Here is a 72,089-nt window from a genome sequence, read left to right on the forward strand (position 1 = left end):
ATCAAGTTTCGCTTTTGCTGAGTCCACTCTCTGGACAAACCAGGTTACTGGCTCTGGCATTGGTGTGGATGAGCGAGAGTCCCCGTGCATGAAATGCCACACGGTTAACGCTGTGAGCCACTGAGCTGGACAAAAGCTGACCTCCCCTTGAGTCTCAGCCCTCCCTTACGCCTCGCTTGCCATTCTGCCTTTCTCAAATAGCCTCTTGAGAGCCTCCTTCATGTCCTTGTTCCTCAAGGTATGGATAAGGGGGTTGAGAGTGGGGGTCACCACAGTGCAGAAAAGAGTCAGGAACTTCCCTCCTTTTAGGAAAAGACAGCTCCAGGGCTGGACGTAGACAGCAGTGCAACTGCAGCAGAAGAGGAAGACGACGGCCATGTGGGAGGAGCAGGTGCAGAAAGCCTTGCTCCTCCCCTTGTGGACTGGATGGCCGGCACTGCCTGGGCCACTGGTCCCATCACGAAGAAGGAGCTGATCGCCGAGATCTGGAACTTGTTGACGCGAGTGTCCCTGCAGACTAGCGGGTCAGTGCAGGGACCTCACAGACAAAGCCGTCCACCAGGTGGTGAGGGCAGAAGGGGAGCTTCATGGTGGTGGGCGACTGCACCAAGCTGCTGAGAATCCCGCTTCCCAGACCAGGAACCAGCTTGTGACACGGTTGTGGGTACATGGTGACTGTGTAGTGTAGGGGGTCAGTACACTGCCACGTAGCGGTCAAAGGCCATGACCAGCAGCAGCACACGCTCGGCAGCCCCCAGCGCCAGGGAGCTGTAGAGCTGGACCGCACATCCCAGGTAGCTGATGGCCTGGCCTGGGCCCCACAGGTTGACCAGCATCTGGGGGATGCAGCTGGTGGTGAAGCAGAGGTCCAGGATGGACAGGTGGGTGAGGAAAAAGTACATGGGTGTGTGGAGGTGGGAGTCCATGTGGGACAGGAGTATGACGGTGGTGTTGCCCACTATGGTGATCCTGTAAAAACTGGCCACAGCCACAAAGAGGGTCATTTCCAGCCTGGGGTTATCCGAGAAGCACAAAAGGATGAAGCCATCTGGGGTGGTGTCATTGGTAAGTCCACACAGCACCTGCCTGGAGCTAGAAGTGCCAACACGTCAATTAGAATACCACCTGGAGGAGGCAGAGGAGAGGGATTTTTGATTTTAGAAAATTACCTATCCTATACTAATATTTTCTCTAAACTTTTACTGACCTTTCTTTCATCTCAGTTCCTTTTTGGACATTTTCATCTGTTCATTTCTTCAGACTTCTTTGATTCTAGCAAACTCCTAGAAGGCAAGAATGTGGTAGGTGAATGTTCAAAACTAACCATTGCCACCATGAACAACTATACACCAACAAAGTGGATGATCTAGAAGAAATGGAAACATTCTTAGGAATGTTCAAACTACCAAGACTGAATCAGGAAGAAATAGAAAATCCAAATAGACCAATTACTAGTAAGGAGATTGAATCAGTAATCAAATACCTCCTAAAGAAGAAAAGCTCAGGGCCAGATGGCTTCACTGGTGAATTCTACCAGATACTTAAAGAAGTAATAATGCCAAACCTTCTCAAACTCTTCCAAAAATTGGAGAGAAGGGAACACTCATTTTACAAGGCCAGTATTACCCTGATGCCAAACCAGAGAGGATACCACAAGAAAAGAAAGCTACAGGCTAATATCCTTGATAAGTATAGATGTAAAAATTCTCAATAAAATGCTAGCAAAATGAATTCAGCAGCACATTAAAAGGATCATTCACCATGATCAAGTGGGATATATCCCTGCGATGCAAGGATGTTTCAAAATACACAAAGAAATCTGTATAATATACCACATTAATAAAATGAAAGGGAAAAAATCATGTGATCATCTCAATCGATACAGAAACAGCATTCAACAAAATTCAAATCTGCTCATGATAAAAACTCTTAACAAATTAGGTTTAAAAAGAGCCTATCTCAACATAATACAGGCCATATACGACAAACCCACAGCTAACATCATACTCAATGGTGAAGGGTTGAGAACTTTTCCTCTAAGATCAGAAACAAGACAAGGTGCCCACTCTCACCACTCCTATTCAGCATAGTGCTGGAAGTCCTAGCCAGAGCAATCAGGCAGGAAAAAGAAATAAATGTCATCAGAATTGGAAAGGAAGAAGTAAAATTGTCTCTATTTGCAGATGACAGGACTTTATATATAGAAAATCCTAAAGACTCCATCAAAAACCTGTTGGATCTAATAAACAATTCAGTAAAGTAGCAAGATACAAAATCAACATACAAAAATCAGTAGGGTTTCTATACACTACCAACTTATTACCCAAAAAAGAAATAAAGAAATTGATCCCATTTACAAGAACATCAAAAACAGTAAAATACTTAGGGAAAAACTTAACCAAGGAGGGGAAAGATCTCTACTCTGAAAACCACAAGACACTGATGAAAGAAATTGAAGTAGACACAAATAAACGGAGAGGTAGCCCATGTTCATGAATTGGAAGAATTGATATGTTAAAATGTCAATACTACCAAAAGCCTTCTATAGATTCAATGCAATTCCTGTTAAGAATCCAATGGCATTTTTGTGTGTGTGTGACGAAGATCGTCCCTGAGCTAACATCTGCCAATCCTCCTCTTTTTCCTGAGGAAGGCTGGCCGTGGGCTAACATCCATGCCCATCTTCCTCCACTTTATATGGGACGCCACCACAGCATGGCTTGCCAAGCAGTGCGTCGGTGTGCGCCCAGGATCCGAACTGGTGAACCTGGGGCCTCCGCAGCGGAGCTCGCGCACTTAACTGCTTGCGCCACCAGGCCGGCCCCTCCAATGGCATTTTTTACAGAAGTAGAAAAAACACTCCTAAAATTTATATGGAACAGCAAAAGACCCTGAATAGTCAAAGAAATCCTAAGAAGAACAAAGCAGAGGCATCATGCTTCCTGATTTCAAGCTGTGTTATATAGTAATCAAAACAGTATGGTACTGGCATAAAAACAGACACATAGACTAATGGAACAGAATTGAGAGCCCAGAAATAAACCCAAGCATATACAGTCAACCAACTATTTGACAAGAGAGCCAAGAATACTCAATGGAGAAAAGATAGTCTTTTCAATAAATGGTGCTGGGAAAATTGGATATTCACATGTAAAAGAATGAAACTAGACCCCCATCTTACACCACTCAAAAATTAACTCAAAATGGATTACAGGTTTAAATGTAAGACCTGAAACCATAACACTCCTAGAAGAAAACAGAAGAAAAGCTCCTTGACATGGGTCTTGGTAATGATTTTTTGGATATGACACCTACAGCACAAGAAACAGAATAAAAAATAGAACAAGTGGGACTACATCAAACTAAGAAGCTTCTTCACAGCAAAAGAAACTATAAAAAAGTGAAAAGACAATCTACAGAATGGGAGAAAATATTTGCAAACCATGTATCTGATAAAGGGTTAATATCCAAAATATATAACGAACTCATACAACTCAAGAGCAAAAAAACAAACAACCCAATTAAAAAATGAGCAAAGAACCTGAAAAGACATTTTTCCAAAGAAGATATTCAAATGGCCAACAGGTATATGAAAATGTGCCTAACATCACTAATTATTAGAGAAATGCAAATCAAAACCACAACGAGATATCACTTCACATGACTATTATCAAAAAGACAAGTGATAACAAGTGGTGGGGAGGATGTGGAGAAAAGGGAACTCTCATACACTGTTGGCAGGAACGTAAACTGGTGCAGCCACTTTGGAAAACAGTATGGAGGTTCCTCAAAAAATTGAAAATAGAAATACCTCATGATCCAGCAATTCCACTTCTGTGAATAAGTCCAAAGAAAACAAAAACAATAACTCAAAAACATATCCGCATGTCCATGTTCATTGCAGCATATTCACAATAGCCACGACATGGAAAAACATGTGTCTATTGATAGATGAATGGATAAAGAAGATGTGGTATACATACAGTGGAATACTACTCAGCCATAAAAAATAAAGAAATTCTGCCATTTACAACATGGATGGACCTTGAGGACATTATGCTAAGTGAAATAAGTCAGACAGAGAAAGAGAAACACTACATGATCTCACTTATATGTGGAATGTAAAAAACAAAACAAAACAAAACACAAACTCCTAGAAAAAGAGATCAGATCTGTGGTGACCAGAGGCCGATAGTGGGGGAGGGGGAATTGGAGGGAGGTGGTCAAAGGTACCAACTTGGAGTTATCACATAATAAGTCCTGGGATGTGACGTACAGCATGGTGACTGCAGCTAACACTGCTCTACAACGTATAGGAAGGTTGTTAAGAGTAAATCCTAAGAGTTCTCATCACAAGGAGAAAATATTTTTCTCTTTTTTTTTGCTTTTTCTTTTTATCGTCTCTATATGAGATGATGGATGTAATCATTTCACAATATATGCCAGTCAAACCATTATGCTGTGCACCTTAAACCTACGCAGTGACGTAGGTCAATCGTATCTCAAAGAATTGAAAAACACTAACCCTTGGCACCCATTCAGCAGCAGAATTGCTTGATCCTTCTACTCTTTTCTTTTGAATCGAGGCTACCCTTTGCTTCTGCGTTATTGACTTTAGGTTAAAATTTGTTTCTAGCTGAAACCTCCCCCAAACAAGCCCACTTCTGTACTCCTCCTGAGGCATGTCAGCCTCTCTCCTCATGAGCAGAATTTGACCTCTACGTTGTGCCGCTGACTGATGTTCCATCAAGCAGCGACTTTGTGAATCGATGACGTCCTTTGCGACAGCTGTGCACTCTGAGCCCTCCTATATGATGCTCTGACAGACGCCGGCATCAAGCAGCCACTTAGCTGCTCTCCTCCCACATCTGGAAGAGCCCTGGCCAGGTGATCTTCCCCTGGGACATTTTAATTTACAACATAGGCTTGTTCCATTTTGCCCTCAGGTCCACGGAGGTGGCTGTGGTTTTCCTACTAAGACACGTCTGTGCGTCTCAAAACTTCTCATGCGATTGCACGTCAAAACTGCCCCGGGATGTTTCACACTGCCCGACAGCCCTGCTACCTTTGGCACCTCCTGTGGTGTCCTGTGACCCTGTGTGGGAACGTCTGCAGGAGTGAGGCCTTATTACCGCTGCTAATTTGTTCTTACTGATGGTCCTGTTTGTGGGAGCTGGGTTAGAAAGAGGCTAAGGGCACCCTACTCCATTCATTGCCATTCCTCTGTAGAAGCTGGGTTTCCTCTGTAACGAGCGCTGGGTTGTCCAACGGACTGGGCTCTGGACCTAAACTCTGCCCATACCCTGAGGGCTGTCTTGTGGTTCCTCAGGGAGTTGGTCCCTGCATTTGCCTTTCCTCCTCATCTTTCTACTTGTCCAGTCCTGATGGTTCGTGGAAAACCCCAGCAGAACCTAAACTACAGGAAGGTGTGGTTACAGGTAGTGGAGAAGAATAGAGGATCCGGTGTCTGCTTGGTCAGGCCAGACACGCCTAAGAAAGAGCAGACTAACAAAAGGTGCTCGCTGAGGGCAGGGCAACGTGTCACCTACAGGACCAAGAAGTGTTTCCGTGTTGGATATTTTGGGCCTTGTGATGTGGACCATGGCATAAGAGAGAAAATGAAACCGAGAACATCCTCCTCCGGGCTCCCTGCTAAACATGCAAGAATCCATGCCCCCGGGCTTTCCTGTCTGTTGCTGGCAAGACTCCTGCTCTCTTCCTCCTGTTACTCACGCACTCGCACTAAAGGTCCAGCTTTCCTCGTGCTGGGCTGCTGCAGCAAGCCCCCTCTTCACACCTCTCCCCCCGGAAACATCTCTTCTATCACCCCCTCCTGGCTTCCTTCATCGTCTCTCTTCCCATGGTGGAAACTTAAACCAATTAGTTGAACCGTAATAACTAGATTCTGCCTAATCTCTGTTTACTCCCAGGCTTCCGCCGCCTCTCACGGCCTCGCCCTCCCTGACGCCATTCCAATCACGTCCACCTGCAAATGCTCCTGCCTTCCCTCCAACACCCTCCAGCCACTCTGACCACCAGTCACCCCGGTGTCTGCGCCTCTGAGAAATAAGTTATTTCTACATCAGCTACTTGGAATTCAGGAAAATATCTCAGCTGCTACCTAGTGATTTAGTATATTTACATTTCTCTCTCCCCTCTACAACTAAATACTTGGATTGCCAGCAATTTTCAGTTTGTATCTCTCACATACACCTGCTACAGTTCTTTGTTATTAATATTCAATAACATCTCATCACACATGACACAGATGCTGCTGAAAGCTGGCGTGAGCTGGAGCGGAGGCTGTAGAGGCAGACGGGCAGTAGCAGACCTGGGAAGTGGCAGAGCTGGGCTGACTTTGTCGCTTTTCTGGCCCTCAGCTGCCCGCCCTAGCACTTTGAAGCCCTCCTTCTGTCCATGAACATCCTCCATGAACTCTCCTCTGGCTCTTCTTGGATTTGAGAAGATCTGCGTCCTGGACCACATGTTCTGCATGACCAGGAGAGGTGATCCTTTGGGGAGAATTGTCAGAACACTGCTGTGCAAAAACATCAACCCATCTCAAAACCCATTCTTTTGAGTGGCACTGGGCTCATTCTTGGCGAATTCACATCTATCTCTACCATTTATTTTGAAAGATAACTTAACGTAAAATGAATATAAAGCTTTAACGCGGGAATTGTAATGCTGCAGTAGCACAGATAAACCGTCTCTATTACGATGAACTTCTGGTCCTGAGACTGCTAATTAGTGATATAAATGTCGAAAATGATTACAGAAAATGTTGGTTTGTAGAGATTTTCTTCCCCTTCACTCTCCAAAGCCAGGCAAAGTGTGTAAATCAGCGAATTTTCAAACAAAAAGCATCATTCTCACCGGCTTCCCTTCGGCTCACCAGTCAGATCCAGGTACCCCATCCTTTGGGAAGAGAGACCCTGCTTCTATCCTGTGACTAACTGCCCTGCCGTCAAGTGTCCTGGCATAACTCTTTTTTTTTTCAGATGAAGTTATTTCTTCTTCTTTTTTTCCCCCATCTTTATTGAGATATAACTGATGTATAACTGATGTATAACATTGTGTCAGTTTAAGGTGTACAATGTGTTGATTTGATACATTTATAGATTGCAAAATGATTACCACCCAACATTTGCTAACACTTCCATCACGTCACATAGTTACCATTGCTTTTTTTGTGGTGAGAACTCTCTTAGCAACTTTCAAGTATAAAATACAGTACTGTGAATTATAGTCACGTGCTGTCCATTAGATCCCCATGTCTTACTCATCTTCTAATAAGTTTGTACCTCTGACGAACATCCCCCCGATTTACCATCCACCAGCCCCTGGCAACCACCACTCTACTCTGCTACTACGAGTTAGGCTTTTCTAGATTCCACGCGTAAGTGATATCATACAGTATTTGTCTTTGTCCTTCTTACTTGTTTAGCACAATGCCCTCGAGGAACATCCATGTTGTTGCAAATGGCAGGATTCCCTTCTTTCTCATGGCTCAATAATATTCCATCAACTTTGAGCTTTACTTCCTCAAACTGCATAAAACACTTCTGGTTATTTTTTTGACCAGCATGGTTCTGCCCGTGTTGTCCTCCATGCCTGGGCTCTGTTCACCTCTCTCTCAACTACCAAGTCCTAGCTGCTCCTGCAGGCACTGCTGAGGCTCCGTCTTTCTTCTCAGATGCATTTTATAGTATTCTAGCCCAGGTTTGGTCACAGCCTGACTGCGGGGACAAACGACTTACCTCCAGGACACCATGGTTGTTGGAGAGGCACTGGGATTAGATATCTGCTTTTATTAGCATCCTAGGGCACAGAATTGGGGAGAGACGACAGCAACTAGTGCCCTGGAAATTTCCTGCCTATTCCAGGAAGACTCAGCTCACCGAGACTGAGGAGGCCACTGGGACCCCTCCTCGGGTGAAAATTAGCCTTGAGTCTGAATGTCTCCTGTGGTGAGTTCTCCTTCTCCTCGGGACCTAACCATGCCTGCTCTGAGCTGTTAGACATGTCCACCATAAGGAATTCCCTCTCATCTTTCTGAGCTGCTTAAATTAGGCTTTTCTGTTCGTAAACCTGCTAATTAAGTGGAAGGCTCAATAGATCCTACTGGTCTTTGGCGCCTTCTCCTCAGCCTGGCTCCCACTCTCGGGCTTTCCCCTGGGCAGGTGCTGGGATTCAGAACGTAGTGTCTTCTTGTGAACAAAAGGCAAAGATACTCAGAAAAGACTTTGGGATTTAGGGGAAAGGACTTCTTATATTTTATTTATTCTAAATTTTATGTGTGCTTATAGAAGAAAATCTTTGTATACTGAATTGTGTGCATAGGAGAGTCAAACTTTCTCATTTGGACTGCATTCTGTGTCCCTGCAGTGGCCACTGTCTTGGTTCTGTATGTGTGTACATAAGGACACTCGCAAAATCAGCTGTGTATATATTTTTCTAAAGGTGGAGAGAAGATGGTAGGCTGGGAATTGTCAAGAGGGCAGATCTGTCCTTAGGTTTTCTCTTCTTCTACTTACTGGAGCAAAGACAAAAAAAATACAAAAAACAAAAACCACAATAGCTAGAGGGGCAACACTGTGTTTTTAAAAACATAACAGTATTTCCTAAGTTTCTTCTCAGGTCAGCTACCAATCGGCTGCAGAAGCTTGAGAAAACACCTTGCGTTTCAGACACTCGGTTCCCTCCTCCTCAATGCTCTGGCCTCGGGCTGGAGGAAACCTGCACCTGCCAATGCCATCCTAGTGGTCAAGTAGGTTACTGACAACCACGACACTAGTAACAATGATGCTTAGTGTCTGAGATGAGACACGTCTGGAGAGCCAATGCAGGTTTGGTACCGTTTGTGTAACTAGGGTTTCTGCCTCTACATGAGGACTCAGAAGTCACCAGCATGGTTATGTAAAAATAGGTAGATCTGGGGTGCTAGGAAAAACTCCTCGCACATACAAAATTGTCAAGGCACCGAGAAAAACACTGGCCGTAGGAGAGGGGCGTAGGGAGTAGAGAGGGACACTGGTGAGGAGGCTTCACCTGGTCCAGCACGGAGACCAATATCCCGAGCACACAACTCAGATGACTGGACTGTGCCTCTTCCTCCCAGGTTAAAGTCGTCTGACCGGGAGACTGTGTTAGGAGGCCTGAGAAGAGAAGGTAGGAAGGAAGAAAACCACTGCCTTGAAGGCGGTGGGGAGGGTGGGGTTCCATGACTACACACGAGGACCTCTGACACGAGGGGGAGGGCGTACTACACACAGGGGCCCCTGACACTCGGGGGAGGGCGTGACTACACACGAGGGCCCCTGACACGCGGAGGAGGACGTGACTACACACGAGGGCTCCTGACACGCTGAGGGGGAGGGCGTGACTACACACGAGGGCCCCTGACACGTGGGGGAGGGCGTGACTACACATGAGGGCTCCTGACACTCAAGGGAGAGCTTGACTACACACGAGGGCTCCTGACACAGGGGGGAGGGCGTGACTACATATATATATATATGACATTTTCTTTATCCATTTATCCATCAATGGACCCTTAGCTTGTTTTCATATCTTGGCTATTGTGAATAATGCTGCAGTGGACATGGGAGTGCAGATACCTTTTCAAGTTACTGCTTTCATGTTTTTTGGATATATTGCCAGAAGTAGAATTGCTGGGTCAAATGCTAGTCCTAGTTTTAATTTTCTGACTAAACTCCGTACTGTTTTCCATAGTGGCTCGGCCATTTACATTCCCACCAACAGTGCACAAGGATTCTCTTCTCTCCACATTCTTGCCAACACTTGTTATTTCTTGTCTTTTTGATAATAGCCGTTCTAACAAGTGTGAGGTGATAACTCACTGTGGTTTTGATTTGTGTTTCCCTGATGGTTAGTGATGTTGAACATCTTTTCATGTACCTGTTGGCTGTCTGTATCGTCTTTGGAGAAATGTCTATTCAGATCCTTGGTTCATTTTTCAATTGGGTATTTTGGTTTTTTTGCTCTTGAGTTGTATGAGTTTCTTATATATTTTGGATATTAACCCCTGATCAGATACATGGTTTGCAAATATTTTCTCCCATTCAGTGGTTGCCTTTTCACTTTGTTGATGGTTTCCTTTGCTGCAGAAGCGTTTTAGTTTGAAATAGTCCCACGTGTTGGTTTTGCTTTTGTTTCTTGTGCTTTAGGTGTCATATCAAACTGTACATTTCAGATGAATAAATTGTATGGCATAAACATTATATCTCAACAAAAGTGTTGGCTTTAAGCATAAAAAATGTATTTCAGAGGATTATCTCACTACATATCTTTTCCTCAAGATTTAGTTCTTGGTATTTTCTCTTCCCTATAGATGATTTTTTCTCTTAGATTTTTATCCTTTTTTTTCATGGACATGATGTGGTAAGCTATCAACTGTGATGTTTTTCCAAAAGTAGGGAGACTGCTTCAAGCGACTGCCCTTCCCTGACTTGGTGGGCAATGACATTCATGGGTGAGATGGAGCCACTGGGTGTGGAAGAAGACGACACTGAAGTACATTCGTGGAGATTCAGGCAATGATCTCAGATGCATTAGCAAGGACGTGACTTGGATTCCTCCTTGGACTTGCCCTGATGCACAGCCTTGAGAGACTAGGGTGCCCACTCTCCGCCAGCCTTGGTCCTGCTCTTCCCCACGCAGGTCCTGTGCTTTTCATCCTCTGCATCGTCCTCGCTCTTCTACTTTCTGGGGGTGCATTTCTTCTTTGTCCATTGCGATTCTTTCTCTGTCCTTCCCTTGGCCTGGTCTACTGGCCTTCATCTTCCAGGGACCCCTGGGGGGCCCTGAGCAAGTCCCTTCCTCTGCAGAGCCTCAGGGGCCACACAGCGGCTTTCCGTGTTCAGAGCCCCATGCTCACCCTCAGCTGCGTCTGCTGCCCTGGCATCGACCCAAGAGGCAACGTTTTAAACAAGAACTTTAAGTGATTCTGAGGGAGGGAGACAGCTGGACGCTGTGAGGAACCTGGCTCAGAGGGAGCAGTGGGGACATCCCCAGTGAGTCCCCTCTTTGCTGTGTCATCTTGACTAATGCAGCCTCTCTAAATCACACACTCTCATCCATGTAAAATGGAGACTCAAAAAAACATATTCTGTAGTAATTTTTTAAATGAAGTTTGTAGAGCTCCAGCCCTGAGCAGAGGTATAGAAGGTGCTCACTAACTACCAGCTTCCTTCCTCTCTTCAGTTTCTCTGGGCTTCGTGTCCACTTTCTTTTCCTCTTGTGTTTGAAACTACAGGGAAGTACTGTGTTAAGTACTGTACAGGAGTCACCTCACTCAGAGTTAACCTGCGAGGGGCTGTCATTACCAGCAGGTATCACAAATGAGACAGCGGTGAACTGAGGCACAATCAGCGACGTGGCTTCGATCCCGTGGCTATAGCGCGGCCAGCCTGATTCTGACGTCACTCACTCCTGTGACCGGAATCCATATGTGCGGGCTCTGCTCTAGATGCGGCAGGGGACACGACAGAAGAAATCTCTGCCACCACAGAGTGCACATTCTATGGGGAAGAAAAACACCTAAGAAAATTGAGAGGAAAACAGTACTGTGTGTTCAAAAGTGATAAGGAGTTTGGTGGGAAAAAATGGTAGCTTCATTGAGGTATGATTGAAAAATAAGCATTGTGACTATTTAAAGTGCAGAACTTGACTTTTTTTTATTGATGTTTTAATAGTTTATAACATTGTGAAATTTTTGGTTGTACATTTTTGTTTGTCCATCACCATATATGTCTCCCTTTACTCCCTTCACCACTCCCTACCCACATTGCCCCTGGCAAAACCACAATACAGTTTTCTCTGTCCATGTGTTGGTTTATATTCCACATATGAGTGAGATCATACAGTGTTTGTCTTTCTCTTTCTGGCTTATTTCACTTAACATAATACCCTCCAGGTGCATCCATGTTGTTGCAAATGGAATGATTTTGTCTTTTTTTACGGCTGAGTAGTATTCCATTGTATATATATATATCACATCTTCTTGATCCAGTCATCAATTGAGGGGCACTTGGGTTGCTTCCACTTCTTGGCTATAGTAAGTAATGCTGCAATGAACATAGGGGTGCATATGCCTCTTTAGATTGTTGATTTCAGGTTCGTTGGATGGATTACCAGTAGTGGGATAGCTGGATCATAGGGCATCTCTATTTTTAATTCTTTGAGGAATCTCCATATCGTTTTCCATAGAGGCTGCACCAGTTTGCATTCCCACCAGCTGTGTATGAGGGTTCCTGTTTCTCCACATCCTCTCCAACATTTGTTGTTTTTTGTCTTGGTGATTATAGCCATTCTAACGGGCATGAGGTGATACCTTAGTGTTGTTTTGATTTGCATTTCCCTGATGATTAGTGATGTTGAACACCTTTTCACGTGTCTATTGGCCATCTGTATATCTTCCTTGGAGAAGTGTCTGTTCATTTCCTCTGCCCATTTTTTGACCAGGTTGTGTGGTTTTTGGTGTTCACTTGTGTGAGTTCTTTATATATTATGGAGGTTAACCACTTGTCAGATATATGTGTTGCAAATATTTTCTCCCAGCTGGTGAGTTGTCTGTTCATCTTGATTCTGGTTTCGTTTGTCTTGTAGAAGCTCTTTAATCTGATAAAGTCCCACTTGTCTATTTTTTCTTCAGTTTCCCTAGTCTGGGTAGCCATGTCATTCAAAAAGTTTCCTTTATGACCAGTTGACATTTTGATATACGTATACGTTGTGAAATGATTCAGGTAGAAGCACTTTTAAAGGAAAAAACAAGTGAGGAAGACTTTCCTTAGGAGAAGTTACAACTGCTATGAAGCCGCAGCTATTAAAACCTGGTGAGCACAAGGCACAAACTTCCAGTTGTAAGATAAATAAGTCCTGGGATGTGGTGGACAGCATGGTGACTGTAGTTAATACTGTGCTGTATATTTGAAAGTTGCTAAGAGAGTAGATCTTAAAAGTTCTCATCACAAGGAAAAAAATTGTGACTATATGAGGGGATGCATATTAACTAATCTTATTGTGGTAGTCATTTTGCAATATATACACACATCAAATCATTATGTTGTACACCCTAAACTTATACAATGTCATGTGGCAATTATATCTCAATAAAGCTGGAAAAAATCTTGGTGGATATTGGTGCAAAGATAGACAAATAGTCCAGAAAATGACCCAGTTGCCCAGACTATTGGAAGTAGAATCGTCATTAACAACAGGAAGAGCAGGTGGAGGTGGGAGAGACTAGAGGTGTGGACAGAGTCAGATCTGTCCCACTAGCCCTGTTCCCACAGTTACACGTGGACATGGGGTGGTTTGATCCCAGAGTGATGCTGGGCACCCCACATCCAGGGCCTGCACCCAGAGCCATCCCCCGGCCATGCCTGGCCTGGGTATCCTTCCTTTGCTGCAGCAGATGTTGGCTTCCTGGCGTCTGCACCCCAGTAGTGGTGGCGGCAGCCTGCTCCATCTCCCTTCCTCTTAAAGCTCTTATTTAAAACGCTGCTTCTTGGCTCAATGCCAGAGGATGGCCACATGGCCTTTTTAAATAAATCTGGCTCCTACTCCCCCTCACATGGGCCACTCTAAGTCCCTGTCATCTCACAGAAAGTTTTTGCACTTTAGGTGTATAATAAATGGCCACTATCATGTCTGTGATTGATTTTCCTGGCAAGTGAAGAAAATCTCTAAGTGTCAGGAAGAGTGTAAAGTGTCAGGGAGAGAGTGTTTGTACCACTCTCTTGTTGTTTTTTTAAAGAAATGCTGCTTTCTTATTCTCTACGTTAAAATTCATAATCTAGAGAAAGGAGAGGGTGGTGTCTCCCAGGTACGGGTGGTGGAGAACCTGGGGGGATTCCAGGAAGGTGGCGGCCCCAGGGTGTATTCTCCAAACCTCCCCTCCCAAACCCCATTCACTTTCCTAATTGCAGCAAGAGGGTGGCCACGAAGGGGAAGCAGCCTGAGCCCCAGGGAACATTGGAGACCTCAGGTCTGCCAGGGCCTCTGGAGAAGGCGTGGATCACACATTTCTTTCCTCTCTGTGACTAGTGGGAGCTGAGAGATCAGGATGGAAGAAACCAAGGCCCTGAGTCTTCCGGACTCTCAGAGGACTGCGGACCAAACAGCTGTAGACTGCCTAAAAGGGTGCTCCCGTCCATAAGGGATTTATTGCTGGAGAGCTTGGAGCTCCTGGGATTTACTCCATGCCCTGCAGCTCAGGGCTTAACCTTTTGCTCAGCAGGGACACGGTGACACGGATACAGTGACGTGACGTTCCCTGGAGCCTCATGGCCTGCAGGTCCTAAGATGGGTGGTAGGCTCCCTCTCCCAACGTCCTGCCTCCTGTGCAGCCTGGTTTCAGCAGCAACTGCTGGAGGTACAGCCATCGGTCCACAGGGCTGCTCCTCACTTCCCCTATGGTCGGATTTGTGCCCCTCGTGCCCCCTGGTTCTCTTTATTTCAAGATCTTGTGTGGGTAAGATGCTTCTGGAGTCCGTGTCTGTGATATAATAAACAAATGTATTTGGCCTTTGCCCCTAGTGCCTGGCACAGAGCTTCAAAAGCCCTTGAGATTTCCTGAGTGATGGTACTGTCTTTTGTTATTTATTGGTAGAAAGCCCCTTTCAACGACACCTGGGTTTATTTCAACGTAACTCCTGGTGGGTCCTTGGACGGTTTCAGGTGAGGGCCTGGCCACACCAGAAAGACCAAGCACGTGATTAGAGGGTTAGAACTTTCGGCTCCATTGCTTCTATCTCTGGAGGAGAGAGGGGCTACAGGCTGAGCCAATTGCGTGGTCGATGATTCAATCAATCATGCCTATGTAATGAAACCTCCATCAAATCCCTGGACACCGGGCTTGGCGGAGCTTCCTATGTGCTGGGAAGGTGACATACCCTGACTCCATGGGGACAGGGCACGGAAGCTCTGCATCATCCCCAAAGCAGACCTTGTCCTGTGCATCTCTCCCTTTTGGCTGTCCTTTATAATAAAATAGCAATCGTGAGCCTGCCCTGATGGCCTAGCGGTTCAAGTTTCATGCACTCCACTTTGGCGGCCATCGTTCGGTTCCCAGACTCGGAACCACACCACTCATCTGTCAGTAGCTATGCTGTGGTGGCAGCTCACATAGAAGACCCAGAAGGATTTACAACCAGAATATACAACTATGTACTGGGGCTTTGTGGAGGAAAGGAAAAAAAAAGAGAGGAAGACTGGCAACAGATGTTAGCTCAGGGCAAATCTTTCCCAGCAAAAAAATAAAAAAACGACAAAAGGCAATTGTTAAGTATAGAGCACTTTCAATGAGTTATATGAGTCCATCTAGTGAATCTATTGAAACTGAAAGGTGGGCTGTAGGAACCCCCAAGTTTACAGCCAGATCAGGCTGGAGGGGGTGGCCCCTGAGACTTGCAGCTGGTGTCTGAAGTGGGGCAGTCTTGTGGGACCAAGCCCCTCAAACCTGTGATATCTGTGCTAACTCAAGAGTCAGAGTCACAATTGGATGGACTTGGTGAACACCTGGTGGGGGTTGGAGAACCGTCAGAAAGACTTCTTTAATTTTCCTTTTGTCCTAATTATCATACATTTGTTGTTGTTATTATATTTATTTTCTCTGCTAGGTTATGTTAATATTCGGCATATGCATGGCAGAGGGATAAAAATGAATAAATTAAATATAAATAAACAGAGAACATGAAAAAACAAAATGCAGATCACAAGTCCTGGCGTCACAGCTCCATCTGTTAAAAGAGGAAGGAGGCAGCAAGTGCAGACATTAATGCTGGTCTCAGTCCCTCAGTCCACAAGGACCTTGGCCAAGTTATTGCAACCTCTTTGATAGTCAGATTCTCCTATGACCATTGTGGATCATAGAAGTGATTGCATCGGGGGTCATCTGAGGTTTCAATAAGATGGTGTATGTAAATACACCTCGTCTAGTACCTGCATCTGCAGAATGTTCTGCAAACATTAGCTACGACAGTGATCTTGCACTGGTTGTTTAAAGTTTTATTGTCCTTAACTCTGATTGTGTTGATATCATATGTTTTCAGCTAGAATGTATTCTTTCTTTAGATAAGAGATTATGCTATTCTGTTATGTATCCATGGAATCTAATATAGAGTCCAGCACATCATGGTAAATATCCTGTACTAGTTCCCAGTCAATGGTGGGGAAACTTTCTATGGAAGAAAACTTGCATCATCGAAGGTCGTGGGAAGAAGAAAGTGATTCACTTCATTTCTGGAATTTTTTTGAAAGTCACTTAAAATTTATGGAGATTTAAGTATATGGAGAAGAACATAAATTTGTTATAAGTGATATAAAATTATATTTCTGTTTCACATTATGTATACTTAGCAGTAATGGGAAAGGAAGAGAGAGATTGGAAAGAGAAAAATGGAAGGAAAATAAAAGAAAAAATTGGAAGATGAGAAGGGGAAAGAATCAGGACATTAGAAATAAATAATTTGACAAATATTTATTGAACATCAATTCTGCTTAAACAATTCCTAAAAACATATGGCCTCTTAGAATTAAAGACTCTAGAGAGGGGTGGGATTTTAGAGACTGTGGCCACACAGGAGGTGAGATGTTTTGGACAGGGGATTTGGGGGCTCTCAAAGCTCTCAAAAAACTCACACTGTTTGGTTGTTGACCCGTTAACACACAATACACTCTCCCAGTGTCCTGTAACCAATGAGATTGCCCTGTCTCAGAGCTTCATCTCCTGCACAGCCTCCAGATCTGTGTCATGAGTCTTCTCAGAGCTCCCTTCACATCCTTATTCCTCAGGGTGTAGATGAAGGGATTGAGGGTGGGGGTGATTATGGAATAGAAGAGGGAGATAAACTTGCCCTGCTCTTGAGAGTAGCTGGAAAGGGGCTGCAGGTACATGTAGATGGCAGGAAGGTAGAAGAGGGACACCACCACCAGGTGGGAGGAACAGGTCCCAAAGGCTTTGTGCCGTCCCTTGGAGGACTGGATCTTGAGCACTGCATGGGCAATGAAGCCGTAGGAGAGAAGGATGAGAGCTAGGGGGACCAGCACAAAGAAGGCCACCAGCACGGCCAGCGTGGCGTCATTCACGGCTGTGTCAGCACATGACAGCTTGATCACGGCTGGCACCTCACAGAAGAAGTTGTTTAGCACCTGCCGCCCGCAGAAAGGCAACCGCACTGTCAGGACCACCTGAACCAAGGAGTTGCAGAAGCCGCTGAGCCAGGCCACCGCCACGAGCTGCTGGCAGAGGGGACGGTGCATGATGACCACATACCGGAGGGGCTCACAGATGGCCATGTAGCGGTCCAGGGCCATGGCGGCCAAGACGATGCACTCAGTGCATCCCAACCAGTGGAAAATCGCGTACTGCACTGTGCAGCCGCTGTAGCTGATGGTCTTCCTGGAGCTGCCTGTGTTGACCAGCATCTGAGGGACCGTGGTGGTGGTGTAGCAGAGGTCCAGGAAGGAGAGGTGGCTGACGAAGATGTACATGGGGCCGTGGAGCTGGGGATCCAGCCAGGACACTAGGATGATGGCGATGTTCCCTAACATGGCCAGAACATAGGACACCAGGAAGACCACAAAGAGAGGGAGTTCCAGCCATGGCCTGTCAGAAACTCCTAGAAGGATGAAGTCCTCAGGGGGATCCCCCAAGAAGCTCTGGTTGTCACTTCTCATGCCGAGGCATTTTCTGGCGCCTGTGATGAATCAAGAAACTCAGAGTGAACAAAACCTGAGAAGAGGCATTAATTGTCTTCCTCATGCCTGTGTCCGTGCTTCTATGCAGGTTCCATCCTCTCTTACCTCTGCGGAGATGTCGAGATGCAGAGTCAGAACCAGGAGGCAAAACAGCTGCATAAGTGTCTTGCTCTCCCTCCTACTCTGTGACCTTGACTATGCTGTTTAATCTTTCTGAACTTCAATGTCTGCGTCTGTAACAGATGGGGAGAAAATACTTGCCTCAACTGCATGCCGTGTGAATAACAATTTTCTTCCAATCTGGTCAGAGTCTGCGTAGCTCCCATCACCGTTAGCAAGTTTGACTTCTCTCTACTAGCTCCTTGACAGGGGATTGGCCACTTTCTCAGGTTTTCTTGTTTTCCCTTTTGGAGGTGGCCGTAGGCAGGAGGTGAAAGGTGGCACAGAGCAGGCGTGAGGGCTTTGTAAGCAGCTGGGGGATTCATTGATATGAACACACTCTGCTCCCCTCTTGAGGCTTACATCTGCTCTATTCCCATGAAGAGGTGCTCCCTGGCTCTCTGCACCATGCTGCTCTCCCCCCATGACTGCTCACACACAGGCAGCGCTGTCACTCACTTTGGCAGTAAAAAAATAAAAACCACAATCCAAGATCCCGAATCCCTGGAGTGAAGGAGCTGAGTCACTTCAGCTGCTGACCTGGTCATGGCACCTAAGGAGACCCCAGAGTGTAGGATTTGAGCATAGGGAGAAAGATCTGGGTCCATGTAGGAGACAGCCCCTGGAGTTGTCTACTGAAGATCAGATCGCCTCTAGAGCTACCATTTAGTGGGCAATTTGAATTCCCTGTACAACTTCTGTGCCAAGCAGCTGTTTCCTGGTGGAGTTGGAAAATACAGCCGATCCTATTTCTGGACTCCGTTGCTGTTAGAAACCAACTAATTGCCATCTGCTGATTCCTGGGGTCTCTCCACTGAGCTCCATCAGCCTCCAACCTCCTACACTCTCCCCAGGATGTGCACCCTCAAATTTGTGACGGGGATGATATAGTCCATGATAGGACTAGAAAGAAACTAAATCCTGGGTGCAGGTAATTTATGAAGGGTTCATTTTTAGTTCCTTATTTGGTGCTTTACACATAGATGTAAATTCATGGAGATCTATTCAGCTTAGATGCTGCAATCAACAAGCCCCCAACCCCCACCCCATACCCCCAGTCCTACATTCTAGAGAACTCTAGTATTATTTGAAAACAACCCAGGGGCCGGCCCCATGGCTTAGCAGTTAAGTGCGTGCGCTCTGCTACTGGTGGCCCGGGTTCGGATCCCAGGTGCGCACCGTCGCACTGCTTCTCCAGCCATGCTGAGGTGGTGCCCCACATACAGCAACTAGAAGGTTGTGCAACTATGACATACAACTATCTACTGGGGCTTTGGGGGAACAAAAGGAGGAGGATTGGCAATAGATGTTAGCTCAGAGCCGGTCTTCCTCGGCAAAAAGAGGAGGATTAGCATGGATGTTAGCTCAGGGCTGATCTTCCTCACACACACACACACACACACAAATAAATAAATAAATAAAATTAAAAAAACAGAAAACAACCCAAACTCTGGGGCGTAAATGAATAAATAAGTGCAAATTACCTTTCTTCCTGCTGTTTTAAAACTACGTGCTATCCATTATGAAGTTCCCAATATTCTGTGGAACACCCAATTATTGTACTTCTTCCCACTATTCTAACAAAAATACTTCCAGGATAAATCTTACAGAACCTGATTATTTTATCTCTAACGGAGCTCAGGACCCGGGTTTCGGTGCAGTGAGCTGGGCAGGGCAAAGTCAGGCTAGCCCCCTTCTGAGACGAAAAGTAATCACGCCACTTCCCTGTCTTCGATTTCTGATTCCAAGGTTTCTTCTCAGAGTCTAAACTGGACGAGAACAGGAGAAGTTGCAGGGATGGTGAGGAAAGATGTAAAAGGATGGAGGAACCAAGGGCAACAGAGGGCAGACACAGGCCACACTTCACAGTAAACGCCAAGTGTCAGGCAATCATCAGAGCGGGTGCCGTACTGACAGCTTCGCAGGATTATCTTAGTGCTTCAAGGACTCAGAAGGTGGGTGTTTTACTCCCATTTTATGGCGGAGCAGAGCGGCTTGGGGAGGATAACTGGTCTCCCTCAGGTATTGACAGCAGCAAGTGGTAAAGACAAGACTGAAAGCTAGGATCTTGCTCTGAACCGTCATTCTCTCCAGCACTTTGCGTTTAAAAGGCCATTGGTGACCTGGAAGCAGCAATAGCGTTAGTGCAAATGACCAGGACCAGAAGAGAGGGCCAGAAACAGGAGGGCAATGTCCCGGGGGGAAGGGGCAGGGGCCTGAGGAGGGGGCTCGAGATGCTCGTTATGATTCCCATTCAGCGTACAGGGCATGCATGGCACACACCTGCTGCGAACCTGGACACTGTCCTGGCCCAACCTTGTAGCTCTGCCTCCGACCCTTGGAGTCCAGCCCTTTCCACAGGAGCTCTGCTTCACACCCGGCCTCTGCACTCCCCGGGCCCCCTTCCACCCTCCTGCTACCCAAACAGAGGTGCTGCCAAGGTGCTGCCTTGTTTCCCGGGGTGAACATGGTAATTTCCACATCTGCCACAATGACCCGTAAGCACAATCCTCCCACGACTGTGTCTCCAGGTGTCGATTCTTCACTGACGTCCAATCTTCTTCTTGGCGCTGTTAACTGAAGCATCCCAAATTTAACCGGTCAGCCACCCCCCCAACCTCAGCCCAATGCCTTCCTTCTGATGTTTGGCTGCCTCTGCATCGGTTGCTCTGACTCAAAGTTTTCAGTTATTTTTAACAATATTCTAGTCCTCATACACCATAGTTTACCAGTGACCTTGTCCTACTGGTTCCACCAGCACAGTGTTGTGGGCATGAGCTGTCTGTGCCCTCGCCCCTGTTGTCCTGGGCTCGAACAAGCATCTGGACCCCTCATAGAGCCACTAACCATCTTCCTGTGGGCAATTCTGTCCCTATCCAGCCATCACTCACATTCACAATGGGGTCATCTTTCTAAGACTCAGGTCTTCAGAGCAAAGATATCTTTAAGTCTTCCAATTACCTAGAAAATAAGAACCCCTCTCCTTAAACAGTTACGAGGCAGGAGTAGGGATTGTATTCTTCTCACCCTGGGTCCCCTGCAGTTTTTTCTGACCACTGTCACATCCCTCTCTCTTAGCAGCTGCCAAGGGGTATTTTAATGACAACACTTAGCCCATGCCTACTGGCAGGCTAGGTTGTGAGCACATGGATACACCCTGAGATATAAGCATCCCCTGTATGATACACAACCCTTACGATGTACGTATATGCACCTGTATATCCATATCTGTATCTAGGTCTATATCTAATGTTGTCATAATGCCTAGCACTGGCTGCTGAAACCCCTCTCGGAGGTTGATAGAACACGTTATCTACTCCAACAAACAAGAGAGAAAACCAAGTTCACGGCAATATGTGGAATTCCCAGAAACACGTTCATGAGATGGGCAGACAGGGACTCGGCCATGGCATGTTGTTGCCTATCAGCCTAAAGGATCTCTTTCTTCCACCTAAAGCTCCCATCGCTCGGACAACCAGGGGAAGGCCCTGTAACCTGCCAAGGCCACAGCTAGGATGAGATGCAGGAGATGGAGACTTGGGGGCAGGGCTTAAGGATGACAACATTTTCCTTCACTGACGTTAACAGGTGTTCTCTCGTCACAAAAAGAGGAAAGTGTTTTCTCATCATTTGTTTGTATTTCCAGCTTGCTCTGATGACACCTTTATTCCTGGATGGGAGTTCTGAGTCGAGCAGGACCGGAGAGTGAGGAAGAGTCTCACGGTACCGTCCCCGCTCTGCCCCTGTCGGCTTCGCTCTGGAGCACTCCTCCGCCAGCCCCCCACCCCAGGCTCGCTGCCCCGGGCCAGGCCCTGGCCCATCGCGCGTCCTCCTGCCAGCGGTGCTGCTCCCTTCATGTCGCCCCTGTGATTTCACTGGAGGTCGGCTTCTTCGTAAACCGTCCTCACGGATTCCTCGCTGCGCTCCCTCCCCGAGGCCCCACGTACGAAGGGGCTTGAGGATCATTGATAGCCATCTCCCCACAAGGGGCTGGAGGTGTAATTCTTCAAGACACTTTAATTTTAGAGATTAAAAATGCATTTCCTGACTAACAGTGAGAGGAGAGCGGAGGTAAGGCAGCCTCGAGGAGCACCCATCGCTCTCGGTCTGCGTACCAGGCGCCGTCTACGAGCCAGCTCCCGTCCCACATCAGTAACTCGGGGAAACGGAGAAGTTCCTAAGGTCAAGGGTGTCTCCCCGTCTGTCGGAGGACGTGCGATGTGACTCTATGGGGTGAGCTGCTGAAGCCCAGAGCTGGTTCACGGGAGGAAGCTACCTCCTCACAGGCCCCCGACGTTGTAACCATGACCCAGGACACACTGCCTCCAGGGTTCCCACAGTCCCCTTTACGTGCACGGCTCTGTCAAACACCCTGTACAGCTGAAAAGTGCTTAAGATCTTGCCTCATGGAAAACGTAATAATGTGCTTTATCGTTAGCTAATAATTTCTGATCTGTTAATTTTCACTCTTCATAGAGGTGGTAATTTCCTTAAAAACAAGCATCTATCTTACACATCGTGTCATTCTTGTCAGCACTCGTGTCAGCACTTAGCATGAGCAATGCAATTGTTCATGAAATGATTGCTGATTTTGTTAACAAATCTGAAGGTCTGTTCCTCCAATAACTCCGTATTCTGTACGGCGCGTAGAGTCCTGAGCCCGGTCGGTTATTCTTTCTAGTGGTGGTGGGCGGGGAGGAGGAGAGGAGAAAGAGCTGGAACACAGCAGTGTTGGGTCCCTGGACCACAAGGAGGGAGGGTCCTAGCCCCTGTGAGCAGATGCCTGGGGCTGAGACAGGACAGACGTCCCCCCCCCCCCCACATGCCTGCCCCACCCGCACTCGACTGCCTCTTTGTTCTCTGTTTCAATTTGCTGTAAAACTCAGCTCAAAGCTTGCTTTCCCTGGGGACTGGTACTATTTGACCTTACTCACTCTATTCCTCCGTTTCCATGGCCCTACTGGGCTTAATATTGTTTTCAGGACTCTGACTGAGCATTTTCAAAAACACTGAGAAACAGCAGGGTCCTCACCCACTCGGCAGCATCCACTCTGCTGATGAGTCTTGGGCAGCTGGTCTACCCAGGGCAGGGGCAGCCCGTTCTGTTCCTGCTGTCTTTTCTAGCTTGAAGTGCACAGTTTTACACAAAGCTGCTCCATGTACGACCACTGTTCACTGACGCCCCGTCCTCCACCCCATGTCCCCCTGGTCTCAGCATAGATCAGTGCTCACGCTGCTGCAGCCTGACCAACCTCTACTGCACCATGCAGACCGCAGCTTGCCTAGAGTTGGGGACTAACCACGCACCTCCATGGCTCCTGGCTTCTACAGAGGGCTTGGGCAGGGAGTGGAGGCATTGCCAGTTGGGGAGGGACAACTACGGGTGGAGTCATTGGAAATGCTCTTTGTATTCCAGGAGGACACAACCTGTTTGCTCTGACGAGGCTGCTGGGACCTAGCCCTTACCTGAGGCTCGCCCTCTGAGCAGGTGCAGAGAGATTACTCTCAGTCTAGGAGAGTCTGCCTTCCAGACAACACGCTCGCTAGGGAGACTCACGACTCTCTGGATTTTCCCGGGTGCCGGGCGAGCTCTGCGGACCTGCTCCAGCCTGGGTTCCTGGGGAACCTGCAGAGAGGTGGTACAGTGGAGCGAGCTTACAGGCTTGTGCGGGGGAGGATACTTCTGAGGATCACTGTCTTAGGCGACAAGCCATCCCCGTGTCTGTTCCCTGCTCCTTTCACAACGATCCCTGAGACTAAACTCGATCTCATTCTCTCCATTCACTTCTGTGAGGGCTCTGCTGCTTCTCCCCAGACATTGAGAATAAAACCTGCTCTCCCCTGGCTGGGAAGTTATCCCTGATGTTTTGTTTAATTAGTGTCTGGGGTGTTAGCCGGTAATTGGTGTGGTGTGTGCACTTGAGTACTGGCAATTAATGGTAAATCCTAGAAGACCAGAAGGCCAGAGGACATGGACCAACACAGTAAGGAGGACTCTGTATTTTTAACTCTTTAGGGCAGGTGGGGGTTGCTGTAAAGTCAGGGTGGAAGAATAATTTGTATGGCACTCAGTTCAGCTAGAGGGTGGGCTCTGAACTGGCTTCAGCTCCAACCTCAGCTGCTCACTGTCTGTGTGTCTTTGAGCAGGTTACCCGACCTCTCTGTGCCTCACTCGTGTGAGCAGAAAAGCACAGGGAGCGCTAGTCTTGCACTTCACAGTCTGGTACAAGTGCAAAGCGAGTTGGTTTTTGTAAAGCCCTCAGAACAGTGACTGGCACAGAGTAATGACTTTGGATTTTTTTCTGACACGTGGTCTCAGCTGCCTGTTGTGTTTGTCACGTGGAAGGGCAGGACACAGCTGGCGTGAAGTGGTGAAGTTTTGATGCACGAGCTGTAATTCACGTGGATAAAAGCTACACTAGAAACCACCGTGAAGTGATGACTTAGGACAGTTATTTTGTCTCTCCGGGTTTCTACTCCATCATCTGTGGCCTCTTGTTCTAGACGCCTGAGTGAACATGAGGGGAGATCATGGCAGTGGTTTTATCTTCATGTTCTAGGTTTTAGGAAGCATTTTGTCCAAAGTTAGAGTCAGAAGAGGGGGCCCACCCACAGGGAAACGGGGAGGTTGTGCGTGAGCGATGGGGAGGGAAAGTCCCTGATCCTAAGCACTGCTCTGCTGTGCTCTCTCCCAAACGTGGGATGTGGGATGAATTACAAACTGTCCTGACTGCCAGCTGGGATGATTTCCAGAGATATAGAGTCTTAAGTACCTGTGAAGTTGGAAAAAAGTGATGGGATTGACAGTTTCATGCTGAGAAAATGCTGGTGTAACGTAGATGGAAACTCTCATGGCTGAGGCTGACACAGGGTCCCTTTGACCTTGTGCTAATCATCACCTTCCTCATTCCTTCAGGCATCTGTTCTGCCACTCTTATTGTCAGCAGTCTTTGGTCCTCCAGACAGCAAGGTGCCCTGTGAAGGAGCTGTATTTTCTAGTTTCGCTGACAGATAAGGGAAGATAATGAGATGAATGAGATGCTAGGAAAGCTTGTAGAAATATTTCTGAATTCTCCTTTCTCCATTTTCGTATGTGCAATGTAGACTTGATGGCTGGAGCCCTAGCAGCCATATTTGACCTTGAAGCAACACTAAGATGAAAGTTGCACACTAGGAATGGTGGAGCATTCAGAGGAGCCAGGGTGCCTGAAGATCACGGAGGTGCTGTGAGCTGTTGACCTACAGGTTCTTTGACAAGAGAGTGATAACCTTCCATCTTGTTACAGCACTGATTTAGGTTTTATGTTTTAGGAAGATGAACCTAATCCTGATATTTTCTGAAATTTCTTTCTCAACATTATCATATTATGAGCTGTAATAAAGCTGTTGCTATTAGTAATCCCAGTGTCTGGGAGAATGTGACCCAAAGCCGTCTGTGTTGATGTAGACATCACAGATTAATACTTGAACTAACAGTGGACAAATGAATACATTTAATGATCAAATAAATGATAATGAATACTTAATGTGGCTGTAGTCAGTGGAGAAGAGAGAAGTCTTGTTCTGCTTGAATGAACGGAGGGTACTCTCATGGAGGCAGAGGGCATGATATGGATTGCCTGTATTTCTGGAATTTCATGATGTTTCAGCTGTGGGTAATATTAGAGTAAAGGAGAGAAAGATTTAGGCTGATAACCACAGGAAACATCTCTAGATCAATGTTTATTTAACATGAGACCAGTAGATGGTGGTCGTGAAAAATGGACTCTTGTAGTCAAATGAACTGAGTTCAAACCCCGACACCTACATACTGACCGTTGGAACTTGAGTGGGTTATGTCAGTTTTCTGAGGCTCAGTCTCCTGACCTGTAAAACAGAAATAATACTATCTGACCACTGAGAAACAGTGACACGCAAATGTCTTAGTCTATTTCCTGGTACAAAATTGAATAAGCAGCGTCTACACTTCCCTTCCTTCCTGCTTCTTTCCTTCCATCAACTCATTCAAGGAAATTTTTTGGGGTGAGGGAAGTGTTCTGTGACTTGACTAGAATAGTAGTTGCACAACTGCCTACGTTTATGGGAACATCAAACTGAGTATTAAAATGGGAGAGTTTTGTTATATGTGAATTATACCTCAATAAAGCTGTAAAAATTTATTTGGGTCTGTATGGAGCTACCAGAGTGGTGTAGGAAAACAGACATTGACTAGAATAGTAGTTGCACAACTGCCTACGTTTATGGGAACATCAAACTGAGTATTAAAATGGGAGAGTTTTGTTGTATGTGAATTATACCTCAATAAAGCTGTAAAAATTTATTTGGGTCTGTATGGAGCTACCAGAGTGGTGTAGGAAAACAGACATTAAGCAAATCACTGCATGACTATAGAAATACAACTGTGAGAAGGGTTAGCAAGGAAAGAAAGGAAAGAACATCAAGGGAATGCTTCAAAAATGACCTAACCCCGACTGGGAGAGTGGTGGGTAGAGAACAACTCCTTCTGGATGTGATGTTCAACCTGATCATCTTATCCTCATCAAGTTTAATGCCTTCTGGGATGTCCATTGGCAAACATTAATTGAGATGATATATAGTCACACTTCTGAGCTACGTCTGTCTTAAACCCCTAAAGATGTTAGCTTGGACCCATCTTCAGCAGGACATGCCACCTGTGTGATGCAGTAATGGAGTTTTGTGGCCTTTCAGTACCCTCAACCTGCCCTATTAAATGGCAATGTCCATGGTGTCCATGTCATGATTCAGTGATTGATATAATGAGACTTTAACTAGATTTATGGGCAAGATCTTTGTTCAGGAATAAATGGAAGATGATTAGACCATAATTCAGTACCATTTATAATTTGATCTTTTTGGCATCTATTCTAATCAATTAAAATGAAAAATAACCAAGGTTTCCCTTTCAGATCACCAAATTTGATCTGTGTCTCAATAAACACCACATAAGTAATGAAGTCATCAGATATTGTACATAGGTTAGTCATCAGTTTCAGGCTACTTCATGCCAGTCATTCGGGCACGAGTCAGTGGCTATGCTTTCATTTCTGCCAGGTATCGTAAACATAAAAAAAAGTGGTTGCTATTAATGAGAGAAAAATGAAGGAATGCTTCAGAGGGAAAAATGTTCCAAAAATTAAATTTGACTTATAAGTCTTGTGTTTTCAGATTAACCAAACAGGAAAAATCAAATGGACAAAAATAAAGGCATATAATGTAAGATTTGGGAATGAAGAAATATAAATTTAAAAAAAATTAAAGACAAAATTTTTAAAAAAGAAAGAAAACAGAATAGAAAGACTGAAAAAAAGGAACTAGAATGATTAGCTAGCACCCTTTATGAAAGACATAGTGTGACAGATAACTTACTACGACAGATTTTAATTTGTGTTTGTGAAACATTACACTTTTAAAAGCATTTTCAGGTCATTTGAGGGCGTGACCTTGAATTAAAACTCTTTATGTTTGCTGAGGGCTTGTAACTACCAGAGGTTTTTCCTGAATAATTAATCTATCATTGCTTCCAGATCGTCGCTGTAACTATTCAATAAATCTACCAGAATCCAGCTGACAGGCTGTGTGGAGACAGTCAAACGCTCTATTGGCGTCCAGGAGGAGAACAGTACCGTGAGGACCATCTCACCAGCTGTAGGATGCACCAACCCTGGACCACACCACCTGTCACCTTTCCTGATTAGAATCAGATTAAACAGGGCATTCAATTAAAATAAAAAATTATCGTCTAGATAGGTGAGAAGGACTTTAAATAAGAAACCTTATTTTTATGATGTATTTCTGGAATTTCTGTTCTGGAACATCTTTCAAGGGATGTGAGAGGCAAGGAAGCAATGAGAGGTGCTGTCCTGGGGCTGAACACGGAGCAGGGAGAGCTTTGAGCAAATCAAGGGCTCCCCAGGTTTCCAGACTCATCTTCCTCCCACCCTGCACAGCCTCTGTCTCTCCAGAGTGTTCTGTCCTCCACGGCCCTGACAGCCTGCGTGTGCTGGTGTGTTCTTCAATACAGTTCTCCAGGCTCACAGAAATCTGCACACGTGCATATGTAACATACATACTCAGCTATGCTGTAAATTAACGTTATAGGATATAAACATAAATTATATACATTATGTATATACAAATGTTTACCTTTCCTCTATTTCTCATCTCTTTGAATACCTATTTCAGAATTAGGATCCAGACTTGAGAAGGGTGTCACAGGGATGCATATTTAATACACGTATCTAATCAAAAAGAAATCAAGCAGAATTTTCAAATGAAAAGTCAGTTATAGAATTACATAGATTATATAATCACATGTTACATATCAAGGGCAGTAGTCACTGTGGGTGCACATTGTTGGTTTCACAAAGGAGCTACGGCTTGTGCAGACAGAACTAGACGAGGGTGAACCTAGTGATGGGTAAGTTTAGGCATTATTATTAATTCTCTGCCAATTAAAAATGACTTACAAATGCTCTTTTTTTGAGAAAGAGATCATTTTCACTGAGTGCTAGGATTTATGAAGAAATGACATAAATCATATGTTATAATTATATGTTATGTTAATTACATACCATACTAATATTATATACATATTTTTTAGTCAGTTTATTAACACAACAGGCACTGTTAGATAGTTTCTGTGCACTTTGCTTTATTCCTGAGCTCATGGAAATTCCTTCCCGTGGGCAGGTCAAGATCTCACTCATTTCTTCTTTTTCCCGTCTTTATTGAGATATAGTCGACGTGTAACACTGTGTGGGTTTAAGACGTACACTGCACTGACGTGATACACACTGTGAAACGATCACCACAACAGGGTCAGTTACACCTCCCACAGTTTCCACGTCTCACTCAGCCCTCACAGTGCAGGGCTCCGCTTGTCCCCCCAGCAGGAAGGTCCTGGTAAATTTCCACCACGTGGCCTGACCCCCGTGAAGGGAGCCAGAGAGCCTTCCTGGTGTTACCTGTGGGTGTGCTGGGGAGTCTAGGCTCCTGCTTAGCCCGCGGGTTCAGTTCTGCGTCTGTCTCTTGGGGCCTCCTCTGTGTTGCAGCCTCTGTAGCTTCACATTCCTCCTTGCTCTGCTCTGGGGAATATTTCAGGTATTCAGGGCACAGCACCAGGAAGATTTGCTCACTGAAGACCATTTATCTTCCAGATAACGTTGTGTTCACGATTTCCAGGATCAGGAACCACACAGCCTCTGTCCTGTCTCCTCCTTCTTTCTGAAGTTAACTAATTTCTGAAATTCCCAAAGGCTGCATGAGAGGTATGGCAGAGAAACCGAAAGGCCATGTCAGAGAGATATCGTGGGAGGCACGCTTCAGCTTTCCCATTTTTTTCTGGAATGCATCTGTCTGAGAGCCAGAAGCTGACAGCCAGCTCCCTTTTCACCATCCACCGTCTTCCACTTCATCACAGAACAGGTGTGCCTTGCTCCAGCCTGAACACTACTGAAAAGCATTGCTCTACAGTGCAAACAAAGGGATAATTAAAACAAAGTGTCATCTAAGGCAGGGAGTCCTGAGAGCTTGGGTAGGAAACTGGGCCTGATTTCCTGCAGGTGACAAGCGAGCCAGGGCCCTGTGCCTTCGCCCTCTCATCCAACCCTGCCTATCAGTCTCCATAGGATTACTTGCCTCTATTTCTCACCTCTCTGTCAACATCTGTTTCAGGATTAGAGTCCAGACTTGACAAAGATATTACAGGGATGCATTTTTTAACACACTTACTTAACAAAAAAGAAATAAGGCAGAGTTTTCAGAGGAAAAGGAAATCTAATTAGCCTGGTTGGTTTGAAAATAAGGTCTGGATTAGCTGATGGAGTTAGATGGGAGAAGTTTTTAAAAAATTGAACAAACTAAACCTACAAATCCAAAGTTTGATAAACATATATTTAAGGCAAATACATGGTAAATAATGTACCATAACATACTCCTTTGCAATTGCCTAAACTGATGACAAATTTGACTGAAGAAACTTAAAAATGTGCAGGCAAGCATCCACTTTTCCAAATTCTTTTAGGGGATTTTGGACAAAGTGTTTGAAGATCACTGTCCCGTAGTACCTGCCTCTCATCTACTCCCAGACAAACATGATTTGGGGAAGAAAATCGCTGGGTTTTGGTTCTTGGTGTGGCTTCTGTGCTGGGGCTATCACTTAGCCTACAAAGAAAAGCTGAGTCTGCATTTACCTATTACGTTGGTAAAAGGAAACGCCTTCCACCACCTGGCCCCAGTGTTCGTAGAGTCTGATTTCCTCCCATTGTCCCCAACATACCTGACACTCTCATGGACTAAAGTTCTCGTGATTCTTGGGACAAGCCAGTTTTTTCCTTTTCCTTTCAATTCTATGTTCTTTTAGTTGCTCTTTGCTTTCCTGGAACTTCCTCTCACCTCCTTCCTCATCCCCCAAAATGCCACTGCATCATGTGAGGCTCCGCTCAGTGTCATCCTTTCACACCAGCTGTAAGAGTCTGAGTCTGTAGGCAGGAGACTCTGCATTCGAGCCTCATTTTGCCCACTTTGTCCTGGGCACCATTATGATACCGAGCAATGGGCTTGCTCTGCTCGCCGGGATCTGAGCCCATTAATCACAATGAGTTAGGGATCGAGAAAGGAAGTTTTAATTACATTAGATTAGCTGGCAAATCAGAAAATGGGTGACTAGTGTCTCAAAAAAACTCATCTTCAAAAATTACAGAATCTTGAGGCAGTTGTACAGGGAAGATGGGCAGTGAAGAGGTGGTCCAGGGATGCTGGTCTCCAGGCGTGATGGGCTCCAGGCATCACCTTGTTCCATTCTTCTGTCAGCTGTGATGGATACCTTGTAAGCGTGTTTCCTGCCTGTGGTCAGCCTGTTCCTAGAGAGAAACTCATGGAACAAAATTTTAATTTATCAAGCTACAGGGGAGTACATATGCAAGTGGAGGCCGTAAATCAGGAGAGCATGGGAATTATTTTAGAGCACGTGCAGAGCAGCAAGTAATCACACAGAGGAGGGGCTGGGGACATTTAGTGTAACAAGATGGCCTCACTTATGTTCACTTACAATTAGACTTTAGGGTCTTGGAGAAGCTGAGCTCTCTGAAGCTGAGCCACCCTTTCTTGGGAAGGATACCTGTCTTCACTCCCACCCGTTTTGTTGGAGACCCCATATGTCTTTTGTGCCTAATTGATTTAGGGGCCATAATGTCTAAAATGTGAAATTCTAGAGTAATTCCTTCAGTTGCTCTTTGTTAAACCTTTGCCTCTGTGCATAGCTTTTCAAGACTGCAGGGTGAGATCCATGTGATAGAAATGATCAGAATTAACTCATGTTAATGTTGTGGGATTGCTGTGGAAATTGATTTGACTAGTACTATTTTGGGGGTTATCTAGGGACTAAGAGTGTGTGGAGCAAGGCAATAATTTTCCAGGGGGCAGGCATTTCTGTAAAGATTTGACACACCCAAATAAGCTAATTTATTTTAAATACATAAGCATATTAACATATCAAAATGTAGGTCATAGCAGACCACCTTAGTACCTGTTAGTCATCGAGATGCTGAGTGATCTGTCACACAGACACACCTGTCCTCTCGTTTGCTTCTCATGGCCTCCCAGTGTCTTGATGAGCTGCTCAGGTCCCGATGGTTTATCGTAGGTCATCATATGTTCCCTCTTGAGACTTCCTTTTATCCCCATGGGAGCAGCACACCCATCTGCTCTGATGTTGGCCTTCTCCTACAGGAAGGAAGCCCTTTCAAATGCCCCTTGCATCTCAGAATATACCTGGCTTCATGTTCCCACCATGAGGGAGAGAGGCATCTGCAGTCCATGCATAGGGGATGTCAGTCTGCTCCGGCTATCATAACAAATCCCACAGACTGGGTGGCTTGGACGACATTTATTTCTGGTGGTTCTGGAGGCTGGGAAGTCCTAGATCAAGGTGCTGGCCAGTTCAGTTTCTGGTGATGGCCACTTCTGGGTTACCGATGGCTGCCTTCTCACCATGACAGAGAGAGATCATCCCTCTTGTGTTTCTTCTTATCAGGGCACTAATCCCATCATGACGGCTCTACCCTCATGACCTACTCACCTCACAAAGGCCCACCTCCAATACCATCACCTTGAGGGTTAGAGTTTCCACATACGAATTTTGGGAGGACACAAACATTTGGTCCATAGCAGAGAGATATGGTGGGTCCCCTGAAGACTTTGCAGATAAAGTGAAGACGAGTGCATCCTCTGAGAATCATTCTAGAGAAGTCACTCAACAGCTGGGATGAGTCATGAGCAGATGCAATCTACTCTAGCTACAATTTATATTGTATATTTACATTTCTGACATCAAGACCAAACAAAGGGCCTTACGGAAATCTTCGTACCTAGACTGTAAACAAGGAAAGCTAAAAATGAATCACGGGCTTTTTATAGCAGAATAGCAGCCAGAGGAAAGCATCTAAAGTCAAATGGCAAAACCTCACTGTCCGGAGAGGAGGGCTCCCTGAACTCTCATCACACGAGGGCCATACTCTCACGGTGGAGATGGATGCCTGTGGATGAATAAAGCTCTGACAGGTGGAGACAAGTCCAGGCACTGCTGGCTTTGGCTTTTGATTCCCTGTGGACCAAGGACATTTGACATTCCGAGGAGACATTGCTAGGGCAGAGAATGCATTGGTGTGTGGAAGTGATGATTGTACTCCAGTCTTCTATTACCTTACCCAATCACCTCTTTCCTATATAAGCTAGTTTCTTGCAGGTTTTTGAAAAGCATTGCACAGACCCTAAGTATATGAGTTTCTGGTTTATGCTCAAGATATAAGCACATTTCTAGTAATCTTCTGCCACTGTCTGAGCCGCCAGCTGGCTTTACTCTTTGATATCTCCCCTTGTAAATCCGTGCTCACTTGTTCCAAAAACCCTGTCTCAGAAACAAACCTCTATTCTTGTCAGGGATTCCTCTAGAGCACCCTCTGAAAAACTACTCAGTTTCCCACGAAAGGTCCTAGGATCCCTTAGTGCTTAACATTCATGCTTTCCTCCTTTCTTGGAAAATCAAGTTATAGTTAGTAAACTATGACAACTAGGTGATTTACAGCAAGATTTTTCTGCACCCTTTCCCTTCAGAAAGGTAAATTTCAAAAGTTACCAAAAATGGTACACATCATGTTTTCAGAATTTCTAGAAAAAGGAAGCGTGCCTGCTTGCTCTCTGAAGTTACAAAGAAACGAATCTGCCCAACGAACCTGATTCAGAGGAGCTACTGGAGCAGTGATTGGATACCATCCTGGGCTGTCTCCTCTGCCCTAGGGAAGGTTAGGGAGGGTGCAGGGGTTCAAAACCATCACCACGTTGAAGGAGATGCCTCATTATGAGCAATGCACTTTTCTCCATCTCCAAAATGTTGGGCCAAGGAGTCACTTTCTGCTCAGATACATGGAAAAAGGAAGGCACCTCAGAAAGGAGAAGGTTGAATCTAGTTTAGGTAATATTTACTTTCAAATACTATCATGGGAAGAGCATAAAGTTGCAGTGTAAAACTGTTTGCTTCAAATCTCTTAGTGAACCAAAATCTCCACCTCTTTCTTTGTTAGAACAGATGAAAGGTAGGCCCCACCCAACAAAGGGAGTCAGGTGTCTCCAACAAAGGGACATATATGCTTCTTGATCCCCAGCACATGAGAATCACCTGTACCTAGTTAACCCCACTTCAAACCTCTATCAGTCAGTGCTCTATGTTAGATATGTCTTAGGCATTTAGAGCCTAATATTTATTAATCAGGATACAGGAAGAGGGCTGTCTACAGTATTTAAAAGCATAAAGTGAAATAGAGAAATTAGACAAATGTAGGTGATGGCTCATACACATGTAAGAAATATAAAGTTATATGGAATCAAATCTGTCATTAATTAATTGAGAGAAGTGAGGGAAATTTTTTATGTAGAGATTGAAATTATTATCTTGAATGAATGATTAAAGATGGATGGTGAGGGCATTGATGAAGTAAGAATATGATCAATTATAGGGTGACAAGGTGTATGAGAAAGGAGAGAGATCTGAGACACTCAGAGACTGGAGAGGTTTAAATGGTTTGGATAGGAGGTATGATGAATCCAATGAAGTCTTATTTAAAAATCTTGTTGGAGTCTGTACAAAAATTATTCAGCAAATCTTCTGAGAGGCGATCTGGTACAGGGGAGCTGTTCTAGGGAGGCATTTGAAAAGTTGGTACTATTTACTCTCTTACAGTTGGTAGACTCATTCTTTCCACTGAGAACAAGACATTTGGGAAGGGTCAGGATGCAGCAGGATGGCTCTATTTGAGATTTCAGAACTTTGCACTTTCTAGCTGGGAGAGTTTCTCTAGGCATCGGGGTGGCTGATGTTGAGAGATGGGAACTGTTCTGTGGACGCTTGCTTGCAAACACAGACCTGCCCGTGTTCACCGAGTCATGCATGTGGTTGCTCCAGGAGACAGACAGAGACTGTCTGGCCTTTTATGACTTCTATCCTCTTAGGACTCTCCTCGCCTCGGGGCTGTAGGATCCTCTCCATGCTCTCTGCTCATCCTTGTTTCTCAGGTGCAGAGGGGTGGCTTGAGCAGTGAGGTGATGATAACACAGCCGAGCGCTGCCTCAGCTCTCAACTGAGCCTCCGTATCCCCATCCCTGGATGGAGGATCATCGCACTGAATTTACTCACTATTGGCTCATAATGAATTGATGCTAAATAAATGGTAAACGTATGTAGCAAATGTAGAGAATACTGAGGCACAGGGAGATTATGAAACCTGCAGGGGGTCAGAGCTATTATGTGAGAAAGCCAGAGTCCACACCCAGGGCCCGGATGCCTGACCCTTTCACTCCAATGCCTCAGAATAAAACGCAAATCTGAGATGATGCAAAGCTGGCAGAAGCACCCAATCTCCGTTACCCCAAGAGGCAGGAAGCTGATTCTGAATCAAAAAGGTAACACTTACATAGGATTTTGCTGAAAAATTCAACTTCACCATTATAGGGTAGGGGAAACTTGGTTGGGAAATTGCACATGTGAAAAATTCTGGAGGTCATCTTCCATCACATACCTAAAATAAAGAGAACAATGGAGAAATTACCAGAAAACCTAATGAACTGGCTTCACTAATGGAAATACAGTCCAGATCATGACTATCTACCGGCACCATGCAGTCTGTGCTCCCAAACCATGGTTGGTTTCTTTGTTTAGGCAACATTTTAAAATTGAGTCATTGATACACTAGAGTATTTGGGAGGGGGTTGAGTTGGATCTGTCTCTTTGAAGGATTTCCTGTTGTCAGCACAGATACTGTTACATAGAATATCATTCCTTAAATGGGTTCTCATTTGAAAGAGAGCAAAATATACACTGAGTTTTTTTAGTAAGAAGACTATATCAACTATGGGAAAGTTATAATGGGGTCAATTTTGGATAAATGAAAGAAACTTTTAAAAAGAATTTTCTCTGTGTAACAACACTATTGGAAGTAATTTGGTTGGAGTCATCAATTTCTGGGAATGCCACAAAAAGAGTTCTTCATGAAATTCAAGAATGAGTTAAATGACCCACCGGATGCCCTTGTTCCCATAATGTGAGACTTGTTGTCTGTCACTGAGATCATCCTGTTTCTAGAAGCACCCAACCCAATCCATCCTTCATGCTACCCTACACGAGGAGTATTCCTTGAGTCATATTCAGCAATTGCAGTACTCATTTCTTCTCTCCATTGCTTAAACCCTTAGGGACACTCCGAAGACCAGCGTGTGGCGTCCGGCCCGGCCCGGGTCTGACCTCTACGTCATCTCACGCTTCCTCTCTCACCAACCTCACACTCTTCACCAGGCCTGAACAGCACGCGCTCCAGCCTATGTTCCCTCGCACACGCTGGCTTCTCTCTCTTCCTCCCACGTTACCTTGCTGGAGTTCTGTTTCTCCCAGGAGACCTGGACCAAGCATCATTTCCTCGGTGAAACTTCCGGTGATCTCCCTTCTTGGTGTCCATGTTCTTCTTCCTATTCTTCTGCCGTCGCAGCCACTCGTGGCTTCTCCTCCTGCCTTGTGAACATTTTAGGAGCTCCATCCATGTTTAAGTTCTGCTGTCTCCCCAGCACTTCGCCTAGTTTGGGCCTGAAGGAGCTATTTAATAAACGCATGAAGGAATAGCTAGATTCTGAGGTTACTCAGAGTAGAATATCTCATTTGCTTCCAAAACGTCAATCTAATTCCATCTTCAACTGTTGCTCCTCGTAAATGCTCATGTTAGGCTGATCTTGTTTACTTCTTTAAAACTCACTTACAGTCGTTGCTACCTGGATTCTCTTGCAAATGATGTATCTTTCACCTGTCATAGTAACGTTTTTCTATTTCTTCCCCCAAATTCTACTCAACATTCTTGACTTGGTTCAAATTTTTTGTTTTCTTAAGCCATTTGTCTCTACCATCATGTAAGATATGAGGTGGCAGAAATTTTACATGATCTTAATGTTTTTGTATCACACCTAGGTCAATGCTTGCTGCCTATTAGAGGTTCAGCAGGCACTTGATGATCATTTTTCTTTGTCTTTCCTCTTGGGGTCTTTTGGCCATTGTCTTTTGCTTTCCCACTCCTAGAAATATACACTTTTGTTTTAGACCTAATCTGTTTCTGGGCCTGAAAATCACTGTGCTGATGGTGAGAAGGGGTCACAATTAGGTCTGAGAGGTCGATCTCCTGAATGCTTTTTTTTGAGGTCCTTCGTCTTACTTCCCATTCCTTAGACTCGCCCACCCTCACTGGGTAATGGAGAGAACCTCCTCTACGATCCTCTCTGGAATTTGCTAGAAGAGAAATGGGTGCTGACACGTGCTCAAATCTAACCTGGCCTCCCCCCCCCACTGTACCTTGAGGTTGAAGAGGAAGAGGTGTGGAGGGACAAGGAGTGACACCTGGAATGTTGAGACCTGGGTAGAAAAGAGGAGGATTCTCTTCAGGTCTAGGATTCAACGGAGAGAGGGGCAGGACCAGCTGGAATTCAGCCCCGAGAAAGAGAACTTGTTGAGACTGGAGGGGCCTCCTGTGACTTATTCTCTTGGCTCCTCTGAGACCTGAGCTACCTCATGTAGATAATTAGTTCAGGGGCTAAGTTTATAGAAAGGAACATTCTAGAGGGATTTCTACTCCTTCTAATTTATTGTCTTTATAATGATCTTTGCCCCGGGGAATATGCCTGAGTGAACAGAGGGAAAGACCTTGAAAAAGTAAAATTGTCCCAGAACAGAATTAAAATAGAGTCTCTGGCCACATTAGGTTGTTTTCATGGGCTCCCTATCAAAGAATGTGCAGAAGGACAGACTGATGTCCATCATAGGGCAGTTTCTTGTTAAAAAATTGTGTGGTTAGTTATAGTCATGTGTTGCTTAATAATGCGGATACATTCTGAGAAATGCGTTGTTAGGTGATTTCGTCATTGTGCGGCCATCACAGAGTACACTTACACAAACTTAGATGATATAGCCTGCTACATGCCTAGGCTGTACGGCACTAATCTTAAGGGACCACCATGGTATGCACAGTCTGTCACTGACCAAAACGTCATCATGTGGCACACGACTGTAAATGTGAAGCAATATGTATTAAAGATAAACTCATTGCTTCAGTAGAAAGTTGAGCAGATTTTTAGATGAATAGATTTATATTTTCTGGCCTTGGGGGAACTTTATGGCATCTTTATGAAACATTGTATTTCACAACACTGTTTTTCTTATGTTCTTTTTCCATAGTATAAAACCATTATTTCATTCCATTCTTCCATGTTGCCATCATCGTCACCCCTCAGAGAAGTTCAGAGAAGAAACAACTGACTGGCTTTGCTTTTGGATGCCTTACTGATTGGAAAGACTTTTCCATGCTCTGGGGGGATGGTGATGAGCTGATCTGAGCCCAGCTTGGAGAAAGAATCGTCACTAATTTTTTTTTTTGAATTTTTTTTATTGATGCCATAATAATTTATAACATTCTGAAATTTCAGTTGTACGTTATTGTCAGTCACCACATAAATGCGCCCCTTCACTCCTTGTGCACACCCCCCAACTCCCTTCCTCCTGGTACCCAAACTGTTCTCTCTGTCTGTGTGTCAGTTTATGTTCCACATATGAGTGAAATCATGCGGTGTCTGTCTTTCTCTGTCTGGCTTATTTCGCTTAACGTGATACCCTCCAGGTCCGTCCATGTTGTTGCAAATGGGACAATTTTGTCTTTTTTTATGGCTGAGTAGTATTCCACTGTATATATATGCCACGTCATCCTTATCCAATCATCTGTCAATGGACACTTGGGTTGCTTCCGCTTCTTGGCTATAGTGAAGAATGATGCAATGAACATAGGGGTGCATAAGGCTCTTTGGATTGTTGATTTCAACTTCTTTGGATAAATACCTAGTAGTGGATAGCTGGATCATAAGGTAATTCTATTTTTAATTTGTTGAGGAATCTCCGTACTGTTTTCCATAGAGGTCCCACCAGTTTGCATTCCCACCAGTGGTGAATGAGGGTTCCCTTTTCTCTACATCTTCTCCAACATTTGTTATTTTTTGTCTTGGTGATTATAGCCATTCTCACAGGTGTAAGGTGATGTCTTAGTGTAGTTTTTATTTGCATTTCCCAGATGATTAGTGATGGTGAACATCTTTTCATATGCCTATTGGCCATCTGTATGTCTTCCTTGGAAAAATGTCTGTTCATATCCTCTGCCCATTTTTTGATTGGGTTATTTGTTTTTTTGTTGTCCAGTTGTGTGAGTTCTTTATATATTATGGAGATTAACGTCTTGTTGGATATATGACTTGCAAAGATTCTCCCAGCTGGTGGGTTGTCTTTTCATTTTGATCCTGGTTTCCTTTGCCTTGCAGAAGCTCTTTAGTCTGATGAAATCCCACTTGTTTATTTTTTCTTTTGTTTCCCTTGTCCTAGTAGACATGGAATTCGAAAATATCCCTCTAAGACTGATGTCAAATAGTGTACTGCCTATATTTTCTTCTAGGAGTTTTATGGTTTCAGATCTTAGCTTCAAGTCTTTGATACATTTTGAGTTAATTTTTGTGTATGGTGAAAGAAGATGATCTACTTTCATTCTTTTGCATGTGGCTGTCCAGTTTTCCCAGCATCATTTATTGAAGAGACTTTCCTTTCTCCACTGTATGTCCTTAGCTCCTTTGTCAAAGATTAGCTGTGCATAGATGTGTGGTTTTATTTCTGGGCTTTCAATTCTGTTCCATTGATCTGTGTGTCTGTTTTTGTACGAGTACCATGCTGTTTTGATTACTATCGCTTTATGTTTTGAAGTCAGGGATTGTGATGCCTCCAGCCTTGTTCTTTTTTCTCAGGGTTGCTTTAGCTATTCGGGGTCTTTTGTCACCCCTTATGACTTTGAGGATTCTTTGTTCTACTTCCGTGAAGAATGTCATTGGGATTCTGATTGGGATTGCATTGAATCTGTAGATTGCTTTAGGTAGTATGGACATGTTAACTACGTTTATTCTTCCAATTCATGTGAGTGGGATATCTTTCCATTTCTTTATGTCATCACCAATTTCTTTCAATAATGTCTTATAGTTTTCATTGTATAGGTCTTTCACCTCCTTGGTTAAATTTATTCCTAGATATTTTATTCTTTTTGTTGTGACTGTAAATGGGATTGTCTTCTTGAGTTCTCTTTCTGTTAGTTCGTTATTAGAGTATAGAAATGCAACTGATTTTTTTTATTGATGTTTTAATGGTTTCTAACATTGTGAAATTTTGGGTTGTACATTTTTGTTTGTCCATCACCATATATATGACTCCCTTCACCCCTTGTGCCCACCCCCCACCCCCACTGCCCCTGGTAACCACAGTCCAGTTTTCTCTGTCCATGTGTTGGTTTATATTCCACATATGAGTGAGATCATACAGTGTTTGTCTTTCTCTTTCTGGCTTATTTCACTTAACATAATACGCTCCAGGCCCATCCATGTTGTTGCAAATGGGACGAATTTGTCTTTTTTTATGGCTGAGTAGTATTCCACTGTATATATATACCACATTTTCTTAATCCAATCGTCAGTCGAGGGACACTTAGGTTGCTTCCACTTCTTGGCTATGGTGAATAATGCTGCAATGAACATAAGGGTGCATAAGCCTCTTTGGATTGTTGATTTCAGGTGCATTGGATAGATTCCCAGTGGTGGGATGGCTGGATCATAGGGCATCTCTATTTTTAATTCTTTGAGGAATCTCCATACCGTTTTCCATAGAGGCTGCACCAATTTGCATTCCCACCAGCTGTGTATGAGGGTTCCTGTTTCTCCACATCCTCTCCAACATTTGTTGTTTTTTGTCTTGGTGATTATAGCCATTCTAATGGGCGTGAGGTGGTATCTTAGTGTTGTTTTGATTTGCATTTCCCTGATGATTAGTGATGTTGAGCATCTTTTCATGTGCCTATTGGCCATCTGTATATCTTCCTTGGAGAAGTGTCTGTTCATTTCCTCTGCCCATTTTTTGATCAGGTTGTTTGTTTTTTTGTTGTTCAGTTGTGTGAGTTCTTTATATATTATGGAGATCAACCCCTTGTCAGATGTATGTTTTGCAAATATTCTCTCCCAGCTGGTTGGTTGTCTGTTCATCTTGAGTCTGGTTTCATTTGTCTTATAAAAGCTCTTTAATCTGATAAAGTCCCACTTGTTTATTTTTTCTTTAGTTTCCCTAGTCTGGGTAGGCATGTCATCTGAAAAGATTCCTTTAAAACCAATGTCAAATAGTGTGTTGCCTATATTTTCTTCTATGAGTTTTATAGTTTCAGGTCTCACCTTCAGGTCTTTGATCCATTTTGAGTTAATTTTTGTGAATGGCGATAGCACATGGTCCACTTTCATTCTTTTGCATGTGGCTGTCCAGTTTTCCCAACACCATTTATTGAAGAGACTTTCCTTTCTCCATTGCATGTTCTTAGCACCTTTGTCAAAAATTAGCTGTCCGTATATGTGTGGTTTTATTTCTGGGCTTTCAATTCTGTTCCATTGATCTGTGTGTCTGTTTTTGTACCAGTACCATGCTGTTTTGATTACTATTGCTTTGTAGTATGTTTTGAAGTCAGGAATTGTGATGCCTCCTGCTTTGTTCTTTTTTCTTAGGATTTCTTTAGCTATTCGGGGTCTTTTGTTGCCCCATATAAATTTTAGTATTCTTTTTTCTATTTCTGTGAAGAATGTCGTTGGGATTCTGATTGGGATTGAGAAATGCAACTGATTTTTGTAAGTTGATTTTGTACCCTGCAACTTTGGTGTAGTTGTTGATTATTTCTAATAGTTCTCCAATGGATTCTTTAGGGTTTTCTATATATAAAATCATGTCATCTGCAAACAGGAAGAGTTTCACTTCTTCATTGCCTATTTGGATTCCTTTTATTGCTTTTTCTTGCCTAATTGCTCTGGCCAAAACTTCCAGTACTATGTTGAATAAGAGTGGCAAGAGTGAGCACCCTTGTCTCATTCCTGTTCTCAGAGGAATGGCTTTCAGTTTTCCCCTGCTGAATATGAAATTGGCTGTGGGCTTGTCATATATGGCCTTTATTATGTTGAGATACTTTCCTTCTATACCCGTTTTCTTGAGAGTTTTTATCATAAATGGATGTTGGATCTTGTCAAATGCCTTCTCTGCATCTATTGAGATGATCATGTGGTTTTTATTCCTCGTTCTGTTAGTGTGGTGTATCACAGTGACTGATATGCTCATGTTGAAGCATCCCTGTGTCCTTGGTATAAATCCCACTTGATCATGGTGTATGATCTTCTTGATGTATTGCTGTATTTGGTTTTCCAATATTTTGTTGAGGATTTTTACATTTATGTTCATCAGTGATATTGGCCTGTAATTTTCTTTCTTTGTATTGTCTTTGTCTGGTTTTGGTATCAGAGTGATGTTGGCCTTGTAGAATGTGTTAGGAAGTGTTTCATATTCCTCTATTTTTGGGAATAGTTTGAGAAGGATAGGTATTAAATCTTCTTTGAATGTTTGGTAAAATTCTCCAGAGAAGCCATCTGGTCCTGGACTTTTATTTTTTGGGATGTTTTTGATTACTGTTTCAATCTCTTTACTTGTGATTGGTCTATTCAGATTCTCTATTTCTTCTTTGTTCAGTTTTGGGAGGTTGTATGAGTCTAAGAATGTATACATTTCTTTGAGATTGTCCAATTTGTTGGCATATAGTTTTTCATAGTATTCTCTTATAATCCTTTGTATTTCTGTGGTATCCATTGTAATTTCTCCTCTTTCATTTCTATTCTTATTTATTTGAGTCTTCTCTCTTTTTTTCCTGGTGAGTCTGGCTAAGAGTTTGTCAATTGTGTTTATCTTCTCAAAGAAGCAGCTCTTTGTTTCATTGATCCTTTCTACCATTTTTTTGGTTTCAATTTCATTTATTTCTGCTCTAATTTTTGTTATTTCTCGCCTTCTGCTGACTTTGGGCTTTGTTCTTCTTGTTCTAATTCTGTTAGGATTAGTTTAAGGTTGGTTATTTGTGATTTTTCTTGTTTGTTAAGGTGGGCCTGTATTGCTATGAGTTTCCCTCCTAAGACCACTTTAGCTGCATCCCATATGAGTTGGTATGGTGTTTTTTCATTTTCATTTGTCTCCAGAAATTTTTTGATTTCTCCTTTAATTTCATCGATGATCCATTGGTTGTTCAGCAGCATGTTGTTTAGTCTCCAGGTCTTTGTAACTTTCCCAGTTATTTCTTGTAGTTGATTTCCAGTTTCATAGCATTATGGTTAGAAAAGATGCTTGTTATGATTTCAATTTTCTTAAATTTGTAGAGGCTTACCTTGTTTCCTAACATATGGTCTATCCTTGAGAATGTTCCATGAGCACTTGAGAAGAATGTGTAGTCAGCTGTTTTTGGAGAGAGTGCTCTGTATATGTCTATTAAGTCCATCTCGTCTAGTTTTTCATTTAAGTCACTATTTCCTTATTGATTTTCTGTCTGGGTGGTCTATCCATTGATGTAAGCGAGGTATTAAGATCCCTTACTATTATTGTGTTGTTGTTAATGTCTCCTTTTAGGTTTGTTAATAGTTGCTTTATATACTTTGGTGCTCCTATGTTGGGTGCATATATATTTATAATTGATATGTCTTCTTGGTGGAGTGTCCCTTTTATCATTATATATTTCCCCACTTTGTCTCTCATTACCTGTTTTATCTTGAAGTCTACTTTGTCTGATATGAGTATGGCAACAGCTGCTTTCTTTTGTTTGCCATTAACTTGGAGTATCGTCTTCCATCCCTTCACTCTGAGCCTGTGTTTGTATTTAGAGCTGAGATGTGTTTCCTGGAGGCACTATATTGTTGGGTCTTGCTTTTTAATCCATCCCACCACTCTGTGTCTTTTGATTGGAGCATTCAATCCATTTACATTTAGAGCAATTATTGACATATGAAGGTTTAATGTTGCTATTTTATCACTTATTTTCCAGTTCTTCTGCATTTCGTTTTTTTCTCGTCCTGTGTGTTTTGGACTTCCAATTCAGTTTGATAGTTCTGTATGATGACTCTTTTAGTTTTCTCTTTATTTATCATATGTGATTCTGTTCTGATTATTTGTTTAGTGGTTACCTTGAAGTTTGTATAAAAAAATCTCATGGATGAGATAGTCCATTATCTGATGACTTCTTATTTCCTTAGACTAAGTCAATTCCATCCTTTTCCTCTTCCCCTTCTAAGTTATTGTTGTCGCAACTTATTCCACCTTGTGTTGTGAGTGTGTGTTTAAAGTGATGAGGTTGTATTTATTTTTGGTGTTTTCCTTCCTTTGATCTTTGATTTGGGTGTTTAAGCATTTGCTAACCTATTCTGATAGAGAGCTACTATTTTTCTGATTTTGTCTACCTATTTTCCTCCTTGCTTGAAGCTTTGTATCCCCTTTCTATTTTTTTTTTTTTCAGGCATGAGGGCCTTCTTCAGCATTTCTTGTGTGTGGGGGTGTCTCATGGCCATGAACTCCCTTAGCTTTTGTTTATCTGGGAAAGTTATTATTTTTCCATCATATTTGGAGGATATTTTCCCTGGATAGAGTATTCTTGGCTTAAAGTTTTTGTCTTTCAGAATTTTGACTATATCATTCCAGTCTCTCCTAACCTGTAAAGTTTCTGTTGAGAAATCTGCTGATAGCCTGATGGGAATTCCTTTGTATGTTATTTTTTGTTTTTGTCTAGCTGCCCTTAATGTTTTTTCTTTGTCATTTACTTTTGCCAGCTTTACTACTATATGTGGTGGAGACGGCCTTTTCCTGTTGATGTATTTAGGTGATCTATTGGCTTTGTTTACTGGTATTTACAGCTCCTTCCCCAGATTTGGGAAGTTCTCAGCTATTATTTCCTTGAATAAGCTCTCTTTTCCTTTTTCCCTCTCTTCTCCCTCAGGAATACCTAATTCTTATGTTGCGTTTCCTGATTGAGTCAGATATTTCTTGGAGAAGTCTTTGTTTCTTTTTAGTCTTAGTTCTCTCTCCTCCTCCATCTGGAGTATTTCTGCATTCCTATCCTCAATAATGCTAATTCTTTCCTCCATATTGTCAGCTCTGTTCTTTAAAGATTTCAGATTTTCCTTTATCTCCTCCGTTGTGTTTTTCATCTCCAACAATACTGATTGGTTTTTCTTTATGGTTTCAATCTCTTTTGTGAAGAAATTTCTGATATCAGTGAATTGTTTATCTGTGTTTTCTTGTAATTCGTTGAGCTTTTTTATGATAGCTATTTTGAATTTCCTGTCGTTTACGTTACGAATTTCTGTGCCTTCAGGGTTAATTTCTGGGTGCTTGTCATTTTCCTTCTGATCTGGAGGTTTAGTACATTTTTGCGTCGTGACCACTCAAGTTGGCTTGTTTTTCCTCATCCTAAAATTATCTGGTTGCCATTTCCACCTGCTGCCAAGGGGTGGGAGTCTAGGGCTGTGTATTCTGGGCCCACTGTGATCCATGGGTGCTCTAGCCAACAGGCTGAGCTGGAGTGCTGGGCCTGTCGGGGGAAGGGGCTCTCTCTTTTGCCTGCCTGATCCTGGGGGCTTCTCGCTCTTCCCTAGCTATCTGCTCTTCTCGGGTGCTAGCTTGATGAAGGCACCCCCTGCAACAGTTCTGTCCCCTCCGTGTGGGATTTTCCCATGGGCTGTGAGAGAACTGGAGAGTGATGGTTTCCCTGCAGAGGGCCGCCCCTCCCCCCTCTGGGAGCCACGTGGACCCAGAGTAGCCAATCTGCTGGGGAGGGGGAGGATTTCTCCTTACCTCTCCCCACTTCCTCCAGGGGCTCCAGCATGTCCACTCACAGATGTGCAGCTGTGTGGGTCTCTCAGACATCCCCTTGTGTTGTATGAGTGTCCTTTGTTGGCATGTGAATGTCCTTTCTGTAGTATCTTATCTGGGGAGAGTTTACAGGAAAGCTCACTCCACCATGATGGTGACATCACTCCTGTTTTTTCCTTTTTTTGATGGCTTCTATTACTTTGTTGAACTTCTCATTTTGTTCATGTATTGTTTCCCTAATTTTGTTCAGTTGTCTGTGTTCCTGTAGTTCACTGAACCACTTTAAGAGGATTGTTCTGAATCCTTTGTGAGACAGTTCATAGATCTCCATTTCTTTAGGATCAGTTATTGGAGCTTGTGGTGAGAAAACAGCCATTCCAAGTCACTGTCTTAGCATTTATGGTATGACAACCGTGCTCACACCCAGAGTCTGGACACTTAGATAAGGACCTTAATTTAGGATTCCTGCCTCAAGTTCTCTTTTGCTTCTCCCAGGGCACCTTTTAAAATAACCACTTAGAGTTGAGCCCATGAAAAGTTAACGACCTCCACCCCAACCACCTTGTAAGTAACAAGTACTTGCTGCCCTGCTGTCCATCTCCTGCTTGCTGGTGAGCAGAGATGGAGGACTGCCCTCCCCCCGCTCATTGCATGCCCTGTTCTGGGATCTGTAAGTAATAAATCTTGTAACTCCCTTCATTTGAGTCTACTGAAACTGCACCTTACATCAAAATGACTGCAGGGTTTTACTTCCCCAAAGTGGGAGCTCAGTGCTGAGGGAGCCACCTGCCGACCTTGCATGAGTGGCATGTGTCCCCTCATTCAGCAGGTCATAATCTACATGTTCTTAATTTAATATACCAGCTACAGATCCCACACACAGAGCTTCATTAGTTCCCTTGGTAGCGTCACATTTGTGTGATCCTTTGTGATCCTTGATTCCTTGCATTGATATCTGTGCATTTGAGTAGGCAGTCTCCTCATCCAGACCTTACAGGTTTGCTTTGGTAGGAAAAGATCTTCACCAGTTGGCTCAGGGTACTGGACAGATCAGTTGATAGCACTTGTGGGCAGCAGGGTTTGCTATTGGCACATCTACATGGGTGAGGCCAGTGCCTGTGCTTTATGTCAGGGGTTGGGTGCTGCTGGCTAGACTATGTGTTTGAGTGGGCCCGCTGGCTGAGCTCTGCATTCAAGTGGGGCTGTTGAGTGGACTCTCTTGTCATGTGGGGCTGCTGTCTGTGTTCCATGGTCAGGTGGGGCCACTCACTGGGCTCTGTAATCACCCGTGGTTGGGAAGGTCACAGTCTGTGTTCCCTGGAGGAGTAGTGCCATTGGTCAGACTCCACGATTGGGCAGGGCCATTGGCTGGGCTCCACAATCACTCTTGGTCTGATGGGGCCTCAGTCTGTGCTTCCTGACCAGATGTTGCCACTGGCTGGACTCTGCATTCAGGCACAGGACTAATGCAGCTGGCGACTTTAAGTTGAAGCCAATGCTCACTTACCACTCTGCAAATCCTAGGACCCTTAAGAATTATGCCAAATCTACTCTGCTTGTGCTTCATAAATGGAACAACAAAGCCTGGATGACAGCACATCTGTTTACAACATGATTTACTGAATATTTTAAGCCCACTGTTGAGACCTACTGCTCAGAAAAAAAGGTTCCTTTCAAAATATTACTGCTCATTGACAATATCCCTGGTCACCCAAGAGCTATGATGGAAATGTATGAGATTAATGTTGTTTTCATGCCTGCTAACACAACATCCAAGAGAATTGGATATATTCTGGTTTCTGCTACTTCTCAAAAAGATTCCTGCCTTAAGGCAAGTGGTAGTGCCATTGCCAATTTAAATAGTTAAATAAATGCTGCAATCAAATTATTTTTGCCAGTAGTATGGATGGCTAACACTCCCATCCCATGTTTGGTTTGGGAGGTCTGCAGGAGGTGAGACGAGGCAGCCCTGGCCCCCAGAACGACATGGGCACAGCAAATGGGGGGCATAGACACCATCCAGTCACCTGGACTGGACTGGCCAAACACCAGCCCATGATGGGGTCCCGTCACGTAGGAGATGAAGACACATTGGGTGGAGCTGAGGGAAGAAGAGAAGCTCCTTTGGGCTTCTCAACATGGCGGTGACAGACCCAAGACTTTCCCATGTCTGTGTCTCTCTCCCCATGTTGGAGGCACGGATTCAACTCTTTGACTCCCCACAGTTTCGTGGTTTTAACTCTGTGAGTCCAGGACCAAGTGAAGAAATTGATCTACTTTCATTTGTACATAAAACCCAGACATCAATTCTTTCTTCAAGAAAACCTGAGTCTCATGTTGGGGGACTTTCCGTGATGCCTCCCCAGTGAGTTCTGCCTTCATACCTGGGGGCCTGGGCCAATCTCTGGATGAAAACACCAGTCCCTGAGGTCTTAGCTCTGTAAACAAGCTGATGTCTGTCCTCTGGCCCCCAGACTATTCCAAATTCCCAAGGTGACAGGGTATGAAAGCTGTCCTCCCATCCCCTTGGTATACACTGATAAAATGACATCACGTATGTTCTTCAAGCTCTTAGAACTAAGTATGCTTCCCTTTATCCCTAGGGGCCATCTGCCATCCCCTTAGCCCTAAGGTACCTGTATATATGGGGGTGAGATAAAACACACTAGTTGAAATGTAGCACTGTGCCAATGCACCCACTTATCTGCAGAGATGCCCCCTCTGATAGTTCTGGCCCACAGCTAATTGTTTCTCTTTCAAGCTGTACTACTTAAAGGTTCATTAACACTTTGATGGGGCAGACATTATTTTTGTGCTCAATCCCCCATCAGAGTTTTTGTTGGAATTTCCTTCAGAAGATCCAGAAACTAAAAGGGACCAGAATTAGCTGCCTCATCTCTGATAAAATTCCTGGTTGATCTCTGGAATTGAAGTAAGGAGAGCTGACAGATCTTAGGTCTTCCAATTTCTGGGAAGAACAACAGTGAGTATTTCGATATGAGCTTTGTTGTAGCAATGAGTCTTATTTCTGTACCTTTGGTCCCTTGTGTGTGGATATGCAATTGTCTTCGTGATAGTTCTGTTAGGTCTGTATATGATAGGTCTGTATATGAGGGTTCCCAATGCCAACTCGCACTTTCACTCCATTTTGGAACAGTTACTGCATCCAATTCAGAAACAATGGAATGCACCAAATTCTAACAAAGTGGGTCTCAGACAGGTAGACTAGGAGAGATTATGTTGCACTCGCTTCCTCATTCCTAGCTGGGCCAATCCAAGGGCATCCCCTGCCCCTAGTGAAATGATGGCTAGTTTGAACAGAAGAGCTCCGTGCTGTCCTGCTTTGGCACAGTGGCGAATCAAGCATTGCAAGCCATCCTGGCAACGTTGCGAACGATGGCCAGCTTCTCCACAGCAGGTGCTTGTGTGATGGAGTTGTTGTCAGGTCTGTAGGTGCAGATTAGTGGAGGAGCGGGAGTAAATGATCAACTGTAAACAGGTTTAAGTAGACAGGCACGGGGAGGAAGGTGGAGTGAACAGGACTTTGAGCTCTCGGGAGGGACAGGCTCTGTGGACCTTGCTCTGACGTGACGCTGTCGTGCGGGCACTGGCTCTTCTTCTGACCTTTCTGTCATTGAGGCTGTCCACCTCTGATGTGGAGATTGTAATGCTTGGCCTGCCCACCTTGCAGGGCTGCTGTGAGTACGGTCCGTGACTGTAGGTGTAAAGGCTGCGAAATGTTTAACCTACTGTAAATGTGGAAAGACTGATGGCTACTCAGGGTGTTCGGGCATGACCTTCGGTCAGAGCAACGAGCCCGATGCATCGATCCAATTTCAGACCTTTAGGCCAAAGTTTTCAAAATCAGTGCACATTTACAGTGTTGTGGGTTGACCAAACTACTATGGGGGCTCGAACAACTCCACTCCTTCCCAATTACCATTTTCAACAGCTCAATTCCTTGCAATTTCGTGGTTCTCAACTAAGGATATGAGCTAAAATCCATGAAAAAACCAGGTGCATTAATTTATACTTGAAATGCCTGTTAGGTGAAACAGAGGAGAGCCTCTGGGTATTGGACATAAGGCTGAGCATTGGGTCATCCTGGAATGAAAGAGCAACACATTGAGAAAACATCACTTAGAATAAGTAAATTATAAAGACAATGTGATAAATTTGCAATTTTGGCTGAGAAGTCAGGCCATAAGTGATGTACGTTGCTGAGCAAGTTGTGTAGCTTGTCGTTGCCACTTGTGGGGTCTTTCATTTATTCTCTGAAATGTGGGTGAAGGCTTGTGATGGGTCTTGGATATAGAAGTGCGTGTTGTTCTTCACAACCAACACCAGCAATGTGTGTGGGGACAGTCTCCCCGTGAGTGCTCGGTTGACCTTGTAAGGCCACACTGCAGCTTCAGTACTTGGCTGGCTGCTTCTGATCATTCTTCGTGGTTTTTGCTGAGGGTCCTGTGCCTGGAGCAGTGATTGCGAGCTGACAGAGTGTCCACCAGCAGCTCCGACTGGATAGAGTTCTCAGCTTCTCCACTGTCAGGCTCAACAGGTGGTGACAGAGCCACACGGAGATACTCGTCCTTCCAAAGGTTTCTGTAGTCTTCTTCCCACTGCTTTCTTCTGTGTGTTGCCAACTGCTGTTACTGCAGCTGATACTAGCTGGGTACACACTGATGCTGGAGGCAGAGCCCCATCAAAGCCCTTGGCATAGACTGTGGAAACTGTGAAGAGCCGAGAATGTTCAGGGCATATACCGATGTCACCAGTCACATAGACGTGTGAGGTCTGCGTGGAGATTTAGAGAGGACCTAGCCTCGTTCCAGCTTGCACAAGGAAAAGCCAAGACATGGAGAGATAAACTGGATTTCAGGCCACACATTTGCAGACGTGCCTTTCTTAGAGGCAGAATCTGGTCTAACATCACAACTCTTTCTTTCAGGGTCAAAAGGCATCTGTGTTTAATTTCAATAAAACTCTATGTCATTAAGGAGTTGCCTGACAGGTACATTCATGGATTCCCTGAGCATCATCCATGAATTTGGTCCTTTGTGCATTTGCGTGTACTGTTTCCTCTTCTTGAGACATATTTTGCTCAATCTGCCACATGTAAAATTCTTACTTATTATTTGGGAAAAAACTAAAAAATTCCTCTCAGGTACAGCAGTCTTCCCTAAGATTAGCTCTTCTACAGAGGCTTCCCTGATCAATTGGAAATAATTTGCAAAACACTCGGTTTTTTATCAAATCTTCTAGAGCACTTTCACTATCTCTCTTCTTTGCATTATTTACAACATTATTCACCAAGGAGGGCAAGGCCTGAGTCAGTTCATCCTCTACCCTCCATGGGCATCAGGTACACTGCTTTGCATACAGTAAGTGTCAATAAGAGTATGCTAAAAAAGTAACGGAAGGGAAAATGACTCTCCTAACTTCACAGACCCATAGATGGAAATTGGAGAGTCCTGGGTACAGTCTTCATTTGTGGCCTCACCCAATTCTTTTTTTGCATCTCCATAGCAGCTGGTGAAGATTATGGAAAGAGACAATGACAGCTACCAACAGGCCTTCATCCTGGTGGGCTTTTCTGATCGGCCTCGACTGGAGATGATTCTCTTTGCTTTTATCCTAGTCTTTTACGTCCTGACCCTAGTGGGTAACACTGCCATCATCCTCTTGTCGATTGTGGACACCAGGCTCCACACACCCATGTACTTCTTTCTTGGGAACCTGTCTTTCTTGGACCTCTGCTTTACAACGAGCATTGTCCCCCAGCTGCTGTGGAACCTTTGGGGTCCAGAGAAGACCATCACCTACCATGGCTGTGTGGCCCAACTCTATATCTACATGGTGTTGGGCTCCACTGAGTGTGTTCTCCTGGCTGTCATGTCCTATGACCGCTATGTGGCCATCTGCCGACCCCTACACTACACCGTGGTCATGCACCCACGTCTCTGCCTTCAGCTGGTGGCCGTGGCTTGGTGCTGTGGCTTTCTAAACTCTTTTGTCATGTGTCCCCAGACGATGCAACTCTCCCGATGTGGGTGTCGCAGGGTGGACCACTTTCTGTGTGAGATGCCTGCTCTTATTGCCATGTCCTGTGAAGACACCATGCTGGTGGAAGTGTCTGCCTTTGTTCTGGGGGTCGCCCTTCTCCTGGTGCCCCTTTCCCTTATCCTCATGTCCTATGGCATGATCGCTGCCACTGTGCTGAGGATCAAGTCAACAGTGGGGCGCAAGAAGGCTATCAACACCTGCTCTTCTCACCTGATGGTGGTCTCCCTCTTCTACGGAACCATCATCTACATGTACCTGCAGCCAGCCAACAGCTACTCCCAGGATCAGGGCAAGTTCCTCACCCTCTTCTATACCATCGTCACCCCTAGTGTCAACCCCCTCATCTATACCCTGAGGAACAAGGATGTGAAGGGGGCAATGAAGAATTTCTTAGGAGGGAGAAGGGGGCTGGGGAAGCCTGAGTGAGAGGAATGCTGGGGTGATAGATGATGCTCTGCGTTCACTCCCACAGACAAGTCTGTAACCATGAGGAGAGCTAATATTCAAAAAGTAGAGTGAATGCAGATGGGAATGATGCTCTTGAGGTTGACCCCATCCTCTGCTCTCTGGATGGGAAGTGGCTTCCTTCTGTTTAAAGGTGTCTGCTCTAGGAGATCTCTGCTGTACTTGCATTTCATCCATCTTTGGGCTTTATTCACAACTGCAGGAGACATTTAGACCTAATTCAAAGCACACATTCCGCAGACTATGTCATGGGATGTCAAACAAAAATGAGACAACCTGAGTGGTCTCCTCTGGAAGGTCCTTTATTTATGACTGTGGTGGTTTCTCAGAGCAGGGCGAGTCACCACGAGTAAAATCAGTACTCTGTCCTAGCTGTAGGTTGGTTCTCCATGACTGAAGAGTGTTCTTTGATTTACTTTTTGAAAAGGAAGGAAGAGTTTTTTTAGAGTTGCCTGCATCTTTTCCTTGACTTTCCCTCACAGCCAAAGCGTTTACAAGATAGTTGACTGGAGTTAAGGGTCCAAATGAAACACGTCAGAGTCAAATGAATCACTTTGGTCTCCTTAGTAGCTTACTCTAATCAGCTGTAAATATTCCTCTTTAAAGAGAGCTGTCTTATTCTCAGACTAATTACCACCCCCTCCAAAAGAAAAGAAAAAACTTTGATGGCCAAAGTCATTGGAATTGGAAGTTACTAAGAGCAGTATTTCCAAAACTGGTTTTGCGTGAGAACTCTTAAGATACAAATTTCCAAAAACTCCAGGTGTGGAGTCCAGGCGTCTCTGTTTTTAGAAAACTCTATAGGTATTACTGATGACAGATTTGGAAATCATTGTTTCACAGATCATCTAAATCCAACTCCTGACACCAACCAGGAGTCCTCCTGGAGTGTTCTGAGCATACTGCCACCTTCCTGGGAGTGAGTGATGCTGCGAACCAGGCAGGGAGATGATATCACCCACATCTGGGTTTGGAACTGATCTGTCCTCTTTCCGGATATCTCTTGGAGTCCAGCACTCTTATCTGTGTTATGAGGGTAAGAGTCCTTGTTTTACAATGTTGTAGTAGACATTAAATACGGCGAGGTGTGTCAAGTGTGAGGCAAGTGGTCTCTCAATAATGTTTGCCTTTCTTTCCATGGACCACAGCCATTAGCAATCTATTCCTTTTGAAATAGATTTCAATTTTGTTATTTAGATCTTGCTTTAGTAAAAATCGTGTTTAGTATCTTCCCACTCAAATCTGCAAGGTGAAAAATGCTTTCTCTCAGGTGTGGGAACAGCCTTCACTTGCTTCTTTATACGAGGTAAACAGGGTCACTTGGGAACTCTCAGAGGACTCTGCTGTGTTCTTTAGCACCACAGCGTAAATGCGGGGGAGAGGATGAAGACTCAGGTCAGTGTGCTCACTCTACACTATTAGTAGATAATACACATTCAGGCTGCTGGGGTAATGGGGGGAGTGGGTCCACAGACTGGGACAGAGGCTAAATCTGTAATAACAAGACATCCACATGGAAGTGGGAAAACTGTTTCAAAGTCATACAACTAGATGTTTTGGAGATATTAAGAATAAAGTAAAGTTCATTTGCTTCTTTCATCTTCCTGTATTATAAAGATGATCACAGGACATACGGAAAGTAAATATTTCTTACTCCATATGCAAATGACTTGACAAAACACAGGGAGGCTAAGGAAGTTGCTTATAATTACAAGGCAAGTGAACACCCGAGATAGTGCTCAGCGTCTGTCAGACATCTCCCATTTCCCATTGAGTTTTTCATTTCATCACCTGCCTCTTGGGAATTTAGGCTCTATGCAGTTAAAATGTGGACTATCTATAGTCAAATGGGTCCTTTATATCTGATAAAAAAAAAAAAACATTTAAGTTTCCTTTTAAGCTCAAGAAATCACCCACAGAGCATCATCTTGGAAATAAAAGATTGAAGGAATTCTGTCTATTGCTCCAAATGCCAGTCCTTTTCTCTATCCCTCTTCTTGTTGCATCTCTGTGACGTGACCATCACTGACAAAGCATCCACATGCATAAAATGAGTGTATTTCCTGCTAATCTGGAGTAGGGCGCTGGCCAGAGGGGGGACATCATTTCCTGAGTGGTTCTGTTCTTTCTCCTAAACCCTCCTGCAGCTGTGCTATTTCTGTGATACATTTTCAATGGGTCAATTTGACAATATTTATTAAACACACATATATCCTGTAAATTCTAAGGAAATCAAAGAAATTGACCTGGTGATGGGGTGCCCGCCCATTCGCACCTCCCCAAGTACACCCACTTGTCCTAACGCCAATAAGCGACAGTGGACAAATTTTGCTGCAACAAAACCTCACCCTTGTATACTGTTGATGGTGAATGGGAGTTTAAGGAGACAGAGTGAGGAGTCAGTCAACCCATCCATGAAATGGCCGGTGACCTCTGTACTAAGTCTCTTCAGGGGTTTAGGAAACTGACTTGGGGATGCCGCCCCAAAACTTCATCAGTTGGAAAGAAATGGGAATAAAGTATTAATATAATAAAATACAACAAAAACTAAAGTGAAGAAGAGAAGAGATGGAATAATGATAAAAGATTTGACCAGAGAGTTGAGTTAGAACAGCTGGAAGTTGTGGAATTCTGAAGATCTGTAAAAATATTTGAGAAGAGAAGAAAAAAAGTAATGGCATTTGGGAATAGACATTTCACTCTGAGAAGTATGTCAGCATAGGCAGAGCAAGATTGATTGCAAATGGTCTTAAATCATGGGAACAAAGATTTCGTGTGAAAAAAACACTAGCAAGGTCAAATTTCACTGGAGGACTGTGCACCTGGGACCAGCAGATGCAGCCCACGTTGGGGTTTGCGCTGAAATGCACTGAGATGTGAGGGCTGAGCTCCCACCTTGCCGAGTCCATCTTTGGGCCTCCGTGGTGCCCCCTGGTCGAGCAGGCTCAGAGACACAGACTCGCTTTAACCGCTTCATCAGAGCCTGCATATTATACCGGGATGGCAACGTACTACTTCACAATGTGAGAAAACTATCTTTCAATTGTACCATTCCTTCTTGCCGATGAACAGTAGACTTCATTCCTGTTGGGAAGCTACATGGGGAAGCATATGATCAGAAAGTGGCTTGGTCAAAGTGTAAAGCAAATAATGGGAATTTGATTTAAAATAAATATTTAATGGTATCAATCTCTGCTAATACACAATATCTGACTCTCAACTAGTGTTTACTATGTGCCAGGCACTCTAATAAACATTTGCCTTATATTATCTACTTAGATCCTTAAAATTACCCTGAGAAGAGATGGAGGCACAGAGAGGTCTGTGACTCAGCACAGGTCCCTCAGCTTGTAAATGCTGGAGCCAAGGCCTGATCCCAGTGTATCTGGCTCCAGGATCCGTGCTCTTGACCCTGGGATACATCCCACTTTACTCACAGCTCTGAACAAAGGAAGAATATGGCCCAAGTTTAGTATGAGGAACTCATAGCTAGCAGCCTCTTACAGATGTGATGGGGCTTGAAAAATGAGCTGAGCTTAACCAATCTGATTATTTTCTCATAAATTTAGAATTTAAAATGTGAGGAACTAAGACAGCAGCAAGTAAGACCTGAAGCAGACACAACATGATGCAGAAAAAGGCAAGGCAGAGATCAGAATGGGGTTGGCTGGAGGGGGCATGTGTAAGGTGCGTTGTCCTTGGGTAAGGGAGCCGGAGGGAGAGGAAAGCAGGCTGCCAGGGGAGGGAGAAGGGAGAAGGGCATCTCATGTGGGAAGGATCTTGGGTCTTGCTGCTAGACCCTTTTCTCCTGAAAAGCCGTTGTGCTCTGGTCTTTGCCTCAAACCCCTGTGAGATTAGTCATCTATTTTTACAGTGACATCCACCTACTGTCAATGAGTTGGTCTTTCCTGCTTTTAATTAAAAACAAATAAATGTTCAAACAACCTTCTCTACTTAAGAGAGCTTGAATGGGCAGATCAGCTCTTCCTCTATGATTTTCCTTCCAGCTTTTTGATAGAGTAATCTTCTCTTTAGCTCTTGAATCCTGTCAATCAAGTCAAGAAAATATTTCTTTGGCAGCTGTCCCTTTATGATGAATTTTTACCTCCTTTTCTTATTCATTCTGTCATAGTTTACTGTTTGAAAGACAGTGAGAGGTAGAATTTACTGAACATCGACTATGGTACTATGCTGAGACTTTACATAGTTTGTCTCAGTTAATCTTTACAATAACTCTGAGAAGTAAACACTATTACTATTTCCCAGATAAGAAAACTGAGTCTAAGAGGTCTATTATAAGAGGCTTAATTGGGGGCTGGATTCCTGTTTCCTATATGGTATTAACATTGCCAACTGATTCTGCATCAGACTCCAGTGACTGATGTCCCAGAGGAAGAGATGTGAGAAGGCCTGAAGTAGGTTAGTAAGGCAAAAGCATGCCCGTTGATAGATGCCCCCTCCCTGATTCTTAACTTCTCAAACAGCCTTATCTCATCTATCCAATCTGAAGTCATTCAGCTAAGAAAACTTCGAGCCTGGGGACACCAGATGAGGCCGCCATGGTGCCGGGGGAGTTAAGGCCTGTTTGTGCAGGCTGAGGCTGCGCTGCTCTCTCCTGGGGCAGGGGGTAAGAGAGACAAGAGAAGGCCAGGGACTGGGGCCAGGGGGCCGGTTGTGCTGTCCTCACCCTTCCCGCCTTGGCCTTTGTCTTCCCTAGTCCATGTTCCCAGGCCAGACGTTGTTTGTTGCCTTCACGCTCCTTTCCTGATAATATGAACCCTTTTTCATCTCGTCCTCAATACCCATGAATAAGAATCTGAGAACTGATCTCCAAAATTTAATTTTTAATAACAAAAGCTTAATTGGTGTTTTCTAATGCAGGGATGTAACCAACCTGGGATTCCATCACCAATATGAGCCCAGGGCTGCAGCCTATACTTTGACAAATTGAAAACCCCTAGAAGGTTTATGATAAGCTTTTCAACACTGACAACACTGGTTCTTTCTTCTCACATCAAAGATACTTAATCCATGCCTGCTGGTTTGAACTATATTTTCATTGATCCCACTAGCATTCTTGTGATTGTGGGACCTTTCACAAGAAAGCATGAATCTTTTACACCTCTTCGTGTAGCCCTCTACCCTCTTGATGTGAATTTGCTTTGGGAGGGTGGAGAAAACAGAATTCCAAATGCCCACTGTGGTCACTGAGCACAGGGCTGATGGATCTGACCTTTAGAAGAAGAAAAAATCAGATTCCAGATTCTGCATTTGGGGACCTCTTGGTCACATGCAGATCTGCAGAGATCAACGTGCACATCATTTAGAATAACTAGCTTTAAACAAATTATAGTGTCCTTGCAAAGAGGGACAATGTATTTTTCTCCTATTTCTTCTGCTAGAATGCTCGGGGCAGTGATGAATGCATAATAGATCCTTTGTAAAATATATTGATTTCATAATAAGAAAAAAAATGGAAAATTAAGCTTAAGCTTCATTATAACATTCAATTTTATAATACTAAATTACTATTTATTACAAATATTGATGTGATATTATATCTAACGTCCCCAAACTCTGGCTTTGAGAAAACAAATATGGATATTAATAATGATTAATAATCATTCATTTATCTAGTCATTGGTCATCGTGTTCATTTTTTCCTTATTCACTCAGCAGGTATTTATGGAATACCTCCCACACACCACACACAAGGCAGGACAGTGGGGACACAAGTACGAAACAAAGAAAACTATGAAACAAACGTCAGTCCCAGTGTCTGACAGGGACACTGTGCTATAGGATGAAGTGAGTGGCCCTGCACTTGCCCCTCGAAGCTCTGTTTCCTGCAGGAGGTGATGCTGCTGTGAGTTCTGAAAGATGAACAAGTTGGGAAGTAAAAGCACTGGAATAAGGTGCTGCAAGGAAAGCAGAGAAGCACGGGCTGAGGCAGGGAGACAATGGGAAGCGTTGGGAGCTCAGCAGTGGCATGAGTTTGGACGCAGGGTCCTAAGAGAGTGGTCGTAGGTAAATAGTGAGCTGTGGGCAAGAGCCAAGCCTTTAAGCATCCTCCCTTAACATTAAGCTTGGGAACTTGGATTTTATTTTGCCTATCATGGAGAGGAAATGAGATATTTAGGAAAGAGAGTGAAATCAATTGGGTGCATTTTAGGCAGATCATTTGCTGCAATTTAAAGTATGTCTTAGAAAAGAGGAGAAGAAAAAGCTTTTCCATAATCCAAGTGAGGGGTTAGGAGAATTTAATGAAAGAAATGAGGGTGCAGATGCAGCCGAGAAACTGGATTTGGGGCATGTCAGAGCAATAGAATTCTCAGGATTTGGGATTTGACTGAAAGTGAGAAATGAGTCAACTGGAGAGTAATCTACTCCCTGGTGCCTGCTTTATTTTTCTGGGTGTAGAGGGAGCATGTTGGTGCTGATGGCTGAAGAGTTCACTTTTAATTACATGAAACGGCAATTAGCATAGTTTTCTCCCAAAGCAGGAGGAAGGATCTCAAGAATCATTATTTTACAACTAAGGGAACAAATCTCATGAAAATAAAGATCTCAGATTCAGCACGCCCTCTGAGACAGGAGCACCTGGCACAGAAGGACTCATTAAGCTTTTGCTAAAGACGCCAGGCTGTGGAATTGGGTCATTAAAAAGTTTGGTGTGCTGATGTCTGGGTTGGGCCCCTAAGGTGACAATGTCTTCTGAGGTTTCTTCGTCATCTCTACTGGAAGGAGTTCCAAGGCCTGGGCGAATATGATGACTCTCCAGGGGGAGATCTGTACAACTAGTCGGCGTGTTAGAAGCCCCATTGCCCTGTGCAGAGATGGAGACGGTGTGGTCCCTTTGGTCCCCCCTCATCTGTTGACTTAATTCTGTCTCAGAGCAGAACACTCAGAAGTGGGTCAAAAGTTCCACAACTGGTGATTTGTCAGTAAACTGTCCTACTTAAACTGATGTTTAAAAAAATTACACAGGTTGTTTGAGTTGATCATGCCACTCCTTTATATTGTCACTGGAGTTATAATCACATGTAGCAATCAAAGCACTGTTTGCCCAGCCCACTCAGGCAAAGGGAATAGGAGGATTAAGATAATTTAGGTTGACAAATGTTTCTCTGAAACATCCAGTCTTGAATCTTCTAGGCCATTATTCCCGTTTTTTTTATATTCTAACAGTCTTGGAAATGCTATACTCCAGACAGAAGAATGAATCTAAAATTTGATTACCGTTTCTACTAGACAGCTTTGCAAAGAATAGTAAAAGAGTCTCTAGACGTTAAAAGAAAATGCTTTCTTCAGATTGTTTTAAATTTTAGTTTTTAATTTGTCCTAAAGTAAAATTGTAAATCCTTTGGTGAACAATTCTATGAGTTCTCTTTGCATGTTTAGATTTATGTAACTGCCCTCAAGATGAGGATATGGAGCAGCTACACCACGTTCTCAAACACCCCCGTCTTATCCCCCCAACCCTAAACCCTGGCAACCACTAACCTGTTACCATCTCCATATTTTTGTCTTTCTGAGTTTTGAACAATCTACAAACGAAATCATAAAGCGCCTCGTTGGTTTTAAGATTGCCTTGTTTTGGTGAGCAGCATGCCTGTGACAGTCATCCAGATGCTGTATCAGGAGCTCCCTCCTACTTCTGCTGAGCAGAATTCCACTGTGGGGGTGACATCAGTTTGCTTATCCATCCACTGGTTGAAGGATATTTGGTTGCTTCCAGTGTTGGGCGATTGCACATAGAGCTGCTGTAAACATTTGACCACAGATCTCCAAGGGAACCTAAGATTTCATTTCCCTGGGTTAGTACTCAGGGGTGGAACTCAGGGTCACAGAGTAAGTGTGTGTTTATAGGAAAACACAGACCATTTTTCAGAGTGGTGGGCCGGTTTGCATTCCCACGGTCACTGAGAGGTCCAGTTGCTCTGTGACTTCGTCAGCACTTGGTGGCGCCACTATTTCATTTTAGTTGCACCAGTAGGTGTGCAGTGGCATTTCATCATGGGTTTAATCTTCCTAATGTAACGATGTTGAACATCCTTTTACATCCTTATTTTTTCACCAATCTATCCTTTTCATTAAAATCTCTTGTTTTGAGTTTTGTTCATTTTTTTTTTTGGAGGGAGATTGGCCCTGAGCTAACGTCTGTTGCCAATCTTCCTCTTTTTCTTTTTTCTCCCCAAAGTCCCAGTACATAGTTATATATCCTAGTTGTAGGTCCTTCTAGTTCTTCTATGTGGGATGCTGCCTCAGCATGGCTTGATGAGCTATGAGTAGGTCTGTGCCCAGAATCCAAACTGAAGAACCCCAGGCCGCCGAATTGGAATGTGAGAACTTAACTGCTACGCCACCAGGCCGGCCTCCTGTTTTGCCCATTTTTAAACAGGATTATTTGTTTTCTTCCTGAAGAATTTTGAGTATTCTTGAACAATTATGGAAAGATGTTATTTGATGGATATACGATTTGCAAATATTTAATCCCAGCATGGAACTTGGCTTTTCATTCTCTTAACAGTATCTTTCTGAAAGCAACAGTTTTAATTTGGATCAAATCCAATTAATAATTTTCCTCTTATGCATTCGACTTTCAGTGTCACGTCTAAGAACTCTGCCTAACTCCAGGCCAAAAAGATTTTCTCTTTTGTATTCTACTAAACAATTTATGATCTTACATTTGGATCTGTAATCTGTACTGAACTTTTGTAGAAGATGTGAAGTTTAGTTGGATGATCATAATTTTTTTGCATTTGGATGTCCAATTCCAAGAAAATGCTTGTTGAATTGCTTTTATGCCTTTGTGAAAAACAAGTGGCTACACTTCTGCGGTTCTGTTTCTGACTCTCGTTCTGTTCCGTTGATCTCTGTGTCTGTTCCTTGACTAATATCATGTTGTCTTGATCATTTTAGCTTGATAATAAGTAAAATCAGGTACTGTGATTTCTTCTACTTTAATCATACTTTTAAATTTTGCTCTAAATTTTTCTTTTTCTTCTCACATAGATAAGAATTAACTTGTCTGTATCACCAAAAATGTTGCTGAGATTTTGACTGGAATGCATTAAATCAGAGATCAAGTTGCATGGATTCAGTGTCTTTACTATGTTCAGCCTTCCAATTCATATAAATATATGTGCATTGTTTTTCTTTCTTTCTTTTTTTTTTTTTGGTGAGGAAGATCAGCCCTGTGCTAACATCTGCCCCTCCTCCTCTTTTTTTTGCTGACGAAGACAGGCCCTGGGCTAACATCCGTGCCCATCTTCCTCCACTTTATATGGGACACCGCCACAGCATGGCTTGCCAAGCGGTGCCTCGGTGCGCGCCTGGGATCCGAACAGGTGAAACCCGGGCCGCCACAGTGGAGTGCACGCACTTAAGCGCTTGTGCCACTGGGCCGGCCCCTGTACATTGTTTTTCGAATGTACCTAATTCCAGTGATTTGTATAGTACAAAATGGTTATAACGGTAAATGTATATGTTATATGTATTTTACCACAATAAAAATGACCTCAATGTATCAAGAAAAATGTTAGTTCATCACTGTGGTGTACACCAGTAATAAAATAATTGGATTTCAAAAAAAAAACCTATAACAGCATGTACCAAAATTACTGTAATGAGCAAAGATTTCAGACTCTCTCTCCCATCACATGATAAATGTTTGCAGAGAAACCTGATTGTTAACTTCTGTAAATCACATTTGGCAGCATAAAAACCTAAAGTAAGGTTTTGTTCATAAGAAGAATCAATTCTGTGTGTATAGAAGAAACAATGTAATTGTAATTATTCTTAGGGGAAAAAAATCCCAAAAGCTTCTTTCCCTCCAATTTCTCTCCCCTGATGCATCACCCTCCTGAATGCTCCAGGGCATAAAATGAATGTCTTGTGGTTATAAGGGCTGTGTGACACACTGGTGCTTTGAGGTCGGCACATATTCTCGTTCTGGAAACACTGTGAGGCGACCTCACTCCTTCTGCTAATAGTTTTCTTAGAAAAAACAAGTGCTTCTTTCTAATTTAAACCTATTCTGATTTTAAGCTTGAGAACGTGTCCTTCAGACACAGGTTTGAACAGAATCTAGCACGTCGGTATTGATGATTTGGTGATCTCTCACATTTTTAGGGCTTCCCAAATCCCATGGCTACTCTCCTACTCTTTAATGCCACATGCACTGCATTCACGGATCTTATCGATCCTTGAAATGAAATACCGCCCATTACCCAACATTTCCCCCTGCAGACAGGGAGATGCTGCTGCTAGCTCGCCATCGGTAAGAGACATTCTTGGTTTATTTGTTTGTTTTTCGTGGTATTTCAGATAAACTGGGATCACAGAGATTCTGCTAATTCCAATTCAGGTCAATGAGCACTGACCCATTTCAATAATCTGGTTTGCTCTTCTTGGGGTCTTGGGCATTTTAGCTGGTAGCCTGCATTCAGGGGTGGAGTTTGTGATGGTGTGATTGACTCATAAAATTTGGACTCAAGAAGTTTCCACAACTGTGACTGGGCTCTCTTTCTTTGTCATAATGGCCCAGGACTAGGGATGGGGTCACATTTTCAAGAATGACTTTGTCGTGACAGTTCTGGTGAACCTCTGTGGATGAGCTAACCTCTTCCTCACTAGGAGTGTTACTTCTGTTCTGAGAATCTGGCCGTCTTGGGTGTAGCTCCAGTCCTTGTCCTGAGCAGTCTGGGACTTCGGGTAAGCCACTGAACACTTCTAGAAAGATATCAGATCATCACAAATGTCTCACTTCCTCAAAAATTCTGCTCAACTATTACGACGTGACTGAACGGATGGTCCCCATCTCTTGGTGAAGGTCATACATTTTCTTCATGTGTGAGTGACAAAGTCCCCATACCTCCACAGAGGGGACACGTGCACCCACCGGGGACAGCACAGCTTCAGGTTAGCCTTTTCCTTTTCCACGTCCTCGTCAGCTGATCTGAGGTGACTCTCTGTGGGGCAGTCACTTTATTGTATCACGACTCAGTTGCACAGAACTATCCCCGTTCACTTCTCTCTCCCCATCCGCATTCTGGAACCACCCATGTTCTGACAGCTCTCGACGCCTCCTCGATTTGCAGAGGGTCACAGTCCATCCCCTGGGTGCTTTCTCAGGGCATCAGTGCTGCCCCGGCCTGCTACGTGCAAATGAGACGATTGTCTCAGCATTCTGGCTCAGTCAAGTCCACACCGGTACAGCTTCTGTGCGTGAATTTCGGCAACCGCCTGAAGCTCTCAGAGCCCCATTCCTCCATGTGCACGACGGAAACTGTACATGTATTTTAAAACACTGTGCGTGTACATGTGTTCAAGTTTGCTTTGCTTGATGAATTTCCAGCTATAGAGGTGGATGAGTTTCACTCCCTGGGATTTTAAAGGGTTGACAGTTGTCTTTATAGGTGCTCTGTTCCTCACACCTAGATGGACTCTAACTATAATGAATTTGTGCTTCCTTTGAAAAGACAGGGAAGAAAAAATTTGATGTTTTTACTAAAAAAGGCTCCAGAACTTTGCAGGAACATCTGAAGCAGACTGAGATTGTGCCCTTTCCTCTATGGGGGCTTCTGGCTTCACTGCTTGCCCTGCTAGGTCATGGTTTGCTTTCTTCCACCTTCGTAAGAGAAAGGGATAGGCTGGGTCACCTATGCATGACTCTGACGGTTCCACGAGTTCTTTCCTGACAACACACTGCGAGACTGCCCTGCATGTCCCTCAACGATGCCTCATATTTCTCCAGCCCTGCCTCCACCGGGACCACACACCATTCTAACGACCTGTTTCACAATGTGCTCGTTCAATGACTGTTGATGAAGGGACTTCTGTGTCCCTGACACTGGGCTGGGCACTGGAGACCAGCAGTAGACAGAGTAGACTGAAGGCCATGGCTCCACGGAATTTCTACTCCTGTGAAGGTAACAGACATGATACATTAGAACCGCATGTGTTCTATGGTGATAAGTCCTATGAATAAACATAAAGCAGGAATAGGGGAGAAGGCAGCCAGAAGGTTCTCAACATTGAATAACACCGTGAGGGAGTGCTCACTGAAAGGTGATTTTTGAAAAACGACATGAAGGAGGAGGGAAAGTGAGCGTGCACATGTCTTGGAGGAAAGCTCTGTAAGCCTTGTTCCAGGACATTGGGGTGTGGAGCTGTGGAGCGAGATGGTCACATTATGTCCACTGTAACCTTGTGGCTGCTGTGCTGAGAATACTGTGAAGGAACGTAACAGGGAAGCAGGGAGACGAGTTAGGATGTTAGATCAGTAATTCAGGTGATAAATGATGGCGCCATGGGCCAGGATGAGGAGCAGAACTGGTGAGCGGTGATGCGATCTGGATGTACTTAATGAGAAAGCAAAAATTTTTGACAACTGTGGGATCTGAGAGGAAAAGGAACACAAGGTGGACTCCATGTGGCCATTAGCCGAGAGAGGAAGAAGCTCAATCTTAACGCTGTGCAGTGTTTCATCACAGGAAATGCCATCCTCTACCCAACAAAATCCTCAGCACTCAACTTTTAGGTTGTTGATGTTGCCACCAAAGTAATAGAACAGTAAGAAATCAATGCCAGGAATTTTGCATGACTGTCCATTTTTCCCCAGGTACACATGTTCCCATGTCCTTTAGGACACCGTACAAATGGTTCTTCAGGAAGGTGATGCAATTCCGTCAATGGAGCTGCTGGGCGGATGCTTTTGAGAGCAATGGGTCTAAATTCATGTTGAGAATGTGCTAACTGATATAGTCACTTCATGCCTCATATCCTGTGCCCCCCACTCACCTGCAGGTGGCCTTTTAGTCCCACCCCCAGCTGCATGTGGTGATGGAAATAGCCAACACAAGCTCTCCAGGAGTCTTTGTACTCCTGGGTTTCTCTTCACGACCCTCACTAGAACCTATCCTCTTCTTCCTTGTCTTGGGGTTTTATGTGGTGTCTGTCTTGGGCAATGGCATCATCATTCTGGTCTCCTGTGTGGAGGTGCACCTCCACACTCCTATGTACTTCTTTCTTGCTAACCTCTCATTCCTGGACATTAGCTTCACCACCAGCGTCGTCCCACAACTCCTGGTCAACCTCTGGGGACCACAGAAAACCATAAGCTATGGAGGGTGTGTGGTCCAGTTCTATATCTCCCACTGGCTGGGGGCGACTGAATGTGTCCTCCTGGCAGTCATGTCCTGTGACCGCTACGCTGCCATCTGCAGGCCACTCCACTACACTGTCATCATGCATCCACGGCTTTGCCTTAGCCTGGCTTTCGTCTCGTGGCTCGGGGGTCTGACCACCAGCATGGTGGGCTCCACACTCACCATGCTCCTGCCGCTGTGTGGGAACAATCGCATAGACCACTTCTTCTGTGAGATGCCCCTCATTATGCAACTGGTTTGTGTGGACACCAGCTTCAATGAGGTGGAGATGTACGTGGCCAGCTTTATCTTTGTTGTCTTGCCTCTGGGTCTCATCCTGGTCTCCTATGGCCATATTGCTCACGCTGTGTTGAAGATCAGGTCAGCAGAAGGGCGGAGAAAGGCATTCAACACCTGCTCTTCCCACGTGGCCATCGTGGCTCTGTTTTACGGGAGCATCATCTTCATGTATCTCCAGCCGGCCAAGAGCAACTCTCATGAACAGGGCAAGTTCATAGCCCTCTTCTACACCGTGGTCACCCCAATGCTGAACCCCCTGATTTACACGCTGAGGAACAAGGACATGAAGAAGGGTCTCAGGCACCTTGTGTTAGAGAAGTGCTGTGGCTTTGCGGGGACGTGGGGGCATATTTAGAGACAGGAGTCACTTGTGAGGAGGGTGAACAAGTTTATAGTTTTCAAAATAGATTTTGGGGGCAGGATATTTGGGATATCATTTCTGTTCTAATGTTGCTTGAGTTTAAGGAAGGTGACAATCTGAAATGAATGTGCTCGCTCACACTTTTCAGGTCCAGGTGAGGAGAGATTATTTGCTGTTTCTATTTTTCGTTAAAAATAATAATGTTTAGTTAGTTGTTTATATTGTTATATAAGTAATATATATATGTCAATTGTCATATTGTTAACTGTTTATCTAGTTATATATGTAAATTGTTATATTATTTTTTACTTGTTTATAATAATGTCTGCCATTGAACGTGCCTAATCTGTGTGAAATCCTTTACAATTTAGTCCAATATTCGTAATGACTCAGTGAGGTAAATATTATTAACCTCATAAAGCTTAGGTAATTACAAAGCTATTAAGGTTTTATGCTGAATTTAAGCCTAGATCTAGCTGTCCATAGACATGCTTGCCATTTTGCCTATAGCCCCTTGTGATATAGTAAGAAATACATATTTGGTCTTTGTGTCTGGTTCCAGGCAGAGAGCTTCTAGGACTCTTGGGGTTTCCTCAGTGACTTAGGTGAGAGGAGCTTCTTTTGTTATTAGTAACAAGCCCACTTAAACTCTACCTGATTTATGCCACTGAGCTGACTCCAGGTGTGGCCCCTGGATAGCTTCAGGATGGGGGCTGGTTGCCAGGGAAACCAACCATGTGATTAGAGGGTTGGAAATTTCAGCCCCAGCCCAGAGGAGAGAGCCTTGGGAGGAGGGGGGCGGAGTTGGAGGTTGAGTTCAATCACCAATGGCCAATGATTTAATCAATCATGTCTAAGAATGGAACCTCCATAAAACCCCTAAATGTTGGGGTCTGGAGAGCCTCCTGGTTGGGAGGATGTCACCCGCCAAACTCCACAGGGACAGAAGCTCCCGCACTAGGGACTGTTCCAGACCCTGCCTCATGTACCTCTTCATCTGGCTGTTCATTTGTATCCTTTCTAATAAACCAGTAAACTTAAGTGTTTCCCTGAGTTCTGTGAGACATTCTAGCAAATCATGGAACCTGAGGAAGGGGTCATGGGAACCCTTGATTTCTTGCCAGTCGGTCATAAGTACAATGGCAACCTGGGACTTGGGACTGCCGTCTGGACTGAGGGCTGTTGTGTGAGTGAGCCCTTGGACCTGTGGGGTCTGTGCCGACGCTGGGCATTGGTGTCAGAGACACTAACGTGTATCTACGGTATGTCTCCATATGTTTGTCTTCTTTTATTTGTTTCTTCAGTTTTTTTAGTTTTCAACATGCAGATCCTTTATATGTCTATTGTTTTATATGTAAGTATGTCCTTTTTTAGTTGTTATAAGTGGTATTCTTTTTCAATTTTTGATTGCTAATATGTAGAAGTATGATAGATTTTTATGTTGACCTTGTATCCTTTGGCTTCCTTAAGTTCACTTAACATTTGTCTGAATTTTTTTTTTGTCGATTCTTTGGGATTTTCTGTGTGGATAATCATGTTCTTTGTGAATAGAGTCCGTTTTATTTTTTCCTTTTCAACTCATATGCGATTTATTTATTTGTTGCCTTATTGCCCAGACTAGGACTTCCAGTAAGCTGTTGAGTGGGGTGATGAGAGAGGGCATCCTTCCTCATTTCTGATTGTAGAGGCAAAGCATTCAGTATTAAGTATGATGTTAGCTGTGGCTTTTCAAGGATGCTGTTCATCAAGGTGAGGAAGTTCCTTTCTCTTCCTAGTCTACTGAACGTTTGTGTCATAAAAGGGCACTAGATCGAGTCAAATGCTTTTTCTGCATCTATTGAGATTTTCATTTTGTCCTTCATTCCCATAATATGGCATATTGAATTAAGTGGTTTTCAGATGTTAAAGAAACTGTGCTATCCAGGGATAATTCCCACTTGGTCATGAGGTTTAATCCTTTTACCTGTTGCTGGATATGATTTGCTCCTATTTTGTTAGGATTTTGTGTCTGTATTAACGAGGGATATTTGTTTGTGCTTTTCCTTTTTGTACTATCTCTATTTGGTTTTAATATCAGGCTAATCCTGGCCTCATGAAATAAGTTGGGATGTGTTTATTCTTCTACTATTTTCCACAAAAAATTGTGTAGAATTGGTATTATTTCTTCTTTAAATATTTGGTAGAATTTGTCAGAGGACTATTCCAAGCTGGCAGGTTTTATTACAAAGTTTTTAACTAAGAATTGAATTTCATTAACGTTTATAGAAATATTCAGATATGTATTTCATCTTGGACGAGTTTTAATAGTTTGCGGGTTATGAGAAATCGGTCCATTTATCTAAGTGTTAGAATTGACGTGTGTGGGCCGGCCCCGTGGCTTAGCGGTTAAGTGCGCACTCCGCTGCTGGCGGCCCGGGTTCGGATCCCGGGCGCGCACCGACGCACCGCTTCTCTGGCCATGCTGAGGCCGTGTCCCACATACAGCAACTAGAAGGATGTGCAACTACGCCATACAACTATCTACTGGGGCTTTGGGGGAAAAATAAATAAATAAATAAATAAATAAATAATAAATAATAAATAAATTTAAAAAAAGAATTGATGTGTGTAGTACAGTTATTTGTAGTAATCTCTTTTTATCCTTTTAAAATTTTATCCTTTTATCAATTCTTCTATACCCTCTTGGTTTCCTGTAGACTGCTTACTACAGAGGAAGAGAGGAGGGTTAAAGTCTACAACTGTATTGTGGAATTGTCTATTTCTCCTTTCAGTTTTCCCAATTTTTGCTTTATGGTTTTTGAAGCTCTATTCATAGGTGCCTTGTTGTTCTTCCTTCCTTCCTGATGTCCCACATTTTCTTCTGCTGTCAGTTCAGTTCTGTCTGAAGAACTTCCTTTAGCAATTCGTACACAGCAGGCTTACTGTCAATGAATTACCTTAGTTTCATTTGTCTGAGAATGTTTTATTTTATCTCTGTCCCTAAAGATCATTTTTGCTGTGTTTAGAAATTTGTTTGAAATTCCTTGCTTTCAACAAATTAAAAGTTTTGTATCACTTTCTTCTGCCCTCCGTGGCTTCTATGAGAAATCCAGTTATTTGAATGGTGGTTCCCCTTTAGGTAATGTGCCACCTTTCTTTTGCTGTTTTCAAGTTGTCTTTGTCCTCAGCTTTCAGCCCTTGGACCTTGGTTTGTCTGAGAATGGGTTTCTTTGGGTTTTCCTGTTTCAGGTTCATTAAGCTTCTCAAATCTATAAGTTTATGTCTTTTGTCATGTGGAGGAAGTTTTTGGCCATTATTTCTTATATATTTTTTTCAGCATTACGCTTTTTCACCTGTCTTTCTAGGACTCCTTTGGTATGAATGTTAGATTTTCTATATTGTGCCAAAGGTCCTTAAGGCTCTGTTCATATTTTCTTCATTTTTCCTCTCTTTTTCACATAATTTCTAGTTGATCTATCTTCATTTTTACTGATGTTTTCCTTTGTCATTTCCATTCTGCTATTGAGCCAATGCAGTTCAATTTTTAGTTTGGATATTACATATTTTAGTTCTAAAATTTCCATTTGGCTCCTCTCATGTCTCTCTCTCTCTCTTTTTTTTGCTGAGTCTTTCTATTTTTCTATTTATTTCAATTGCTTGTTGATATTTATTATTAGCTGCTTTAAATTTTTTATCAGATCATTCCATCATGTCATCTTGGCATTGGCATCTATTAAGTGTCTTTTTCTCATTCTCCAAACTCCAAGCAATTTCTGAATGTATCCAGGACATTTTGAATATTATGTTATGAGACTCTGGGGTTGCAAGTTCCAAGTTACTTTCCAAGGGCTGTGTCTCCAATGTCAGCTGTTTTCATAGGTTTTGCAGTGCTATTTGGATCTATCCATGTGTGTAATACCCAGTGGCCATTCTGGGACCTGGACCGGGATCTATCTGTTAGGTCAGTTTTCAAAGTCTACGGTAAGCTAATTAGGACCAGATTCATGCATTCACTGGTTGGGAGTGACTCCGGGAGTTAGGAACAAGTTTATGAAACTCTCCTAAGTTCTTCCTCTCTGTCATCTTTGTACTTTCACATTTTGGAGTGCTCCCCCTGCTTTTTGGTCTTCTGACCAGAAATCTGTCACTTTAGCTATCACACTCTGCTATCCATTTCTGTAATTGCACCCAGGGCTCAGAAGATTGGAAGGAAAAAATAACATGGTAAGTTCATCTCTTGTTTGTTGTTATTTTTTATTCTGGTTTTCACCAAACTGCCTGCCACTGTTTATATTTTGGGGTCTTCAGGCAGCTCCTCTGGACTCTCTATTCTGATTGTGCGGTTGCATTCAGTGACAGGCTTGGGGTAGAGTGTGCTTACTCCATCTTACTGAGAACCAGAACCCCTGTCTCCAATTTTGAGGTTAAGCATTAGTTCAGCCTTGTTGAATGACCAGAACTCATGGACTAGAAAAGGCATGCAGATATAGGCATGCTTGGTGTTTTTTTTTATTTATTTATTTTTAAATTTTATTTATTTATTTATTTATTTTTCCCCCAAAGCCCCAGTAGATAGTTGTATGTCATATTTGCACATCCTTCTAGTTGCTGTATGTGGGACGCAGCCTCAGCATGGCCGGAGAAGCAGTGCGTCAGTGTGCGCCCGGGATCCGAACCCGGGCCACCAGCAGCGGAGCGCGCGCACTCAACCACTAAGCCACAGGGCTGGCCCTTAGTGTTTTTTAAATTATATTTTACCTCCTATGGCTTCTGGATATGAGTGTGGAACGATTATCTGTTGCACACTCTGAGCTCTTTCTGTTTCCCCACCTGGTTTAATAAATAACTGAATGAACCAGCCAGTGATGTGTGTCTTCACTGAGAGTGGGACTGGAAGGTAAAAATGAGGGTTACTGTTAACACGACTGTGCCTGTCTCCTAGGATGAGATTCTGTCTATTTTCGCACCAGTAGATGGAGTCATTTCTCTTTAACAGGATGGGTAGATTTGCTCAGGAAACATCATAAGCTAGACCATTCTCCAAAATGGCTCTCCATCACTAGTTTTGGGTCGTTAGAGACTTTGAGAGATTATGGAATCCAGCTCTTCACTCTACAAATGAGGTAGAGGATAGAAAGGATGAGAGCCTTGTCCAAGTTCACACAGCTCATTCCTGTCAGACTGAGGAGCAGAAACAAGACCTCTGGATGCCGGTCTTGCTGCCTTTCCCATCAGTGAAGACACTGTTGACTCCCACTGCCCCATGATGCTGCTGGGTCAAGCAGTCAGTGGAATGGGTCAGACTCAGGATCAGAGAGAAGGACTCATGTGAGTCCTGCCATTGAGAGAGTCTGGGCCTTGTGTGGACTTTCTCCCAGCTTTTTAAAATCAGGAATACATGCAGACTGCCTCAAAGTCTCATTCATTGGGTGAGAAAAGGACTTCACTGGCAGAGTTTTCTTTGAATTTCCAAGTAAGCGCCCCTTTTGACGGTAGACTATTCACATAATTAAAAAATAAGTGGATGTAACAATCTAACCAAGTTTTTCTTTGTTGTTGTTAACACTGAATTCTTGGGAGTGATTTTTATCATACTGCAGATTCTCTGAAACAAATAATCCTCTTGAATTTTTTGGACATTTTCCCTTACTTGGTGACTTAAGAACTTTATTAATTCATTTTTTATCCAGCAGGCACTAAATTAGAGCTTTGGTTCAAATAAATGATTTTACATTCTCCAGAGGAATTTGTGAATGAGGAAGGATGCAATAGAGGCCCTATCTGAACCTGGGATTTGATGTAACTTTGAATTCCAAAAGAAGGTGGGAGCAGAGATTGAAGTATGAGACCTGAATATCATAGGAAACCTAACTGGCCCTTAATCAAGAGCTTGTGAGTGGTAGAGTCTGGAACTGAATCCCAGTCTACAGAGATCTAATGCCTGGTCCTTTTCTGTTCTGCCATTGGATGAGGAAATAACATGTTTTTTTGATTAAATAGTAAATGAGTAGATTAAATAGTACTTAGGACATAGAAAGTGCTGCACAACTGTTAGTTAAATATATAAAACAAAAACTGCATTGTTTTCTCATAAAAGACAGAAAATTAAGTTTTTTTTACCTTGCTTGCTAGTCAGTATTTTTTTTTCTTTTTACAGGCACAACTTTCTCCTTTCTATTAAAGAGCCTCTTTTGTCAATTTCTATTACCTTCTTCAAGATCCAACTAGAAATCTATCTCTTCCTCCCACCATTGTTCTATTCAGACTGTGATTATATTCTCTTATTATTTCGGCAGTATGGACCAAGTTTATAAAACATAATTTGCTTATTTAAGCAATCTTTTGTAATTGATGCCAGTGATTGGGTAATTATGTGCATGAATATTCCAGACAGCATGAATTTTTGTATGCCAAGCAGTGAGCAAGGTGTTGATACTGGGTCAGGATTAAAGCTTGCTAATTTAAAGAGTTTGTGCTTTTCATATTCCCCCTATAAATGCAATGTTACATTCTTAAATACAATGGAAACCTTAGTCAAATTATTTTGTGACTGCAGGTAAAT

At 43.7% G+C, this 72,089-nt stretch overlaps 3 protein-coding genes and 1 pseudogene across 3 annotated transcripts; 2 read left to right on the top strand and 2 right to left on the bottom strand.

The window, feature by feature from the left end:
- Positions 1–517: 517 nt before the first annotated feature.
- LOC131407115 (olfactory receptor 2H1-like) lies at positions 518–7,774 on the bottom strand (annotated as a pseudogene).
- Positions 7,775–16,746: 8,972 nt separating this feature from the next.
- Positions 16,747–17,703, bottom strand: LOC131418312 (olfactory receptor 2B11). The gene has a single exon (XM_058562862.1). It carries the CDS (start codon positions 17,701–17,703, stop codon positions 16,747–16,749), a length of 957 nt encoding a protein of 318 aa, XP_058418845.1.
- Positions 17,704–50,746: 33,043 nt separating this feature from the next.
- LOC131418964 (putative olfactory receptor 2W6) lies at positions 50,747–51,697 on the top strand. The gene has a single exon (XM_058563989.1). It carries the CDS (start codon positions 50,750–50,752, stop codon positions 51,695–51,697), a length of 948 nt encoding a protein of 315 aa, XP_058419972.1. The 5' UTR covers positions 50,747–50,749.
- A 12,885-nt stretch (positions 51,698–64,582) lies between these two features.
- LOC131407765 (olfactory receptor 2C3) lies at positions 64,583–65,542 on the top strand. The gene has a single exon (XM_058544691.1). It carries the CDS (start codon positions 64,583–64,585, stop codon positions 65,540–65,542), a length of 960 nt encoding a protein of 319 aa, XP_058400674.1.
- Positions 65,543–72,089: the final 6,547 nt, after the last annotated feature.

The sequence above is a fragment of the Diceros bicornis genome, chromosome 1 (genome assembly GCF_020826845.1).
Source record: "Diceros bicornis minor isolate mBicDic1 chromosome 1, mDicBic1.mat.cur, whole genome shotgun sequence".
Lineage (NCBI taxonomy): Eukaryota > Metazoa > Chordata > Mammalia > Perissodactyla > Rhinocerotidae > Diceros > Diceros bicornis.

Excerpts from the sequence above, each read along its gene's own strand:
- LOC131407765 (XM_058544691.1), top strand. The coding sequence starts at position 64,583 with ATGGAAATAGCCAACACAAGCTCTCCAGGAGTCTTTGTACTCCTGGGT.
- LOC131418964 (XM_058563989.1), top strand. The coding sequence starts at position 50,750 with ATGGAAAGAGACAATGACAGCTACCAACAGGCCTTCATCCTGGTGGGC.
- LOC131418312 (XM_058562862.1), bottom strand. The coding sequence starts at position 17,703 with ATGAGAAGTGACAACCAGAGCTTCTTGGGGGATCCCCCTGAGGACTTC.